The 71,030-nt window shown below is 37.3% G+C and overlaps 5 protein-coding genes across 14 annotated transcripts; all 5 read left to right on the top strand.

The window, feature by feature from the left end:
• Nucleotides 1-3,981: 3,981 nt before the first annotated feature.
• On the top strand, nucleotides 3,982-10,566 carry skor1b (SKI family transcriptional corepressor 1b). 8 transcript variants are annotated; one of them, XR_014627444.1, is made up of 9 exons: nucleotides 3,982-4,204; nucleotides 5,145-6,891; nucleotides 7,414-7,501; nucleotides 7,606-7,716; nucleotides 7,797-7,871; nucleotides 8,100-8,174; nucleotides 8,782-8,823; nucleotides 9,298-9,368; nucleotides 9,979-10,566. XR_014627444.1 is itself a non-coding variant. In XM_084409416.1 (9 exons), the coding sequence occupies exons 2-9, from the start codon at nucleotides 5,155-5,157 to the stop codon at nucleotides 10,071-10,073; spliced, it is 2,298 nt and encodes a 765-aa protein (XP_084265542.1). In that variant the 5' UTR covers nucleotides 3,982-4,204; nucleotides 5,145-5,154; the 3' UTR covers nucleotides 10,074-10,566. The 8 variants fall into 8 exon arrangements, 4 of the variants coding, with proteins under 4 accessions (XP_084265542.1, XP_084265541.1, XP_084265544.1 ...); XR_014627446.1 differs by having other exon boundaries at nucleotides 9,976-10,087; XM_084409416.1 differs by having other exon boundaries at nucleotides 9,294-9,368.
• Nucleotides 10,567-12,821: 2,255 nt separating this feature from the next.
• Nucleotides 12,822-33,933, top strand: pias1b (protein inhibitor of activated STAT, 1b). Of its 2 annotated transcripts, XM_084409192.1 has the most exons (15): nucleotides 12,864-12,925; nucleotides 20,301-20,344; nucleotides 20,439-20,883; nucleotides 23,787-23,871; nucleotides 24,194-24,241; nucleotides 24,606-24,696; nucleotides 25,113-25,247; nucleotides 25,356-25,461; nucleotides 28,011-28,084; nucleotides 28,434-28,594; nucleotides 29,284-29,414; nucleotides 29,569-29,749; nucleotides 29,964-30,103; nucleotides 31,318-31,358; nucleotides 31,540-33,933. In XM_084409192.1, exons 3-15 carry the CDS (start codon nucleotides 20,442-20,444, stop codon nucleotides 31,855-31,857), a joined length of 1,953 nt encoding a protein of 650 aa, XP_084265318.1. In that variant the 5' UTR covers nucleotides 12,864-12,925; nucleotides 20,301-20,344; nucleotides 20,439-20,441; the 3' UTR covers nucleotides 31,858-33,933. The 2 variants fall into 2 exon arrangements, with proteins under 2 accessions (XP_084265317.1, XP_084265318.1); XM_084409191.1 differs by lacking the exon at nucleotides 20,301-20,344 and having other exon boundaries at nucleotides 12,822-12,925.
• Nucleotides 33,934-37,111: 3,178 nt separating this feature from the next.
• rxfp3.3a3 (relaxin family peptide receptor 3.3a3) lies at nucleotides 37,112-38,154 on the top strand (the record flags this gene model as incomplete). The annotated part of the gene is given in 2 exon segments (XM_084410000.1): nucleotides 37,112-37,814; nucleotides 37,817-38,154. Coding segments are annotated over 2 exon segments (1,041 nt in total).
• A 3,197-nt stretch (nucleotides 38,155-41,351) lies between these two features.
• On the top strand, nucleotides 41,352-48,458 carry morf4l1 (mortality factor 4 like 1). The gene is made up of 12 exons (XM_084410119.1): nucleotides 41,352-41,531; nucleotides 42,357-42,403; nucleotides 43,127-43,194; nucleotides 43,347-43,433; nucleotides 43,602-43,682; nucleotides 43,808-43,833; nucleotides 44,107-44,195; nucleotides 44,320-44,421; nucleotides 46,869-46,957; nucleotides 47,053-47,225; nucleotides 47,858-47,942; nucleotides 48,022-48,458. The coding sequence occupies exons 1-12, from the start codon at nucleotides 41,492-41,494 to the stop codon at nucleotides 48,104-48,106; spliced, it is 972 nt and encodes a 323-aa protein (XP_084266245.1). The 5' UTR covers nucleotides 41,352-41,491; the 3' UTR covers nucleotides 48,107-48,458.
• A 1,474-nt stretch (nucleotides 48,459-49,932) lies between these two features.
• On the top strand, nucleotides 49,933-68,155 carry uacaa (uveal autoantigen with coiled-coil domains and ankyrin repeats a). Of its 2 annotated transcripts, XR_014627348.1 has the most exons (17): nucleotides 50,074-50,262; nucleotides 51,246-51,373; nucleotides 57,252-57,340; nucleotides 58,295-58,359; nucleotides 59,085-59,142; nucleotides 60,237-60,307; nucleotides 60,420-60,526; nucleotides 61,231-61,412; nucleotides 61,984-62,021; nucleotides 62,616-62,678; nucleotides 62,799-62,826; nucleotides 62,944-62,984; nucleotides 63,554-64,516; nucleotides 64,623-64,747; nucleotides 65,263-65,391; nucleotides 66,640-66,705; nucleotides 66,820-68,155. XR_014627348.1 is itself a non-coding variant. In XM_084408625.1 (16 exons), the coding sequence occupies exons 1-16, from the start codon at nucleotides 50,227-50,229 to the stop codon at nucleotides 66,880-66,882; spliced, it is 2,358 nt and encodes a 785-aa protein (XP_084264751.1). In that variant the 5' UTR covers nucleotides 49,933-50,226; the 3' UTR covers nucleotides 66,883-68,155. The 2 variants fall into 2 exon arrangements, 1 of the variants encoding a protein (XP_084264751.1); XM_084408625.1 differs by having other exon boundaries at nucleotides 49,933-50,262; nucleotides 63,554-64,747.
• Nucleotides 68,156-71,030: the final 2,875 nt, after the last annotated feature.

Here is a 71,030-nt window from a genome sequence, read left to right as displayed (position 1 = left end):
TTTTTCAGCCAGTGACATTCAGGAGGGTCAACCTATTTTTTTTTTTAGGCACAACTCAAGGTTTTTGTTATTATTTTGATATATATCTAGCCTATATATTCACTATAAAACATTATATGATAAGTTATGACAACATGTTTTTACATTGCTTTAACTCATCAAAATAAGTTAAGCAATTTTCAACTTTTTTCATAAGGTTTACAAGATTCAGCTCATTCAAGCCATTTAAGTTGAAATGACTTAAACATCCAAATTGATTGTAGCTACTTAAAAAATTTAAGGCAGAAACTTTTTAATGAATAACTTATTTATTTAGCTATATAGCTATTAGTCCTACATATATGTGCAAATAATGACAGCAGCCTACTAATGTTTTGTCGATAGCCTTCCAATAGGCTATTAGCGTTTGTAGGCTAACCAATCGCAAAGGCGACTTCTGTTCACGTGCGTATTTAGCAAATTCTGGCAGACCTGTAGGCCTAATATAATTCCTGTGGGTACTGAAATGATGTTGAAACACATATAGCATATATAGCATATTTGTAAAAATTAATATCCACTTTAAAAAAAAATCCAATTTATAAATAATTAACCCGGACTGAGTCTCTGACTGCTTGGCTATTCACAGGCACACAGCCTTTTCATTCGCTCATTTGTAGTGCAGCTGTTGCGCGTTTTCTCGTTTGTATTGTGCGGTCTGTTCTGCACAAGCACAGCCTTCACTTTTCAGTCCACCTGGGTTGACACGGCGTCCTCGTGCACAACTATTAGGCTACCGTCCGCTTTTAACAATGTCCAGTAATTAAAATGTCACCATTTAATTTTCTGGCCACACCGATCCTTTTGGAGCAATCCGCTCTTAATAAAGGATCTAATCGAAATGCTATTTCGAAGTGAAACAAAAAGGCGTTGAAAGTGTTCCGATCGATAAAGGAGAAGAGGATTGATTTGTCCCTAAAATTAAATTTAGTGGGGTCATGGTTTTATGCTGATACCTTGTAGAAATAGTGTTTACTCCCAAGCTCCCTTCTGAGGCGAATTTTATTTAATGGTTATTTTATATGTTTTGGTATGTAACTTTTAAAGAAAGTTTTATTTTGTCCAGTTTTATTTCAAAGGCCATTAACTTGAGCTGTCTAACAGGAATGAATAGGGGTCACTGGAAACTCCCTGCCGCTTTATACAGCAACACAACACGGTTGCTCCGTGTTCTTGTTCTAATCTGTCGATATGCCAGCACGTGCAATCCAATAGTAATTAAGCTTGAAATATTGCGTTTGGCTTTTTGGGCTTTTTATCTTTTACTTTTTTTTTCTTATCTTTTTTTGTTGTTGTTGTTGTTGTTGCATTAGCCTTCTCCGATATAAAAAAAAAAAAAAAAAAAAACATTTAAACGGCCTAAATATTTTTAGATTGATATTTAGCCTAAGGGTTATTAATTCTTTGACTTTTATGAATGTATACGTTATTGATATTCTAAATTACTTTTAGTAACTTAGGCAAATCTTAGTTTAAATAGCTATTTTGGAAGGACACGGATTTGCGTGTTTAATGCTCTATTAATCTAACAATGCTCGCCTATATCTGTCGTTAAAACTGACTGTAACTTTTATAGGCCTATTGAAATGCTAAATAGAGAAACTGTAATAAACTATTTCACTTCCATTAACCGATTAAATCTGGTTGATGACATTCAATAACCTATAAGAACTTCTCAGTTATTTTCCATTTGAAATAATAATAATAATAAATAATAGGCTATTAATTTAATCATTATTATTAATATATTGTTGTTGATTTATTTAGTTTGATTACTATTAATTTAATTGCAATTAACGTTGTATTTTAAGCAGTTTTTATATATATATTTATCAGTAGGCCTATAACAAGATATAAGTCTGACATATGAAGTGTTCTTTGTCCTAGAATGGGGTCTCTAATTTCTTAAGGATTAACAAAAGGGCTAAATTAAATATCGTGTGAGGTGTCGGATTCCCGTATACCTGCCCTGAATTTAACCATGATGGGTGAGTAAAAGACATAATGGATGGATAACAATATGGCATTCAGCTTGGTCCCTGAATAATTTAAAAGAAGTGAATAATTACAGTCCAAAATGGTAATTATTGTTGGCGAGAAAGAAAGTCTCTTGCCTGTGAAAGTCAATAGCGCTGGGCTGGGTCGCATTACTCCAAACTCCCTCCCCAGGACCTCCCTCCGCTATCAATATTGCAGAAAGCTAGCGCTTTTTTTTCACATCACAAGAGTTCTGGAGAGACTATCATGAACAGTTCAACTTAGCTGGAAATATAGATAAAAGTCACTCTTCACTTTAATCATGGAATAGCTTTAAAAGCATAAAAAATAAGATATGTTGGTTTCATTTGATTTATTTGATTGACAGTCATTTGTGACAAGCATTTCTAAAGTAACTGGGGGACCCCGATTTGAATTTTGTAGTCGCAATTTAAGAGTTTATTAGGGTTTATCTTATTGTGATATATTTTTATTAGTAGTAGGCCTAGGCTATCCTATTAATTATTGCTTCTGCATAAGATAGAATCCACTTGATTTTGCGTTATATCTGAAACATTTAATGCAGACACGGCTTTTAAACTGGCTTTAAAGCGTAACGTTGTAAATTGCGCTTTGTCTTCATAAGAATGATTGCTCCTAAAAGTTAAACTAACCCGTGGGAACTTAAACATATGCGGGCAACAGCACACCCCTAACCCACACCGATCCAAATAGCCCCCGGAGACAATCATTGCTTAACCTATAAGTCCCCCGGCACCATGCAGTTTCAATAACAGTAGTATAGTTTTTTTTTTTTTTTAAAGACACAGAATGAAAAGGCTCGAGGCCATCCCCTTTTCGTTTTTGTTTATGCACTCTTTTACTTTATTCTTTTTCATATAATTCCCATAACACGTTCCATTTCATAACAAAGTAGCCTAAATCGTGAATTATGCACAAAATAAATTATTTATTTTATCTAGAACTTCCTGTGTGTGTGTGTGCGCGCGTGCGTGCGTGTGTGTAGCCTCTTAAATCATAATGTCCACAAATATGGCAATATCCGAAATCCTTGTCCTTGTGGTGAATTTATTTATTTTTTGGTCCCCAAGAGGAATACAGCATATAAATCATACTAAGAGACTTTTGAAAATGTAAAAATGCAAAATATAAAACATGAAAACACACCGTGTGTGTGTGTGTGTGTGTGTGTGTGTGTGTGTGTGTGTGTGTGTGTGTGTGTGTGTGTGTGTGTGTGTGTGTGTGTCTGTCCGTCTACATAGTAAATGACATTAAAACAAATCAGTGAATCCTTTCTGCCTTTTTGTTTTGTAAACAATTTAATCCAAGAGACTTTGTCAGCTGACACTTGCTTCGATTTTTTTTTTTTATACTCTTTTCTTTCTTTGTATTTTTATGTTGCCTATTAGGTTTTGGTGCGATTTAAAAAGAATCATGCGACAGCAAAAATATTGTCCGTTATGCAGATACATGTGAGAAAATATTTTATTTTATATAAAAAAAATAAACTTAGGCTACTACAACAACACATATAGGCTACCCGTTTTCTCAGAACGCATCATAGTGGTATTTCACATTAAACAAACCTTTTCCTAGCCTACATACAGCATTTAGACGACTACTAGGGTTGACTAATCTAAAGTCTTCCTAAATGCCACGCACGCCCCCGCGCACACTGGCAGACAAGCAATCACTTTCATGTGTTAAAAGATCACGTGGTGAACTTTAAACGTCTCCAGGCCTCAGTGACAGCACTGACTGTCGTCCCCATTGGTCCCGAAGGCAAATAGTTAATGTAAATATGCTGGCGCTAAGTGGGAGTGCCTCGCCATTAGTTTAGCTGTCACTTGAGCGCTGTCGAATGTCTTCAGTGGTTGTGTCGTTGTGGTCCGCACTAGCATGTGGTCACCAACCGCGCGCACCTCTACAGTAGTCGCGGGAGAGCCGAGTACGATGCAAGTCCACGCGCTCTAATAGGCCTGAAAGAAAACCGCTAAACAAACGCTCGTGGACATTTTATATCAGCTCGGCGGGATTCCAAGGCGTCTGATTACCAGAACGCTCTATAGAGGACAGCGCATTTATCCAAAGGACTCCAAGACGCATTTCCGAATACGCATTTTCATCCACATATAAAAGGCACTTCGCGTTCTTCTGGGAAAAAAAGGTGAGATTTGCCCACGTTTGCAATGTAAATTGTTGTTTCTTTGATTGTTCAGAGGCGGAAATAACCGCGAAGAACTGCGCTGTTTGTGTCTTTATCCAATTTTATCCAAAAGCGTAGGCTAGGCTAGCCTACTTAATAATAGGCTGCTTTGTGTGTTGAACACTATAAGTGAACTGCATGCGTAGGATAATAAAACAGGCTATGTAAATGTGTCAAATCTATTGAAATATATAGGCTAGCCTCTTTACAATATAGACATATCAAATCAAATGTATTTGTCAATTCGTAAAATAAAAAAGCGCATTTTTAAATGTAGGCTACTGAAATTGTAAATGGAAAAAGAGGTTAAGAGTCAGTCTTAATTATGGGCTAGTTCACTTGGTTTTAACAACAGATCCAAGACGTAAAGCTCATCTTTTAGTATAATTGCAATAAAAGTGGCTTAAGCTTCTTATACCTTTGTTCAAAGCTCAAGGAATTTCCTTTTTCCATTTTTCAGTGGATTTTCAAAACGGTCTTTTGTATTGCACACAAAAAGTAAACTTGTATCCAAAACAAACTTACATAAATAAAAAAAATTGGCTAAATATGATGAACGTCCAGAATTTCGATGCAATAAAAGGACTTCAAATGTAATACTCTTAAAATGATAATCTCGGTAAGATTTTAAAACAGATAAATTATTTGCATATGGATTAATTAAACCTGGCGGCCATAGAGGCACATGTAGCAGTCTTTTGAATTTTCAGCATGAGACAATCTTATTCTTCTCTCCTTCTCATTATTATTATTATTACTATTTGCTTATATTTTTGATCGGTATAAAATTCTGTGAAATAAAGACAATAATAGGCCTACGTCGTTGTTGTTGTTTTAGTTTTACAGTAGGCTATAGCTTTTAATAGTGTCCCTAAAATATTCTTTTTGTACCTCTACGCAGATTTCCAGGAATGGAATCTATCCCAAATCAGCTGCCGGCTGGAAGAGACTCCAGCTGTTCGCCGAACTCCAAACAAGACTTGCAGTCTTACTCTGGTCCAACGCTCAAGCCGAACCAAGTCAGTGAGACCTCTTTATACGGAATACCGATCGTTTCACTAGTCATAGACGGTCAAGAGAGACTTTGCCTAGCCCAAATATCCAACACCCTTCTGAAGCACTACAGCTATAACGAAATCCACAACCGGCGCGTGGCCCTGGGCATCACATGTGTGCAGTGCACCCCGGTCCAGCTGGAGATTCTCAGGCGCGCGGGGGCAATGCCCATTTCCTCGAGACGCTGCGGGATGATTACAAAGAGAGAGGCCGAGAGGCTCTGCAAGTCGTTCCTGGGCGCACACAGCCCGCCGAAATTACCAGAAAATTTCGCTTTTGACGTATCGCACGAATGCGCGTGGGGCAGCAGGGGCAATTTCATCCCAGCCAGATACAATAGCTCGAGAGCGAAGTGCATTAAGTGTTCGTTCTGCAACATGTATTTCTCTCCAAACAAGTTCATATTTCACTCTCATCGCACGCCGGAGTCCAAATACACGCAACCCGACGCAGCAAACTTCAACTCGTGGAGAAGACACTTAAAACTGAGCGATAAAAACTCACCAGACGACGTGGCCCATGCCTGGGAAGATGTCAAAGCCATGTTTAACGGTGGCAGCCGCAAGAGGACGCTGCCAATCGGTGGCTCTGAAAGTTCGTCCTCGCTTAGTACACAACGAGCGGGAGGTCAGACCCAGGGGGAACCGTCTGAGGTGCCCCACAAAACTCTCCGATGTGAGGATGACAGGGGGAACGTGGCCATGCCGAGCAGCATCCGCAGTTACCCCGTTATTCCGGTGCCCAGTAAGAGTTTTGGGATGTTACAGAAAATCCCACCACCGCTCTTTCCACATCCATACGGTTTCCCGGCTTTTGGATTGTGTCAAAAGAAGGATGACGGTGTGGTGATGGGAGAGCCAAACAAGACAAACCTGTCAGGTGTGTTCTGGCCGAGCGCTAAGGACAGTGCATATCCCTCCTTTCCGATGTTTTGGCCTACGACGGGCAGCTTGGCCATGCCAACATACCACCATGCCCAACCTAAACCTCCTTCTGACGTGTTATGCACCAGACATGGTGATCTAGACGCGTCAGAGCAAAGTGACCGAAGCACGAGCACCCCTAAAGACAGTTTACTTGATAATGAACGCTGTTCCAGCACTCAGTCTACCCGGAACGAGGAGGATAAATCTGGGGATGAGAGCAGGTCTATAGAAGGAATGCCAGCCGCCACCAGAAAAATAAGCTACATATCTGCATTCAGGCCGGTTGTTAAAGATGTTGAGAGCATCGCGAAACTTTACGGCAATAGGGGTCCGTATTCTGGTCCTCGATCCGGCTATATGTCACCAGATTTCTTGAGTGAAAGTTCTAGTTATAGGTCGGTGTCTCCGGACGTGGACAGCGTGGACGATCCGGATGTGGATGTGGAGTCACATAAGGCGCACGAGGATGAGGAGTGTGTGCAGCTGTCTGTGGATGACCGGCGGAGTCCCCACAGTTCGGCCGTAGCGCAGAGTGACGGGGTTAAAGGTCAAGACCAAGAGACTAGCCAGATCCACACTATAAGTGATCTACACTCGACAAATTCAAGTGAAACGCGGCCGTCTGATTTGGAGAGCAACGGCGATAAACACACGACGCGCTTTGAAGTGAGTAGCCTAACTAAATAGCCTACAGGACCGCGCATAATTCCTGCGGATTGTATTTTTTTATTTAAATTCTCTCATTCATTTAAAAAGCAAGGTGGCCTACTAAACAGGTTGTTTTTATAGGCTATTCACATTTATAATTATTAGTCCCTGTTGTTTTTAAGATAAAAACATATAATAAGATAAAGGATAAAATTGGCAGTTATAGTAAAAAGGTATTTAAAAAACACATCTAATTTTAATAGGCTATTTTTGTCTTTTTCTCTTCAGTAAATCTTTTCGATTTATTTCTAATTTTATCAATTGTATTTTAATTTTAATCTAATTTACATTATTCGGGTAATTGTTGTTAATGTAATCGAATTTGTGAACAAGGTGAATGCATCCAAATTGTCGCGATGTTTTTAAAACGTAATGGTAAATGGCTCTTCGTAATCTTAGTTCGTTAAAAATGTGATGTTCCACTCACATTCAGAAAGAAAATGTGAAAAATTGCCAATAATTGTCTGCTCAATTTTACAGGTTTTTGCGCGTGAAAGAGACGAGCACGTGCATCAAATGAGCACATCTTATTTTGGTTCAACGACCTCTTATCAACGCGAACAGAGTGGTAGGCCTATTTTCATTCATGTGGATTTTTACTTTTCTTTCTTCATTTTTTACAAACAAAAAGATGACTTACGGCATTTGTGTTGCAAATATATTTACTTATAGTTAAAGACGTGCACGAAGAAGAACCTTCATCTACAGTGGAGGAGACTGAACCCAAAACTCAACAGGATCAAACCAACATCAACGAGGAGCGCTTGAAGGAACCAAATGATGGTGCGTACCGTTTACTGGACCTCCTGATATTCAGCACCAGTCTGTTGATTTTCTTCATGCTGTATTTGTCATGTGTTCAGACGAGGAAGCAATGCGCAATGACACTGGCAGCAGGGGCTCCTTGATTGAGAAAAACATAGAGAACATGGCCAAAGGTAACAAAACAATACATGACTGAACATTACCACTAGTCAACACATTTAGCAGAACTGATGAGAAAATCATGTGGAAAATTCTGGCACAAAATAGAACCTTAATTTGTTGTGTCTGGAAATTATTGTTTCCATGATAGAGCATGGGTTTTTTTATTATGGTTATTATTTTGTAATTCAAAGTCATTTTGAAACATTTAAATAAGCTGCTTCTTTTATTTATTTTAACAGAGGAATTGCAGAAACAACTTGTGGAACAAGTCGAGCTTAGGAAAAAGTTGGAACGGGAATTCCAGAATCTAAAAGGTAGGTTTTATGTTAATTTCCTTTCTTATGTAATCATTCTTAAACATATACAAGGCTATCAAGAATAAGATCAGATCAAGTTGGTCAAATAAGCTGCAATTAGCTACTATATAAGTAATAATAAATTTAAGGTAACACTTTACATTTGTTATCATTAGTTAACTGCATTAGTTAACATGAACTAATAATGAAATATATTTCTAAAGCATTTGTATATAATGTTAATTTCAACATTATTACAATCAAAAGTAGTATCTGTTTATATTATAATAGACCTGAGCTAATGAGAACTAACAATGAGCGGTTGTATTTTTATTAACTAATGTTTAACATTAATGAACTAATGATTAATAAACACTGTAACAAATGTCTTGCTCATTGATAGTTATTGCATTAACTAATCTTAACTTATGGAATCTTATTGTAGTACTGTATCTGTAACTTTGTGACCAATAAAAAAAACCCCGATATATTTGAATATAATTAATTTTTAACAACTATGGATTACGAATTACCTTTAAAATGCTGATTAGTTGTCCATTTGAAATTAAATAGCAATAATTATATAAAAAAACTCACAGTTAACGAATCATTTTGTTATGTGTAGGGAGGCTATCAAGAGATGCATCAAAGAGTCCATCAAAGCTCAGTAAGAAGAGTTCTGCATTACACTGAAAATTCTGACAAAATTCATGACATTGAAAAGATTTTGGTTGAATGTAATGCTTGGGAATAATTCTTGCTGTTGGATGGCTTTTCATCAGCGCAAACTGAGCATCTTTTAAAAATTGAGAATGAATGGTACTGAAATACTGCAACAGAAACAAAATACTGAAGCTCATGATAACGTTTAGAATGACAATGATTTAAACGCAGGGGAAAATGCATGCTATTAAATGTTATCACCCCAAAAGATGTCATGACTGTACAGAATTTTAAAACATACTGTATTTTTTGAAAGAAATAAAATACATAAAACAGTTTCACATGTACACATATAAATCAGTAATAAATAAAATGCAGGGTAAATCAGACAAAAGCACTGTATCATTTTTTTATTTTGTGTATACATAGCGATATGTATTTTGATATTTAATTTTGGTCACTTTTTCTTCTTAGACAGTTTTCAAGACCAAATGAAAAGAGAGCTTTCCTACAGAGAGGAAATGGTGCAGCAGCTCCAGATTGTTCGAGGTAAGCGTTCGACTTCACACGTTGTACTGTATTTAATGAAACAACGAAACACTTAAACTGTTTCAATCAGAACTGATCACCTTCTGTGGTCCTTTTTGGAGTTCACAAGAGTTTGTTCAGTCTTTTTATAAGCTGCTAAGCAGGTTTCCTTGCGTAAGGGAGTTGCATAGACAGGGAACTGGTGGTTTTGATGCCAGAAAAGACCATGCATAAAACTGAACCAGTTTAGATGAGAGGGGGAAAATCCACACCTGAGATATCCTTTGTGTCTCCTGCGCAGACACTTTGTGCAGCGAGTTGGACCATGAGAGAAAGACACGATATGCTATTCAGCAGAAGTTAAAAGGTAACCGATTCTGGCAAAGGCAAGCAAATATTAGCGTTCAGAAGACTCCTATAGGAAGGCACAGTGTGACCATATTCAGAAGTGCGACCTTGATAACTCTTGTTCATTTGTAGACTGTTTATATGATTTCAGATTTGAGCCGTACTGAATTGTAGCAATTATTGTCCTAGAACACATGATTTCCTCTCTATACACACACACACACCAACACATAATGGTATGCCGCTTTTATTTTAAACGATTCATTCACTTTTTTCCCAGAAGCTCACGACGCACTACACCATTTCTCGTGCAAGATGCTGACTCCCCGTCACTGCACTGGGACCTGCACCTTCAAGTCTCCTCTTCTACCACCTTGACGGACACCTATTCAAGACATACACGTTCTTTAGAAATACCGCTGTGTCAAATAAAACTTTACTTTTCTTCCTCTGCAAAACACTGTCAACCTTTAGACCTGGAATAAGCAAGTGTGTATTGTAGTATTTTAGCCTATACACTGTAATGAAGTCATTTTCATTTGCAAAGGAGTGTTTTCAGAGTCACTGTATGTACTGTATAATTTATATAAAGTTCTAGAAAATTGCATTATTAAAAAAAAAATGTCATCCCACTTAAACATTATTATCATCATCTGTAGAAATCACTGGTAATAAGTGGCTATGTGCAATGCATATATTTGTTATGTATCCTGTGATACCTTTTTTTTTTTGTTAGTGATCGGTTAGGACATTTTGTTACATTAGATGCAACGATAATTAATGTTTTTGTACATATTATTTATTCCAAGTCCATGTCGGTTGTTTATTCTCATCTGCATATTTGTATATTATTGATGTAAAGCACTTTAAATTGGCAGCCCTGAAATGTGGATTAAATGATCTTGTTTGAGTTTGTCTTTATTTCATCTATTTCCATAACAATGAGCTACATTTGCATATGTGAGTCACAAAGAACAACATCATGATATCAAAATCTTAGTTTGAATATTCCTTAATATTTATCATTATGACAGTTTTGATCATTGCAGAAATCCAAAAGGTTTAGAAACTATATTCTGAAATTCAGGGTTTTGAGGAAAGCAATACAACCACTAATAGCATTATGCTTTTCTTAATTTCTACAATTTACTACATATTATGCACATAGGCTACTGTATTCATAGGGGTGGATTTAGCAATACTGCTGCAATTAGTTTTCACAACTTAAAATTACATTACCAATAACTAATAATATCATAAAAAAATTTTTAAAGTAAGTGTTCGTCCTGCCTTAGAATTTTAAGTTTAATTAACTTTTTTTGTGGGTTTTTAAGTAATAGCGAAAAAAAAAACACCATGTTGGTGATGTTTACATTTAACATAGCCTACGTTTAGAATATATATATATATATTAATCAGTTCTTGCTATCCATCGAAACCATGACCTTGGTGTTGCAAGCTCCATGCTATTTAGCTACAGGAAGACTTTGAGTTGAATACATTTACTTACAAAATTACTATTTAATCAATAGTTCATCAGCTTTTGCATTTCTTCATGCCTTTTGTTGGGTTTTATATTTGGTAGGTATCGAGGCTCATACATACACTTAAACTGCGTCCGAAATCGAATACTTCCCTACTATATAGTATGCGAAAAACAGTACGCGAGCAGAGTAGTATGTCCGAATTCATAGTATTCGAAAAACAAAAGTACCCGGATGACCTGTATTTGATTTATTGATTTGTATACATTCACAATTATTAGCTACTTTTAGAGTAGAAATAGTTTTTAGTTCTCATTATTTTATACTTTTTGTTAAGCAGTGTTTGTGAGTGTGCATCACTGTGTCACTAAAGGCCAACTGGTGATGAAGGTCAATGAAGCACCACATGTACAGTATAGCTCTTGAACCCAGCTGTGTTCCCCCCAAAATAACCTATTTCCATCTTAAGTGGTTTATCAGTAATTGTTTTTTGCAATTATCCAGCACAGATGAGCATAATGATTAGGTGCCCATGTCATATGACCTTATTTCAAATAAATAAATACACAATAAAAAAAATAAAAAAAAACGTAAGTAAAACTATTTAATAATGATAAAACTTACAAAAGAAACGACGTAAAATAACACATGCCCTCCCAAATTTTCAGCAATTTACTACAAGAATGAAAAAATAAAGACATTTCCAGAGTTGCAAAAAAGGTGCGAGTCTGCCATCTAGTGGACACCTTTTTCATAGCCTATTTGTAATGAGTGCCTAGTTTTGTTCATGTTATACACTGACTGAGACAGATATTGGTAACATTTTATTTTACAGTGTACATGTAAATTATGCTTAATTACAAGCAGCTAACCCTCAACCAAACCCTAACCCTATATGCTGTTAATTATTATTACTGAGTATTTAAATATATAAACACTGTAACAATTTTGGTGAGAAAATAGAGTCGTCGGATCTTTTCATCGAACAACTCAGTTGAGGCTGTTTATAAAAATCGCACAATTGACAATGAAAAGTAATGGGATGAAATGGGATAAGAAGTCAAATTGAAAAGCCAATAGCAGAATCGTTACGAATAACGTTCTTGCCTATGTTAGGCCTACGTATTGATTTACGACATACAATTTTTTTTAAATTAAACTCAGCCAAAAGGTGTAAAAGATTTAAGCATAGTTTATAAATGATAATTATATTTGGGCTCGACATTGCAAGGTGAATCATGGCTGCAACAACTAGACACGACATAGCTATGCAATTACACCACTAAATAAAAACGTTTACAGCATGTAATATAACACGGTGGGAATGCCATAATTACAAATGTAAAAACGCGAACACATGACACAATCTGATTTGTTTACTCTTTCATTGAATTGTTCAAAATAACCGATTCTTGGAAATGACTCAACAGCTGACAGATATTCTGGGAGATGTACTGTACTGATACTGTACCATTTTGTTCAATCAATAAGCACATTTACGAATTGTATCGACTGATAAATCAATCAAGCGAGTGCGTTTCGTTCCAGGAGATCTTGTCGCTGATGTGTGATGCCATTGCCCATGTATTCCATTCAAGCAGCGTGAAATCGCGTAATCCTCGCGCTAATTTTTAAACTACAGAGGGATTCCTCAGCATTAGAACAAACACACGTTCTGGTCACGTGCCAAGGCTCAGATCACGCTTGCGCCAGAGAAACAAGATGGCGGAGAGTGCGGAATTGAAGGTAAAGTGTAACCCACGAATTACTGTCAATTAAGCCTTTATAAAATACCTGTTCGGCGATGCTTTCCGTCTGACCTGTTCCTGTGATTGACTTTTGTACGAGGCGTCGTTCCGTATTTGATTTAAAAAGCGCTTTATGAGCAGTTTTGAGCCCGGTTAAAGGAACAGTGTTATTGTTGTGATGGATCCAGCTAGCTTGCCTGCTAACCCGCACAGCTGTCTGCCTGCTGGTGTGAAATTGCCTCCCTTCCTTCTGAATTGATATATTAATACGGTTAATTGTTCTTTGTACGTTTAAATGAGGTGTAAAATAATCCATGGGCCGTCAGAGGAGTCGGTCGTAAGTGTGAAGCAGCATGTGGGTGGTGCGTAGGCTGCTAACAGGCTGGAGGTTCGGTACTTTGACAGTTAGGACTTCTGTTAACCCGCTGCATTTATAAAAACAGAATCACTGCTCAGTCTCATAACACAGATAACTGACAACCGAGACTGAATTTTGGGCTTCATAGAAACGTTTGCACATTTGTGTTGAGTCTGTGACGTCCAGAAATGCTCTGTGTGTTTGCAGAACACCAGATTTTGAGACGCAACCATCGACCATGGCCTGTTACTTTTAGTTTCTGTATGTTTTTGTAGGAAGTTCGTGTATGTTTAGCTGGTGCTTACATGAGTGATGTCTTAGGTTTGAGATATCTTGCATTGAGACAAGACATGAAGACGTTTTAATTGAGCTTTCTGTCATTGTTATTGTTGTTCATTTTGATGTTATTGTCTGCCCCACCTGTGTAGTCTTGTTTTAATCAAGATATGGATTGCTAGTGACCTCACCCATAGCTGTTTGTTGTTTTACTGTAGTGTTACTTATGAAGTTCTTATCTGACTGTGACTTGGACAAAATACTGTCAAAAGTAGCCTAGTTGTTGGTTATTTTTAAGGTTTTCCAAAACAGATAACATGGGCCCTTGTGTACTGTGTAGTAGAAGTTTCCTTCACAAAAGCTTTATTTGGCAATAGCACATTGTACCTTGATACTCTTGTTGGCAATAAAAAAATAAATAGTAATTTTGCATGGAGCAAAACAGGACGATAAGCATTATCGTTATGTTTTATGTTTATTAAAGTAGATTTAAGCTGTATATTTTAGGTGTGTGTCAGTATGGAGGCATTTCCTGGGGTTTTACCATTTAAGACAAAAATGTATTTGGTGGACAATCTTGCTACATTAGAAAGGACAATTTGCTGCTAAAACGCAAATATAAAATATTTAATGGTAACAGGCAGTATTAGCAGTAACTGAAAATAATTAGGCCTAGTTTTGAATTTGAATTCAGTTGATATGAATTATTCTTTCTTTTTTTCTTCTTTTTAAAATAAATAAATATCAATTTGCTATCCTGGACAGTCTTTTAACTTCTAGAATCCTATAACACTGTTAGTCTTGCCAATGTTGTACATATTTAAACCAGAAAGCCTAAAAAGAAATAGTTGTCTTCATCGCTGATTGAAATCAAGACTGTTTTATTTGCTTTCAGTTTCAACGTTCACCGTCTGAAATAACTCATCAAATGAAATCCAATTTAATGCTAAAACGTACACTTGTTGTAATACTTCTAATATAATACGTTACTGTGAAATTTTAATTCTAGCTTTGACACTTGCATTGGAGACCTGCATCATAATGTTTAGGGTATCTGTCAAAACAAAAGGTTCACGATTTACACCACTTCCTGATGGTTTTAAAACATAAATTAAAAATCCTGTTTCTTCTATTGTTTGTGTAATTTATTGGGGACGAGGTGGTAGTTTATTATCAAGAATTCTGCCTAATTTTAATTTGTTATCACTTATTATAATTCGATTTTTTAATGTTATTGAGCATCAATGCATTTGTGGGTTATGCAGATCGGAAGCTTGCTTTACCAAACGCAGTTACCAAAATGACATCCTTTCAGAGAAGTGCTTCCTTTAGATTATGTCTTTGTCATAAATGAGTCAAGACTTATGATAATATAACCGCACTCATTTTAATGAAATAAACTAAATCAGGAACCTCATTGTTGATTCAAGCAGTTGTTTTATTAAATGCACTTTTTTCTGTGAAGAAGTATAGCCTACTATTCAGACTGTTCTCAGTTCTTTGCAAGGAGATCAGACCATAGAACAGAGCCTATTATTGTCTTACTCTTGCTTTGATGTTTTTGGAAGTAGTGCTGGAATTATCTGAGGGCCTAAAGAGATGATCTGTCATCATTTACTCGCCCTCATGTTGTTCTAAACCTGTATGCAGTTTTTCTTTTTAAAAAGAGAAATTCTGAAGTCTGCGATGGTCGCTCATTTTCCACCCAGTCATAATAAATATGTGCTGAAGCTTTCAAGCTTAAAGCGTAGGCTAACTCTCGCCAAAATGCAACCTAGGGTCTTTTTGTTAATCTACCCGAGGCAAACTTTCGTTTAAAAGCATAATTAGAATGGAAACGCCAGTTTTAAGTTTGACCGTGTTTTCGTTTTCGGTCAAATTGCCTTTTGAATGGGAGTGCATGGGGCACTTCTATGATAGCATCAAAATCGCTATTTTTAAAACATTAAGAAGGCTCGACACAACATAAAACTTTGCTCGAAGTATCACCAAGGGATCTTCACTTGAACTCGAGCACTGAGAACATTGTTTGTGTACACAGAGTTTACTAAAAAGAAAGATTTTGAACAACTCACTGTAGCTGTTGTTGTTTCCGTCCGCCGGGATTTTGTCAGTCAAATATAGTCGATCTCCGAATGCAAAGTAAAAGGGAGGTGAGTAAAGATGGAGAGCTCCTAAAGCTTAGTTCCATATAAATTTACGGATAATTTGTTGTTTTGTCGTTAGTGGAAATCAATATTGACCTTGTATTTGAAAAAGGATCCTCATATAAGAAACAATACTAAAATCCAGAGTCAGTTCAGTCGCATTCGGAGATCGACTATTTTTGACTGACAAAATGCCGGCGGACGGAAACAACAACAGCTACAGTGAGTTGTTCAAAATCTTTCTTTTTAGTAAACTCTGTGTACACAAACAATGTTCTCAGTGCTCGAGTTCATGTGTAGAGCCCCTGGTGATATTTGATGCTGTCATAGTCGTGCCCCTAGCACTCCCATTCAAAAGGCGATTTGACCGAAAACGAAAATACGGTCAAACTTAAAAGTGGCGTTTCCATTCTAATTATGCTTTTAAACGAAAGTTTGCCTCGGGTAGATTAACAAAAAGACCCTAGGTTGCATTTTGGCGAGAGTTGCGCTTTAAACAGCTGGAAAGCAACCTGCAGGGTTTCCTGGGTCATGTAAAGCCATGAAATTGCAGGAAACTTAAAAATCTATTCTTGGAAATGCTAATAAAATCTTAAAAGGGTGATGACATGAGAAATTTGGACATATAAGGGTATTTTTTACCATTGAAACAACATTATTTAGGGTTGAAAGTTTATAAAAAAGCATTTATGTAACCAAGCTTCAAAAACGGTTTGTTTAGATGATGTGGGACCTGTGATGTCACACAGGCAAATTACACATTTGCATATGACTGCCACTAGAGCATGACATCAACAAACAAGGCCATTGGCGTTCATTCTCTTAACGGGCCTCGTGTCAAAAGCAGATAGAACCCATTATAATCACTGAAGCTGTCTACAGTATACAAATGCCTGGCCTGTTCAATTTCTGATGTACCCCATTGTGCTTGAGTCTGCTGACAACAGGACAAATTGGAGAATAAAGAACATTTGCTTTGACAAGTCTTGTTTAAACAGCTTGTTTGAGTCTCTGTACGGACTTCGGAAGGATGCCAGCATCATAAAGAAGTGGATGGTTTATTTTTAATGGCGTCCCAGATCGGGTCTGCATTTGATTGCAGATTGACAGCACCATCGCAAACCATAAGTTACTATTTGTTAATGCTTTGTCTTTAAATTATGGTTTTAAAGGGTTAATATTTTCCAAACACTTATGCTAGTCGCTTGCAACAGTGGGGGGTGGTGATCATTTCATTATTTTCTATGCAGTGACTTTAGTAATCATAACATTGGCCATTTGCTGACAAGCCTTAAAGGAGCCTCCCCTTAATAACCAATCATTTCAGAGAGAGGGTTAGAATGAGGGTTGAAAATAATAATTTTTCGCTTTTTTTGCGAAAAACAAAAACTAACATCATAAATGAACCTCAAGGAACAAAGTAAAAGCCATGTCATGACAAAGGTCATGTGAAGTCAAGTCACCTTTATATATGAACTTTATACAATACAGATTGTACAGCTATACAGTAATAGGAGGGCTTTCATCACCTGTAGTACTTGTCTTGCTGCTTGTTCATCTAGCTTGTGTAGATAACCTTTGTGCAGCATCCTGCGATTTGCAGAGGTATATTAAATGTGTGTGCGCTTACAGACACAAGAGCCCATTTCCCATAGGGTATATCAGTGTCATTGAGAGATTACTTTATGTGGTCAGTTTGAGAGAAATTAATCAATTTTACCAAAAGTAACAGTGAAGACATTTGTTACAAAATATTTTTAATTTTTCAGACTAACTTTCTATTTATCAGAAAAAATATTTTATATATATATTAAGTAGCACAGCTGTTTTCAGTGTTATTTTTAATAATAAAAAATGTTTCTTGAGCATATTAGAGTGATTCCTGAAGGATCATGTTACACTGGACTGAAGAGCTACTGACAGTTATTCTAAACTATAGCCTAATATTTCACAGTATTACTGTTTTTACTATTTTTGATCAAATAAATGCAGCCTGGGTGAGGATAAGAGACTTTTCATTTTTTGCAGAGCGCTGCATGCAAACTAGTATCACGCCGTCACACATGGCGATGCTAATCAGTAAATATTGCTTTTATTTAAACTCTGCCATTCTTAAAGTACCGGTACTAGAAAATTAAGAAAGTATGATAAACATCAGAATTTCCGTTAACATTGCTGCCGCTTCTCCAACTGGGTGCATGTACAGAGATAAACAAGCGTCGTCTTCTGGTACGCATTGTTCCTGTAGCCGACTCCGCCATCTAGCAGTGTGGTTGTGTCCTTGTAGAACGAGACAGGCAACATTAGCTGATTTTGTCTCTCCAAATGTCTATTTAATGCTTTGTTTTCTTTGCAAAACAGATAATCCATATGTGTTAGAATGTATTTTTATTTTTTTTACAGAGAAGTGTTACACCCCTAGTTTTTACACAGCTCAAGGTCCACTTATTCCTTTGTCGTCACAGGGTTATGGGCCCTCAGGAGGATGAGCTAATCCTAATAACAGTTTAAACTAGGAGTGTTTGCTCCCTTCACTCTGCTCTCTCTGCTGGCTGTTAACTGAGGATTTCAACTGTTGAACTTGACAAAGAGTGTAGGGTTGCACGGTATACCGGTACTACGGTAATATTGCAATACTAAAGCTTCAAAATACTGGCGACACCATTGTGTTTTTTAAACGGTAGTATCATCAATACGATAGTACAGTATGGAATATTGTATGTGCGGCAGGTACACTATTTAAAAGTTCATTTGAACACGTGCATGCCTGGAAAAACATTGACGACTTGAACGACATTGAACGCTGCCGTTTATCAGGGGATGCTGAATGTCACTTCATGCAGCTTCTTTGCTTAGATTAGTTTTGTTTACACTGATTTCATTTGATTGGTAACAAAAGCCAGTTATTAATTCTCATTAATGAAGTATCCAATGGAAAATCTGGTCTGTTTTCATTTACATCTATGTATTTATGAAAGTTTGGTTCATTTTGTACTAGATTTGCATGGTAGCGCAATACTACTTTGTATCGTGATACTTCAGCTGGTATGGTATTGTAAGACATTTTTATGGTCTAATGACAACTCTACAAGAGTATACGTTTAGGGGTGTTTATTAGTATAAAAGTATAAAAGAAAAAACCCCCAGAAAGTTCAGGCTTTCCCATGGGTTCTTTTTGAATCACCAAACTTCTGACCGCTCTAGGTTTACATTGGGGGCCGTTCCTCACTACGATAGGACGAGCAAGAGTCTCATCATCTGGCTATACCGGCAGTGAAGCCGTTTATTTGTGTTGGGCGGTGGGGTGGATGGAAATTAATAAAGAGTGTTTGTGTAAGTATTTGTGTGAACAGTCCAGTTGGCACTTGGCAGTAAACTGGGGAGGGGACTGTGGTCTCTCCGAGGTGAAGAAATATGAGCTTTTGCTGGTCTGTGGTTCTCTTGTTTTCCCTGGAGCTGTTCTCCACTGCTTTTGTTATGAAAACTCACTGGCCCAGGCTTAGGCTTGATTTTCCCTTCCCCCACTATCTCAGCCTCTTCACCACTCTGCCTGCCCATAGATTTTAATAGAATCCAAATGCCGGTACCACCAACACAGCCCTTTATAGTCTCAGAATATCCAAGAATGACAGGGGAGGTAAAGTCTGCTGTTTTGATCCCACACATGTAGGTGTTAACGTTTGCACATGTGCTCAAACTTCGTACATGGGTCATCACATTTACATGTCTGTATCAGAAACTAAACAATACAAACGTTACAGCCTAAAAATCTGATATGATCTGCGTTTGGCAAACCGAACTGATTGTATTCTCACTGACAGGCCTTTTGGCCAACATAACAATGTAGCCTATGACTTATGGCTTATAATGAATGCTCGTCCAAGACTGAGCCTGAAGCTAATTTAGTCCTAGCCGGCCTACGTGTAAGTGTATGTGTAAGACATATAAATCATAGCTCTTACCATACAGACTGTGGATAACCATTTTAAACCACCCTCATTAAAAGTGAGGCACCTAAACACTAGTTAACCTGAGTTAGGTTCACTAATGTTTAAATGGAAAGTAAACGATGACTTGGAACTGCCTACTGTTTGTCGGTAATTGCAACATGAAGAAATGGGTTGGAAAATCTATTAAAAAATACACTAGTGATCAAAAGTTTGGTAAGCTTTTTTTAAAAGAAATAAATACTTTTATTCTGCAAGGATGTATTAAATTGATAAAAAGACGTGTGTAATGTTCTTTGTAACTTTCTGCTTATCAAAGAATCCTGAAAGAAGAAAAAAATCACAGTTTCCTCAAAAATATTATTCAGCATTTTCAACATTGATAATAATAAGAAATGTTTGACAGCTGAAAATTCAGCTTTGCCATCACATCGCATAAAATAGAAAACTTAATTGTATTTGTAATAATATTTCACACTGTTTTTACTGAGACTTTTTTCAAAAACAGAAAAAAAATTGTACTAACAACCAAAGTTTGAATGGTAGTGTGTTTTAACTATGTATTATTACAATTTCAATTCTTAAGAGCATTGTTTGAATGATTAAAAGTTTAATAGTTTATTTCATTTATTTACTCAACCTTAGGCTGTACAAACGTGTATGCTGTCTTCATTGATCATCATTTTGGGGTGAACTATTCCTTTAACCTAGTTAAATGCTCTCTGAATTATTTGTTTTGGCAATTGCATAATTTCTCTGCTGTTTCCTCCCTTTTAAAAACAGCAAATGGTGATGAGCCTCCGTGTCTCAGAGCTTCAGGTTCTTCTGGGATATGCAGGCCGCAACAAACATGGAAGGAAGCACGAACTCTTGACCAAAGCATTACATTTGTTGAAAGCCGGCTGCAGCCCTGCCGTGCAGATGAAGATCAAGGAGCTCTACCGCCGCCGCTTCCCCACAAAGATGGTGTCCCCGACAGACCTGTCCCTCCCTGGCATACACTCCACCTCTGGAGGAGCTCACGCAGGCCTGCCCACCAGCCTAACACAGCTGGGATTTGATGGGCACGGTTCACCGTCTCTACTACCTGTCGCACTGCTTGGGCCAAAGCACGAGCTGGGCCTGCCCCACCTGCCCTCCGCCCTTCACCCAGTCCATCCAGACGTCAAGCTACAGAGGCTGCCCTTCTACGATCTACTTGATGAGCTTATCAAACCCACCAGTTTAGGTGAGTATAAGGAATGATCTCTAACAGTCAACTAGTTGATTAAGGTTGAATTGTGCTTCTACAGTAATGAATTTAGAAATGGAGCTTGTCAGAGAGTGTTTTGCACATTAAAGCCCTTTCCAAGAAGTTTTCTCTAAATTCATCTCTTCTGAAACAATTCGTCCTGGTTGCACATGAACAGTTTTGTGCCATTTCTACTGCAGTCGTTTTAAGTTATTTATCCCAGGGGTTTTAAACTTTCTGGATCCAAGAATAACCCACAAATATGGTGCACCCCTAAAATATAAACTAAAAAAAATAAATATTTTTTATGGTTATGCTTTAAGGTTACGTTACGTTGTTACAGTGTAATTACACAAATAAGTACTGACTAATATTAATTAACTGCATTCACTTATAGGGTTACTGTTAGACTTAGGGTTTGGCTTAGGGTAAGTTACGTGTAATTATGCATAATTTATTGTTATTACTATAGTAAGTACATGTAACGTTACGTTACCTTAAATAAAGTGTTATCTTAATTATTATATTTTAAAAACAACAACATAATTTTGATTTTGATTTAAATAATTCTCTTTTTATTTATGTTTGCATCAGTATATCGCTAAGAAAAGCATCTGTTCGGGGCTTGTGGACATGATGCTGCCTTAAGACTAACTAGACATTCGGACAACCCACTGACTAATCGATTTTGAAAATCTTTAGATTTGTACATCCCTTATGGGATGTATGGGCCTCTCTTGAAGACTTCTCCTCCCCCATTGATACAAACATAAAGGTGCTCTTGAAGTGATTTATGGCTTATCAGATTGGACAGAGGCCACCTGTGCTATATTTAGTCATCTAGCTCATGCTAAGAATAAAAGGCCAATATGGAAAGGAAGTGTCATTAAGCCCGAAGGCTGTGTTACTGCCTTTGTCCTTTGATAGTTTAGGTGTTAGACTATGTTTTTTCTCTGGTTTTAGTCTTTGAGATGTTTAGATAACTAGCCTTTGTGATCTCACTTCGGGGATCTTTCAAATACAAGCCTGTCATTGTATTCTTTCAATGGAAATTACTGCCAAAGTGGGTCCTCAAAATCAATCTATGGAGCCAGTCAGGCCAAACTCCATCAAAAATTGAATTGAGCAGGTGGCAGCTTGAAATCTAGGTCCTTAACCAGTGCTTACCTGCTCATTTTGGAGTGCGGAAGTTATTTCAAGTTAAATTTTCTTACAAGGACTCTTACAGAGTTCAGTTTGAGTGCAAATTGCTAAATAATAACTGATTTTTGCTATGCAATGCAAAGGACCCTGTAACATTAAATTGCTTCTCAAGCAACCAGACGGTCCTTCCATATTGAGTTGAAGCCCCTCGGACTGAACATTCTTTCTTGTGATGAATTTTGAGTTGTTTGAGCTGAGAGTGCAACCAGTGTTGATGGAGCTTTAACACAGCCGAGAACTGAGTACAGATTAATCTGCCAGCATCTCACTGTTAAACTCTCTCCACTTCAATTGGAATAGATTTTCCTCTTCACATGACTGCTCAAGGAAAGCACACCTCTCATTTCAGTCTCTCTCATTGAGTTCAGCCACCTATGTGTGCCTGTGATAGAGCTTCCTCTTATCTCTCTCACTCTCTCTTGCTTCTGAAACCCTTGCTTCATTTAAGGAGATTGGGTTATGTAACCCGGGTTATTTTTGGATCTGTTGTGTAGAGTTTGGCTTTGAACTAAACTGCACCAGTGTTTAAAAGTGGTTCCACTGGAAAGGACCAGCAACCTTGTGTCTGTCACTGAGATGCTGCTTTGCTATCGGTTTGAGATAATTCACTTCACTTACTGTTGGATTTTTCTTGATGCGGTTAACTAAAGTTCACTTTCAGGATGCTGTCACGACATATGCAAATATATATTATAAATAACCAAAAGTATGTGGACCAGCAAAAACCATTACAAGGAAGTTGGTCCTCCCTTACAGTTTCCTTTTGAGTAAACACCCCAGACTTACTGAAGCATTTCTTTATGGACTGTATGATACAGAAAAGGCCCTCTCCAAACGTTTGCTATAACTTGGAAGCACAAAATACTCTAAAATGTGTATTTTTATCAAAATCAATGTTAAATGGATAAAATGGACTATTCTTTGTGTTGCCTTAACTGTGCTGTTTTGTAATAGAGAGTCATATTTGAATGGTAAACATGATTAAATTCCTTATATATTTATTTTTGTTTGTTATAAAATAATTAAATTGTAGAAATAGATATTTTTTTACATTTTTGTATCAATTAGGGCTGCACGATATTGAAGAAAAATGCGATAACTCATTAAATAATGCGATATTCGATACGCGATATGATAATGCTTAGTGTGTAAAATTAACTTAAATTATCTTAAATAGGTCTAAAATGATATAACCTACATGCATGTTTCTTTTTGTGTCACGAAAACATCCCTTCAACTTCTGAAAGTGAACAGCAGTGTTTTACTGTAGCATAAGAAGTGTTGTTTTAACATCAGTGTAAACCACGAGGTTTAGGGTTTCAGGAAGGCCTACATTAGGTTTATTTAACAACAGAAACTGAATGATCAAATGTAAAAATAAAACACTGCTTAGTTTTCACTGTATGAATTAAATATATACTGATTCTTATTAAAGCTACAAAAATTATTCAGCCAAGAGCAGTGAGTGATTTTCTCTTTGTCTTTTGTTCATGACCCCAGTTATTACAAGCTGTTGCAATATGCATATTGCGATATATACATTTGCGATATTTTGATAATTTCGATATATTGTGCAGCCCTAGTATCAATAGTATTATTTTTATTTTTATTTTTTGATATTAAGTGTCTTCTCTCTGTCTTTTTATCGATGGTGATGTGGTGGTTTCCCTATCGTCTCCTCTCTTATTGTTTTACAGCCTCAGACAGCAGTCAGAGGTTTCAGGAAACATGTTTTGCGTTTGCACTAACGCCTCAGCAAGTTCAACAGATCAGCAGCTCAATGTAAGTGTGTGTGTGGAGGGGGATATCAAATTACATTGTCAGACAAGATAACATGGTTCAAGTGTTTGAAATGCCCCAACTAATTTTTTGCTTCTAATAAATTTAAAATAGTTATTTCAGCCAGAACTGAAAACCAGTTGAATTTAAAACAGCGGTTGTTCCGTTCACCTGGTCTTGTTAGATATCTTCATCTTGTAGTTACATAGCCGGCGATAGTGCTTATCAGACGTGCCAAGCGAGCGGTCCTGTAGAATGTTTGGTATGCTTTTCTCTCCTACGCTCTATCACACATTCCTTTACTCCCACCCTCTTGTCTCGACAGGGACATTTCTGGGACCAAATGTGACTTCACCGTGCAAGTACAGCTAAGGTATGGTAAAACAAGTTTCCAACTAAAGATTTATAAAACTCAACTGGATCTTTTTGACAAACTGGAAACATGCTGCTAAATAATTACTTAGTGTCATTTTTCTTGCCACTATTGTTTTGTGTTATCACAAAATCTTACGATAATGTAAATTGTTGTATTTCACATTTAAAATAGCAAATTCTTTCCTGTTTAAAGTGCTGTGCAGTTGAATATTGTGTATTTTAATGTGATGTCTACTTTTTGATTTTCTCTTTTGAGGCTAACATACCCCCATCTTCAGAGCTTTCTTTTGTTTGGATTTCTGAGAGAGTCTTGGAAATCTTTCCCACACATTCCTAAAAGAATCTCAAAACATATTTTTCAGGTTTTGCTTATCAGAGACAAGTTGTCCTCAGGAAGATCATTTCCCACCCAACCTTTGTGTAAAAGTGAATGGAAAACCCTGTAACCTCCCTGTGAGTCTGGCTTTATTTTTGGTCACAAATCAGCAAGAATCGTTCAGAAACAATTGTTTGAAACAATGATTAACGCATGTATGTTAACAAGTAGATTTAAAGGGATTCACCCAAAAATTCTGTCAGCATTTACTCACCCTCATGTTGTTCTAAACCCATAATATTTATATTAATCTTCAGAACACAAATACAGATATTTTAAATGAAATCTGAGAGATTTCTGTCCATCCATTGAATGTCTGTTAACTCAAAACTGATGCTTAAAAACATTCAAAAGGAGATCATAAAACCAACACAAATACAAAGATTACATATATTTTTTACTTCTTTAACAAACTCTTATAACAAATTAATGTTTCATATACAAACTTTTCTGCAGGCTGTTTAACTGAATGTCTTTTTGTGGTTGTCCTCAGGGATATCTTCCTCCAACCAAAAATGGAGTGGAGCCAAAGCGACCGAGCAGACCCATCAACATTACCTCCCTGGTTAGGTTGTCTACAACAGTTCCCAACACCATTGTTGTGTCATGGACGTCAGAAATCGGAAGGGTAATGAAAGTGAAATCTGTTTGAAATTGTTTCTTGATTGGTCTGAAATTGAAACACCACTGTCATGTTGCTCAGAATGCGTTTCTAAAAGCTGTGTTGTCCATACAGAGCTACTCCATGGCAGTGTACTTGGTCCGACAGCAGTCCTCCTCAGTTTTGCTACAGAGACTACGATCAAAAGGCATTAGAAACCCAGACCACTCAAGAGCACTCAGTAAGTTTACTCTGAACCCAGATGGTTGAATTCGAGTTATGCGCAACAAACTTCCATATTTTTAAAAGCAGGTTGCATCGCTTCCGGTTCAGGTCTTTTGTATGTGCTTCATTAAATATAGAGATGTTTTCCTCAAGATGCCTTCAGAGGAGCTACCAAAGATGTCCATCGCATATTAAATTCCCCTCAAAAAATTCTCCAAATCAAATAAAACGGCAACAATAAAAACTAGAAAAATGCATTTCCGGAGGAACTGCAAAGTGTGCTTGCTCGGGTGCAGTGCACTAACGTTAGCAGGTAGTGGATAGATGCTAGATGCGAGAAAAAATGCGAGAATGCGAGAAAAAAGATGTCAAACTGTCTTTTATTTTTTAATTTAATTCCTCAATCAGCGCTGGACCGGCATTTTCTGTCTTCCGCTGAGCCCTGGCCGTAGACAGATCATATGTTTTACCCTGTCAATGCAGTGGTCTGCGTTGCGCTGATCTTATTCACACTATCGAGTGTAGGTGCAGCATTCTAACATTGAGTCATAATGAGCTGTTTGTGAAGAAATTATCCGCTTCCAAATTATGTCATTTTAATCACGAAATTGAAACATTAAAAAACAATTTGCTCTTTATGGTGTGCGAGTGATAGAGCGCGGCAGCAACAAACCATCAGCTTGCAGCATAACAACATTGAATGCTCGGCCGAACAGCTGATCATAGCTGTACAGGGCGCCTTATTATTTTCCATCTCCATAAATATATCTAGTAGTAAAGCTAATGCAAGGGCTAGAAATCTATTAATCTTTTGCTGATACTTCCTTAGCTGTGTCTGAAACCGCTCACTCGTTCACTAATCCCTACATAATGAATGGCAGTTGAGTGCACTACATCAGCAAAGAATTCGGACGCTGACATAATTATCACGCGCCAGAGAGCTCAGACAATTTGTCATAAACATTACCTACCCATCTTTAATATTTCCTTTTTTTTGGCTGTATGAATTGTAACAATTGTATGTATGTATTTTTCACGTTTATTGCGTTATTTGATTAAAAAAAAAAGATAATAAAAACACTTGCTTGTCATATTTATTTACTTTTTACATTTATATGTGAAAATTAAAGAGAACAAAACACTACACAACACATTTGTTTATTCAAATATAGATATAACGGTATAGATAAATAAATAACCAGGCGTCTGGTCTTATAAATGATTGTTTTCTAACTCGCGTGCACCGTTGCCATGGTGACATTTTTGTTTATTTTTCATTCGCGCTCTATCGCCTTATTGAGTCGGATTGTGGGAAATAGTGTCTCAGCAAGTGTACATCGTATGTACACTCGAATTCAGAGAGGATTGTGGGTAAAAGTAGTGAAGAATGTAGGGAATGATGTCGTTCACTCAGAATTCGGACACCACTACAAAATGGCCGACACCCTAAATAGTGCACTATATAGTGGATAGGGAGCGATTTCAGACACAGCTCTTGTCATCATGGAGAGCGCAGTTCACGGTTGCATAGCAACGACAGACGCCACAGGAGAACAAGCGCTTGTGGAAAGGAGACAGCGGCGCGCTCCCGCTTTCCACTTGTTTTATGGTTTTTACACATCTAATGTGCGTTCCATTCGACAGGGTCTATACGCAATGTTCACTGCTCCCCTACCCCCTGAGCACGGTATATCAGTTGAAGTGGACTTCACTGACAATACCCGCTCATTTGAAACGCCCTGCAAATGTCATCAAAGAAAGTCAACGACGGGGTCGCGCAGATTATCATATAACATAAATATATATAGGACTACATTCATATTTTATTTTTTATATATTTACAATTATATTGCACTATTTTACAACTACCTAAAATAAAATCACTTTACCTCACAAACTAGCTAAGCTGGCTGCATTCACTGAGGTAAATTATAATCATCAAAAACAGTATATGTAATATTCACAACAATAACCGTTAAAAATACTGTCATTTGTATAACACTGGCGAAATGAATACTTACACACATACGTAAACTCCTCCATCGTTAGTTATGACCGTTCTGACTGGTGATGACGTGATGCGCGAAATGACAGTTGGGTAATCATCGCTCTCCACTTCCTGTGAAGTGATGTATCGATGTTCCCTTATTCTTATTCTCCAAAGTGTGCTGCTTTCAGCAAGCACACTTAATTAATAACTAGTTAGGTTTGCTGATTACCTTAAAAGTCCATAGATGTAGTTGTCAGTTCAAATTGGTTTAACACTTTCTCAGACAAGCGTATGCAATAATTCCTGTTTGTTCTTGTGACGTTCGAGAAAAAGCCTATTAAACCTTTACATTCTGAATATTACACACAAATGCAAATTTTTGGCATGTTTTCTTTGGATTTTCCGACATTCACCAACCAATGCTCCCATTTAACATTGGCAACTATTGTTTTAATAAAGTGATGACCAAAATAAAGTGTCTTCCCCCCCACTATTATTTAAGCTGCCTGTTCACTGTAAGAGAATATTGCCTGTAAAAAGACTGATTGATTTTGTGTTCTGTGCCCTCTCTTCAGTCAAAGAAAAGCTTACCGCCGACCCTGACAGTGAGATTGCCACCACCAGCCTGCGAGTCTCCTTACTCTGTCCGGTATGTAATGGACCCTCAACCCTCAATAAAGTTTTTATTCCTCTTAAGGGATTCTGGTGAACCTTGTGACATTCCTTTGGACACAATTGCATTAACCATTTTCTCAGAATAAGGAAACTCTGCTTCTTTTCACCAAGACCACCAAGCCCTGCTTATGACTCTCTGACTTTCCACATAGTGTTCGTTTTCATTTTAATAATTTTGAGTGTTGGAGAATAAACCACAAGCCAGCAGTTTAGGAACTAGATAGAACTGTATAATCATAATTCAGTTATAAAGTTTGAAAGCAATATGTGGCCATTTAATGTATTCTAACATAATGTGTGTCCATCTGTGTGTAAATGAACAGCTCGGAAAGATGCGGTTGACGATTCCCTGTCGAGCGCTCACCTGCTCGCACCTACAGTGCTTTGATGCTACGCTCTACATCCAAATGAATGAGAAGAAACCCACCTGGGTGTGTCCGGTCTGCGACAAGAAAGCTCCATACGAGCACCTTATTATTGACGGGTCAGTACTGGTCTCACCTTTCACACCTGTGATTGTGGGCCATCTGAAATCTACAAAAACTCTTTGTTTTGCTTTAATGTACCAGTCATTGCCTAATGTGTATAAGCATCTATACACAACTGTTCAAAAGGCTGTTCAAAAACTGTTCAAAAGGCTGGTAATAGTTTTGGTAATAGTTTTTGAAAGTCTTTTAAAGTTTTATTTGGTCAAAAATACAGTAAAATGTTATTATAATTTAAAATAACTTTTCTATTTTTAATGTATTTTAAAATGTCATTTATTTCTGTGATTCTTTTTTCTAGCAGCCATTACTCTAGTCTTCAGTGTCACATGATCCTTCAGAAATCATTCTTTTATGCTGATTTGCTGCTCAAGAAACATTTATAATTTTTAATGTTGAAAACAGTTTAACTTCTTAATATTTTAATGGAAACAAATTTTTTCAGGATTATTTTGATGAATGGAAAGAAACTCTTTTGCAACATCCTAAATATCTTTACTGCCACTTTTGATCAATGTGCCATTGCTTTATGAAAGTATTATTTTCTTCAAAAAAAAAAAATCTTACTGACCCTAAGTTTTTGAACAGCAGTGTGTGCTGTCATTATTGAAGTCTCTGCGTTGTTGTTGTTGTTGTTGTTTTTTCGTATTTTAGGTTTTTTAACGTTTTTTTTGTTGTTGTTGTACAGGTTGTTCATGGAGATTCTGAGCAGTTGTGTGGACTGTGATGAGATTCAGTTTAAAGAAGATGGCAATTGGGCTCCTATGAGATCCAAGAGAGTGGTACAGGAAGTGTCCGCATCGTCAAACGGCATTGATGGTATTACCACAAAGACTGTTATATATGTTATGAGTTATGGAGACAATAGATAGTTATGTCTCAGTCCTGTAGTAAAATGTGTAGATATTTGCAGAGTACTGTATTAAACATAACATTTTAGATAGCTTTTTAAAGATGACTTACTCTCTTGTAGACTCGTGTCGGTCGGTTGTATCGGACCACAGAAACAGTTCGTCCCATAGCAGTAAGAAAGTGGAGGTAATTGACTTGACGCTGGACAGCTCCTCAGATGATGATGAAGATGAAAACGACGAGCCGCCACCTAAAAGACCCTGTCCATCTCTATCTCCCACCTCCCCAACTGCCAACAAAGGGTGAGAATTTATATTTCAGCATGTCTATTGATTTATCATTTAAAACCCAACAAATGTTTTCGTGAAATGTCTTTTTGAAAAGTGTTATTTCTTATAAATGGATTAATACTTTGTCATATAATGCAAAGATGTTCAGACATTTTGAAATGTGGTTTAAATGTCTGGATCATTTTAAAACCTCTGTATGTTACTTTAAATGAATTTTTTGCTGTAGAGTGTTAAATCTACATCATCAGACGTCTCCTCTGGCACGGGCTCCCAGCATGCCGGCAATGGAGACAAACTACATCCCTCCCCCTCCTCCTCTCATCCAGGATTATCGGCACTATTACCACACAGCCAATGACCTGTCAGGTACCGCTGCATTCCACTGATATAATATTTTTCATTTTTAATACGAGCGTGCCTACTAGCTCAAACGCCACAGTTCGTCTTGACCTCCTCGTTTGTTCGTGCTCAGTTGAGTTGGTTGTCATTTAGCTACACCTCTGTTCAAAGATTTGGGGTCGGTAAGATTTGAAAGAATTGAAAAGTTCAAAAATACAGTAAAAACAGTAATATTGTGAAAAACTTAAAAACAATTATTTTCTATTTGAATATATTTTAAGATGTAATTAATTTCTGTGATGGCAGAAATCATTCTAATATGCTGATTTTGTGTTCAAGAAACATTTTATTATTATTATCATAAAATTTGTGTGTAAACCGTGATAATTTTTTCAAGTTTATTTGATGAAAGAAAGTTCAGAAGAGCAGCATGCATTTGAAATCAAAATTTTATTACATTTTAAATAGAGCTGCATGATTCTGGATAAATTGAGAATCAACATTTTTTTTTGTTTAAAATAGAGATCATGATTCTGAGCAGACAACTAAACAAAATAACATGTAATTTTCTAGAGGTTCTTAAAAAAGGTTAATTGCTGCAGTCTCTTAAAAATATTTAATTCATTTGAATTGCTTTTTTAACTGTTTGAATGAATAATTCAAAGACTTGATCTAAAAGACTTCACTTGTTTCATTATTGGATGAATCAGCATTTTTGAATGAATCTCTTGAATGAATGATTCAATGATATACATTTTTGGTGTAATGATGACTCAATCTTTATTTGATGCTTCAAGTTATTTTCCAAAGATGATTTACTCTATTTAGATCATCACTACCGTAGTTTACATCCAAACTAAAAACTTGTATCCCAGTACTTCTGTGATAATTTGAATTATTGCAAGATACTGTGTAGTTGAAAAGACTGTTTGTGAAGCCTTTTCATACCTATACATGACAAATCTGAATGTTCACTGTGAACAAAGGTCTAATAGACACAGGCGAATCGTTGTCATTTAGGAATGAGATTGCATTGTTTCTGAATCGAGATTAATCGCGCTCTCTAATCATAAATATAGTTTAGCAAAATAATCTGTATGTACATTAAATCTGGGATTTCTTTGTATTTAATCCAGCGAACAAAGCTTTAGAATTTTTAAATATGTTGTGTCTTATTTAAAATATATTTCTAGGCAAATTTATCCCAAGCAACTTTTTTTTCTTTTTTTCTTGTTCTACAGATCTGAATTTCTTCTCATTTTTACAAGGGGACAATCACCAGGTAGGTTCACTCTCTGAAACAGCAGCACATCACAGCTAGAGGGCGGCATTGTTCTTAAACAAACGTCTATGTTTGACCACGTCTGGTGCCAAATTACATGGATTGAGGACCCAGAGGTGACTGAGAGCAAACTTTTTTTATTATTAAACATCAACATAATCTAAAGTTTTTGTTGTTGCAGCATTATAACATGGTCATGGCCGCTGCAGCCGCCGCCTCAGCCTCTGCGTCAGCATCAGAAGACCACGAGCTGCTGCTGAACCGTTTCATGCCCTATGGTTCGTCACAGCTCTTCCTGGAGCAGTCGGGGACGTCGGCGAACAGCTCGCTAGTGCCTGCCAACGGCAGCGGGGGGAGCAGCAGTGGAAGCAGCAGCAGTCTGGTGTCCTCCAGCAGTCTGAGAGACAGCCACACACACACCAGCGCCTCCCGCTCGCGCTCCGACGCCGCAGCCTCCGTAATATACGGCTCCATCCCCGATGTCATATCACTGGACTGACCACACTGGGGCGCCCTGCAAATGGACACGCTTTTATCACAAACAGCTGGAGGGCGGAGGAGGAGCTTTGTGCACTCGTGATAGGATTTAGACATGAATGGGATCGAAAGTTTGGAGGGATAAAAAAAGAGAACAAAGACTTTTGTAAAGAGAAGAATAAAATTGCTGTGTACAGAGAAGAAAAATCTATTTTCAGTTTTACTTTTGTATATAAACAATAGGACGCTGCCTACCCAGTGAGTGACTTCAGTTGGTATTTTCTCCATGGATACTGAAGATGTTTTTCACTGCTCTGTGTGTTGTTCCTTGATTATCTTATTCTGTACCTTTTATACTTTTTTGCTATTTTATTTCACTTCAAATAATTATTTTAGTCACAGTAATAGAATGGCAGTCATCTACATCATTTTTATTTCTAAGACTCTTTCCCTCAGCCATTGTTTGATCAGTGAGGGAGCATCACATTATTTAATGCCATTATCCTGTGCAGGTAATTTATTATTGCTTTAAGTTATGTAGGATGTATGCTGTACAGAAGCATTCCCTTATGCCAATACAGAATCCAGCCACGACATGCTTGAAAAAGTCGACAGAGGTCACATCTTATTCCAGTTGCACACTCTTTCTCTTTCATCACCACATTAATAATGTAAGAAGCGGAGTTTAAAGACATCAGTGCCCAGATTTGCTGGTTAGTAAACTCTTGTCCTTTTATTCACAATCTTATATCCTTTGATTTTTTTTTTTTTTTTTTTCTGAACCAAACCTCAAAAGATGAGGTGAGGTTTGCAAAAACAGCGCTGAGGGTATCAGACACTTTAGTATACCTCATTTAGTGTGTTGCAAAGATGACTGAAAAATAACCAGAATGATGTTGCAGTAGAGTAATTATTTCCTTAAGACATGTAACTAGCAAACCCATCAAATGGCAATTGACGGCTTTCTGTAAAAATGGCTAAACGCACTTGCCATTTCGAGTGGCCCATTTTAAAGGTCAAGAACACCATGGATGAAATGTCATTTTCTCGAGGTCTGTGTGGTTTGGGCTACTATTATAATTGGAACCGACCGTTCCAATGCAACCATTATCTAATTCTAGCTTTATAGCTTTTGAAAGTGTGCTTGGAAGGTGACCGAATTGCAACGTAATCTGTGCTGTCTATTTTCATCTGTGTAAAACTGAATTTATTTATTTTATCTATATATTATATTTTTACTATTTGTTTGATCATGCATTTATTTGGTAATTATTTCAAGAGCTCTTAACACTTGCTTTGCATCGTACAAGTAGCTAATTACGTGTCCTTGTCTCTTCTTCTCTCATATTTGTACTATATGAGACTTCTGAGGCATTAATTCCACAATCGTACTTGCTGTGTCAGATTCAACTTTGGTTGAAATGAAACTGTTTAAAGGATAAAAGCCAGCTGTGTGCACACCCTCTGGCTTAGTTGTGAAGTGACAGCTGTTTTTGATTTGTCATTGATTGTCCTGCATTAAAAAAAAAAGGTTGTGGAACAGCTCATTTTGGACCTGGATGAACGTTAGCACATACTTTTAATCACTCGATGACAGCCAGTGCACAGTCCGCTAACCTTTCTGAATGAGTGATTTTTGTATTCAAAGTGTTGAAAATTAACAATTGGATTGATGAACCCATGCTTGTTTAATTTATATATTTTTACATTTGCACTGAGTTACATAATAGCACACAAAATTGAGACGGCCATCATTCTACACAAATCTCCCATTTGACGTTGCACTGAAATCATACATTTCACGTGCCCACTGAACCGCTACGTCCTTGAAGTAAACCACTAGACAGTCAGTCTGTTATAGCTGTACCAATAACTGGCAAGTATGAACTCTCTGCCTTAAGTTCTTCTCTTACTGTATGGTACGCTATGAGAGAAACCATTATGTACAGGAAACCAATACCAGTTTGTACAAAATATTATATGAATTATTTATTATTTGAATTGGGATACATTGTTTACTTAATGAATGTTACTTGTTTATGTAGAGAGCGGTTTAGCTGTAATAAAACAAATACATTAAATCTTTTCTATTTCTGTCTTATCTGTATTTTGGTCTTTATTTGACCTCTGGTTGCAGAATGCTAAATCCCTATATCACACTCATGAGGTGACTAGAAATTCAGAGCAGCAACAACATTTTTGTTTTATAATTTGATTTACAAAGAGCTAGTCTAATATTATTATTGATATCATTTATTTCAAGTATTTTTTTTATCACAAGTGAATGCACAAAATACTCTTTACAGTTTATGGATTAAAGGCAGGGTAGGTTATTTGTTGCAGAAACATTTTTTGTTATGTTGGTTGAAAGTCTCTTAACATCCTTATAGCAATCAATAAGTTAAATGGTCTAAATGCATTTATATGAACTTAACATATCATCTGTGGAAGACCATAAAAACCCTTCATGCTACGCAGAGTTAGACAGACGTCAGTCACAGAGCACCGCAACAGAAACAGCAGCCGCCTTTCACAGTTACTCCTGAACCAAAACAACCAGTTTATGCTGCTTTCACGCCATAACTACTGTCATTTGGAAGAGATTGGAGAAAAGGAAGTTGCATATATGCCTTTTGCTCTTTGTTATGCTGTGGGAGACTAAGACTCGTGTTTTGAACTTTATCCTTCTTCATTGTCTGTCTGTGTGACACTTGGTGACAATAGGGTGATGTAGGCCCTAAAACATTTGAAAAAATATTTTTGTTTAGGCTCGGGTAATAGATTTAACAATTTATTAAACAAAATAATTGAACAAACAAATGAACCACAGTTTCAAATACTTTATAATTTATGGGCTGTGAACATTATCTTAGACAACTAATGTACCTTTGACCCTTTAATATATAAATATATAATATTAATATTATATAAATATAAATATTGTGTATGAACTGTACTTTCTCGCAAACACATAATTTAACATTTTTCGGTTTCGGATACAAATGCCCAAAAGGGATTTTTGTTTACTTTTTAAAGTACTGCATTATTGATACTTCTGTAAATTTTAATTGTCACTGAATTATTAGTATGTAGTATTAGTATTAGTATTTTATTTATTTTTTTATGGTGGACAAAGTGATAACAGAATGGACAAAATAATATCAGGGTGAACAATTGGTATAAAGGATGGATGGATGGATGATTTCCATACCTCTCAAATACAACCAGTTACATTATTACTTTAGTTTGAACTGGATTTAGATGGGAAACAATATGTAAAACATTGTCAAAGAACTTAAAATACACTATTCTTCAACTTGAAACATAAATTACTTTCACAATCATGCTACTTCCACAAAATGCTATTTTCAATATTTATAATATCTATATTGCCAAAAGTATTCGGACAGCCCTCCAAATCAGTGAATTCAAGGTGTTTCAATCATTTCCATGGCCACAGTTGTATAAAATCAAGTACCTAGGTATGCAGACTGCTTCAAAAAACATTTGTGAAAGAATGGGGCGCACTAAGGAGCTCAGTGAATTCAAGCGTGGAACTGTGATACGTTGCCACCTGTGCAATAAGTCCATTCATGAAATTTCCTCACTACTAAATATTCCACGGTCAACTGTTAGTGGTATGATAACAAAGTGGAAGCAATTGGGAACAACAGCCACGAACAGTGCGAAGAAGTCGCCAACTTTCTGCAGAGTCAATAGCTACAGACCTGCAAACTTCGTGTGGCCTTCAGATTAGCTCAAGAACAGTGCGTAGAGAGCTTCATGGAATGGGTTTCCATGGCCGAGCAGCTGCATCCAAGCCTCACATCATCAAGTGCAATGCAAAGCATCGGATGCAGTGGTGTAACGTACTGGATTCTAGAGCAGTGGAGACGTGTTCTCTGGAGTGACGAATCACGCTTCTCTGTCTGGCAATCCGATGGACGAGTCTGGGTTTGGTGGTTGCCAGGAGAACGGAACTCGCCTGACTGCATTGTGCCAAGTGTAAAGTTTGGTGGAGGGGGGATTATGGTGTGGGGTTGTTTTTCAGGGGTTGGGCTTGGCCCCTTAGTTCCAATGAAAGGAACTCTTAATGCTTCAGCATACCAAGACATTTTGGACAATTTCATGCTCCCAACTTTGTGGGAAGAGTTTGGGGATGTCCCCTTCCTGTTCCAACATGACTGCGCACCAGTGCACAAAGCAAGGTCCATAAAGACATGGATGAGCGAGTTTGGTGTGGAGGAACTTGACTGGTACTGGCCTGCACAGAATTCTGACCTCAACCCAATAAAACACCTTTGGGATGAATTAGAGCGGCGACTGTGAGCCATGCCTTCTCATCCAACATGACCTGACCTCACAAATGCGCTTCTAAGAATTGTCAAAAATTTCCACAAGCACTCCTAAACCTTGTGGAAAGCCTTCCCAGAAGAGTTGAAGCTGTTATAACTGCAAAGGGTGGGCCAACTCCATATTAAACCCTATGGATAAAGAGAAATGGGATGTCATTAAAGTTCATGTGCATGTACAGGCAGACGTCCCAAAACTTTTGGAAATAATATCTAAAAGAAATTGCTTTTAGTAAGATTTTGGGCGCAGTTCCAAACGCTTCCATTAGATGAAATTCGTTTCCCAATCCCATTCGTTTCCAATGCGGTCATTTTTGACTGCGAGGAGTAGCTATGACTATTTTTCTCAGGACCATTTAACATAAGAATTGGGAGATATGAACTCGCAATTGCGAGAGAAAAAACTCAGAATTGTAAATGTTAAAATGATTTTATGCTGTAAATACAGGGCTAAAACATTATTATGTCCCCTATATGACCTGCATGTGAATATTATGTAGACCTATTGTTTACATCAAATTCATGCTTTCACAGTAGACTAATCATCCCAGGTTTCATAAGTATGTCCGTTGAATGGCTTGCAAGTTTCAACCAAACTTCGGTTTATATAAAAATGAAGAACTTTTGGCATTCGTGATTCCCGCGTTACCAAGGGATCAAACCCCAATCATTCCTACCCTGGTGACTGCAGTCATAGGCTACATGTGGGTGACCTCAGTCATATAGGCTACATGTCTCTAGCCAATCTTTGCCCCGCATGGGCGGGTAATGCTAATGCTCGTGTACATCTGGATATATTCGTAGAACCTCACGGCTGGTGGGCAAACCGCTGAGAGAACCTCTTCAACACAAGTAGTACTGAACACTGGCTGAGCGCATTGCGCGCACATGTCGCAGGTGGGACGCGCCATTGGATGCTTAACTATGGGTGACCCTTTCAACAGCAGCAGCAGGGTGTTTAACCTAACCCTTCATGGTCATGTCACATTTGGAAATCTGGAGGACATTGACGTGACTGCGGACAGGAGCCCGGTCTTGAGGATCATGATCTCCGTGGTGTACATTCTCGTGTGCGCAATAGGCTTAGTTGGGAATTCGCTCGTCCTTCTCATCATGAGGGTGAAACACTGCAAACAGAGGACCACCATTAATGTGTTCATCATTAACTTAGCTGTCACAGACATCCAGTTCGTTCTGACATTACCGTTTTGGGCGGTGGATACCGCTCTGGATTTCAGCTGGCCGTTTGGAGACGCCATGTGCAAGATCATACTATCCGTCACCGTGATGAACATGTACGCCAGCGTCTTCTTCCTCACTGCTATGAGCATCACTCGCTACTGCTCCGTTGCTTCAGCCACCAAGAACAGAGTCCGGCCACCAACATCATGCTCTGTCAAATGGGTTTGCGCGTTTTTGTGGGTCGTTGCTACAGTCGCCACCGCGCCAACATCCATTTTCTCCACTGTGACAAACGTGGCTGGAGAGAAGCTCTGTTTACTAAAGTTTCCAGCCGGACACTACTGGCTAGCATTTTATCATTTGCAAAAAATTATGATTGCTTTTATTCTTCCCATGCTGATAATTTCCGTGTCCTATTTGTTGCTTCTGAGATTTGTGAGAAAACGAATCTGAATAACACTCATTCAAAACGCAAGATTCACGTTACCAAATCTGTCACAGTTGTGGTTCTTTCATTCTTTCTTTGCTGGATGCCGAACCACGCAATTACATTTTGGGGTGTGCTGGTCAAGCTGAACGTGATTCACTGGGATGAGGCTTATTATATTGTCCATACTTATGTATTCCCTGTTACAGTTTGCTTAGCTCATACTAATAGTTCCTTAAATCCTTTTATATATTGTCTTACGAGAAGGGCATTGAGAAAGAAACTGAAAAATTGTCTGTCAAATATTGCCCCTTGGTTATTTAAAAGGTCTCTTCAGAAATCTAGGAGGGCTGTGTGAACCAAGTTGCGGCACAAATGCATGGACATTAAAATTGTATATCGACTAATAATATTTTATGCTGAAGCAATGTTTAATTTTTAATGTTTAATTGACACAATTATAGTAAAATCATTATAATAAAACGATGCAATATTAACCTATTATAATTATTATTATTATTATTACCAATAATATATTATTATTAAATTTTAGTTGAACATGATAATTATTGTTGGGTGATATTTTTTAGAGACCACACTGAATGTATTGCTATAAAACCAATATCAATTAAGCTGAAAAGCGAATATTGGTTTAAATTTTTTTCACATTTATGATTGATATCTGTAATTTAAACAATGTCACCCTCTGCTAAACTGATAAGTTAAAAAATGCATGCATGATTAAATATGACTATTAAAACAACAACAGTCTGTCTTTAAATCATATCAATTTTAAAACAAAAGCAAAGCAACCCTGACCCTGTTGTGATTAAGGTTGGCATAATATGAATAAATGATTATTGATGTAAACAGTAGGCTACACTTCTAACCACATTTTCAGTTTCCGTACTGATTACAAATTACATGATGAAAATTGTAGTAAGTAATCTAGATTAGGCTACTCATTTTAGGTGATGTATTCTGACTACTTCTTGATTACTTTTGACCTAACTCGTATGATTTAGATTTGAATGAGATTATTGTGTACCATATACATATATGGTAGCCTACAATAATCTCATTCAAATATATATTCTCTAATCACTGGCGTCCGGTAACGGCTGTACTTGAGTCTAGTTCTGGCTTTATTAACCCTCTGGAGCCGTATGGATTACTCATGATGGATGGATGCGGGGTCACTCTCATTATAAAGCTTGGAAGAGCCAGGATATTTGAATATAACTCTGAATGTGTTTGGCTGAAATAAGAAAGTCATATACCCAGGATGGCTTAATGGGGAGTAAATTATGGGATAATGTTTGGGTGAACTAATCCTTTAAGCATTACATTATGCCAGGATTTCCTCAATCTATTTCTCAAAAAAAAAAAAAAAAAAAGGCAGGTGGATTGAGTTGATGAAAAGATGATAATGAATTAAATCATAAAAAAATGTCAGAATACAATGAATAAATTACTTGAAAATAAAAACAATCACCATAAACGACTGAACACTAAAAATATTAATATTTGATTTGTTCACTTGCATGTCAATGTGACCATTATCTGACATCAGAGAACTGTGAATAGACATGTGTTATTAACCCTTAATGCACACATAGAGGTCTCTACAGTTGACAGCTTCTAAAAGCATTTTATTATATGCATGGGTTTTGATGGCATAGTTGCACATCAACCTATACAGTGGACAATGCATCATCCTATACATTGCCCATACAATTTTTTTTTTTTTTTCTCCAAACCAAGATGGCCGAGAGCCAGTCAGAAATGCCTCCGGAATATCCATTCATTCCTTTTATCCTAAGAGACTCTAGCAGGTAATTTTACCATGCACTGATTTTAGATCGAGATCGAATTCTGATTAATCATCTTTCCACTAAATTGGACATCATGCATCACCTGCTATATTTCAGCTACAATTCATAGGCTACTACTACTGTGACTGTTGCTCTTGATAATATACTTCATCTGCAGTAACTTTTTTGGCTGTAAATAAATGTATTTGTGTTATTAGAATGTAATTTGCAGTTACATCAAAATGTGATTCATTTTATTCATTGGTTTGTTAAATACACACAATATTGTTGTTATTACTGTATTATGTTTAATACATCTCAGTTAAAACCAAAAATGCACTGTCCACTCAAGTTGACATCTGAAAATCTATCTGAAAAATTTGTGTAAAAAAATAAAACAATAAAAGTTCAAATCTTGTTTTTCATAAAAACACATAAGTGTTTTCAATAAAAACACATATGAAGAAGAAAAATCCTTACTGATGTTTTCATAATGTATGCATGGAAGGGTTAAATTAAGGAAAAATTTACTAAAAATATCAGGGGTTTCCAAGTAAATATTTTAGGTCAAATGGGTTTGTCTGACAAAAAGTTTGGGAATCCATGCATTACATGAACAAACAATAAAAAAGATGAAAACACATTCAGAGTTTTCCAGGTTGAGGCGGATGGGCTACAACAGCAGAAGACCCCACCGGGTACCACTCATCTCCACTACAAATAGGAAAAAGAGGCTACAATTTGCACGAGCTCACCAAAATTGGACAGTTGAAGACTGGAAAAATGTTGCCTGGTCTGATGAGTCTCGATTTCTGTTGAGACATTCAGATGGTAGAGTCAGAATTTGCCGTAAACAGAATGAGAACATGGATCCATCATGCCTTGTTACCACTGTGCAGGCTGGTGGTGGTGGTGTAATGGTGTGGGGGATGTTTTCTTGGCACACTTTAGGCCCCTTAGTGCCAATTGGGCATCATTTAAATGCCACGGCCTACCTGAGCATTGTTTCTGACCATGTCCATCCCTTTCTGACCCCCATGTACCCATCCTCTGATGGCTACTTCCAGCAGGATAATGCACCATGTCACAAAGCTCGAATCATTTCAAATTGATTTCTTGAACATGACAATGAGTTCACTGTACTAAAATGGCCCCCACAGTGACCAGATCTCAACCCAATAGAGCATCTTTGGGATGTGGTGGAACGGGAGCTTCGTGCCCTGGATCTGCATCCCACAAATCTCCATCAACTGCAAGATGCTATCCTATCAATATGGGCCAACATTTCTAAAGAATGCTTTCAGCACCTTGTTGAATCAATGCCCTAATCAATTAAGGCAGTTCTGAAGGCGAAAGGGGGTTAAACACAGTATTAGTATGGTGTTCCTAATAATCCTTTAGGTGAGTGTGTGTATATATATATATATATCAGAAGTGTTTAGTAACAAAATTATTCATCTCATAGTGTAATTGAGAGAGTAAAAAAAACTCATGCCCGTTTTTTATAGCACCATATAAACAAAATTACAATAAAAATACCAATAATCTACTTTATTACAACTGTAAGCATTTATTTTTTGCATTGCAAATTTCAATATAAGTTATAGAAAATACATCTTAACATCTAAAAATAAAAACAAAACAAAAAAAAAAACATTTTAATTCTGTTTTAATACAGTGAACAAAATGTGATGCAAAAATGCGAGCTGCCAATAAAAAAAGAAAAAGAAGAAGAAATTGTGATGCTCTAGTCACCTGACAGGGGCGCCAAAAAAGTGCGTCATAGAAACGCAGCGCGACGCCTTCACCCTGTGTGAATTAAATCGGAGCTGGCAATGCCTGGATTTGATTTTCCAGCTATTTTTATTGTTTAATCTGTGAATGGCGCCTAAACAGGACCCTAAACCTAAATTTCAAGAAGGTAAGATACCCTAAAGGATAGCTTTATATCCTCTAATGGAGTCATCAGTTGTTCGGTGTATCCTCTCATTCAGCCGCGCAAAGGAAGCGGGCGCTGCCACTGCACAATGGCGCGTGTGCACAGCGAGATGTGTATAGAAAAGCAGTTTTTTTTTAGCTGAGCACTTCTAATTGCCTGTTTTAAAATGTGCAGAATTGTTTATAAGCAATCAAGTGCATACATAATTGCACGTTAATGCTTTCCGTTATATGTAACAGCCCCTATACATGCACGCGCCCCGCGTTTCTGTAACAAAACATTAGCTGTTGTCTATGTAAGTTAGCCCATTAGCTTCCAGCAGGCCTTGTTTACAGGAAGCTCCACTTATAGCGTTGAAGTCCTCCTGGCGGGAATTATTATTTATCGTTATTCTTAACATAATGTTAGGAGTGTTTTTGAATTGTATCGTTTCGACTTAACGTAATTTAATTAATTTAATTTAATTAATTAGGTTCTAAGTACCGGTACATTTGTTTTAATGAGCTGATTCAGGCTGTAATACTCACTGCTCCGAGCATGGGTTACCCATCACTGATCTGGTTACCATACTTGGCCTTCACGTCACGTCAATTATTAAACTGAAATTGAAAAAAAAAAAAGCAATAAACCCATATATACTTTTAAAATGTATCATGTGTGTTGTGACTTGTTCTGAATGCATTTATTAAAATATACATAATTAATATTTGCTCCTGTGCTCATACACGTTTTAATTAAATGCTTCTCCTTTATTTGTTAGCCTACCAGTGGACGCCATTACACGTTAATGTTTCTGATGTATTTCAGGTGAACGAGTGCTGTGCTTTCATGGGCCATTGCTATACGAAGCTAAGGTTTGAATCATTCATGCCATTATGCATCCTTCAAAAGCCTGATTGATTTCTTTTTTTGGTAGCAGTAACAGGAAGGGAATTTCCTTTTTTAGTGTAAATGTTGTGTTTGATGTAGTGGTTTTGTAGATCAGGGTTATGCTTTTGATAGTTGTATACATTCAGCAAAAGCGCTTAATGGACACAGTAGCCATTTATCAATTCTTTTAACATGTCAGGGCTTAAAGCGATAATTCACCTAAAAGTGAACATTTTGCCATCATTTACTCACCCTGAAGTCGTTCCATACCTGTATGAGTTTTTTTGTTCTCTGTTGAACACAAAAGAAGGCATTTTGAAGGATGTTGGTAACCAGACAGTTGACGGCACCCATTGACTTTTTCCTACTATGGAAGTCAATGTGTGCCATCAACTATTTGATTACCAACATTCTTTCAAATATCTTCTTTTGTGTTCAACAGAAGAAACTCATGCAGTTTTGGAACAACTTAAGGGGTGAGTAAGTAATGAAAAAATATTCATTTTCGGGTGAACTATCCCTTTAAGATGTTTTGTTATCCTGGTGTGTTTTCTCATGAAGAGGCCTTTTTCCCTGGTTGTGTTGTTTGAATGTAATTTTAATGTTACAAATTATTTCAAACGTGTTAGTTATCAAATACCTTTTGAAATGTTTTCCCCTGAAAGATCATTTGGAAGTATAAACATATTTTATCTCTCTCTTCGCAGTGTGTGAAAATCAATATCAAGGACAAACAAGTGAAATACTTTATTCATTACAGTGGATGGAATAAGAAGTAAGTTTGAGTATTAAAAAATTCAGTGCTTGTTTGGACACCTTTAACATCCCTATGTTTTTGTAATTTCCACCAATGATCATGTTTTTTGTTGTTGTTTTTTTACGGTTTGGTCAGTTAATTCTATAAATGTGTGTTTAATGTGTTTCTAGTTGGGACGAATGGGTTCCTGAAAGCCGTGTGCTCAAATATGTGGACAGTAACCTGCAAAAACAGAAAGAGCTTCAGAAGGCAAACCAGTGAGTAATAAAGTTTGGAAACAAGTGCCTGTTGACATAAACAAACATATCTTTCAAAGAAATTACCTTTACCTAAAAAATTAATTAAAGCCAATTTAATGCACATAACTCCGTCATTGTTTATACAATCTGCATGAAGGATTTATTGCAGAACATACTGTTTTCCAGAGACCATTATGTTGAGGGAAGGATGAGGGGTGTCGCACCGAGCAAGAAAATCGCTGCTGTGCAGCAAAAAAATGTAGATGTGTGAGTATTACTTTGCTTGAGGCAAGAAGCAAAGTGCATTTATGGGCACTTCAACATTTATCTATCAGAACTGCAAACTTATGCTTACTGGTGCATATTTAACCATGGGCTTTCTATTTCACTAGAAAAACAAAGAAGAACAAGCAAAAGAGTAAGTTCCATTTCCCTATGCAAATGCTGATGTATGTTGACCTATCAAAGCTGTTTGATTGTGTTAATGTAATTAAAAAAGCCATTGAAAGAGTTTCACAGATGGTGTACAAATCTGTCATGCTGTTCTCCCATTAGTATTTGTCAGAAGTTTAATAGTTGCAGATGCAATACTATTCAGGAAATTATTAAATGTGGCTTGGGGCCATTGATTATTTATTGTTACTGATAAAAAAAATAAAGATAAAAAACCTCTACCTTGTTAACTTCTCAGCGCCAGGGTCTGGAGAGGGCACTAGCACTGGGGACATGCCTCACCCCCCACGCAAGAAGAGGGCACGTGTTGACCCAACTGTGGAGAGTGTATGTCAGTTCAAAGTCTGTTTAAAACAAATAGGCCAATGTTAAGAGTCTCTTTGAACTGGTGTTTTTTTACATAAGTAAAGAGTAAGGCTGTTTTTGAGACCCAAACTGGTTTTGTGTGCAGGAGGAGACTTTCATTAACAGAGTAGAAGTAAAGGTAAAAATTCCTGAAGAGTTAAAACCGTGGCTGGTTGATGACTGGGACCTGATCACTAGACAGAAGCAGGTAACTACAAATGTCATCCCAAGCTCACCCTAATCCTCCTGCAGTGCTCTTCAATCATTCAGATACATTGCATAATGATTATAGGTGCAGTAAGCAATTTATGAGAAACACTGTTGAAATCAGCCCAAACAAACCCCTGCACGAACGGACACGCAATGCAAGAGTGGATGTTTCTTTATCGTAGCTGAAGCGAAAAAAAAAAAAAATGTGAAGATGGCGAATGAGCGACAAGGAAGAGCATAAAATTAACATGCAGTACACAATAGGGGTTGAACGACTTCAGATTTTTTTTAAAGTCGACATTTGTGAATAAAGACACATCGACTAGGCCATCCTTAAAAATATTCTTGTTTGCCGTAACCCGACCGACCCTGTCAATTTAGTACCGACCCAATTATTTATTTATTTTCCCTTTCAGTCCGACCGACTTGCCGGTTGTAAACTTGCGTTAAGACCGACCGATTTTTTTTTTAACTCTTCAAACAACTAATACAAATGCAATAAAATAATATTAGTTATTAAGTATTGTGAATATAAATTGCCTAGACCTACATACAAACATAAGCTACGTTCTTTCTTTTAAATAAAAACCCGTGGCGCGTCATCTATGATTATGTTTACACCATTGGTTAACCGTTAACGCATGTCACACTACTGCCTGCAAGCTAAGTTTGCTTCGTTTCATTCACTGTCAATGGTTCGCGCTTGGTAATGATGGCTGCGGCTTTACTCTAAAGATTATTTCATTTTTATATGTTGTTGAATATGGTTTATTAAAAAATAAACATGCGAGAGCGTGTTATAGGCTATATGTCATGTTTTAGTCAGATATGACGACGCTACTGCAACACGCATTGCCGCAGATGAGAAGCTGAGCATCAACGTGCAAACTATCGCAAATCAAAGTGAAAGTAAGTCGCTGACGCTTAACACACAATCATCATCATTAAATGTAAAGAAACGAAATGATCTTACCAGGGCTGTTTCCGCTTTCTCTTATTGCGGGCTTTGATTCAGAAATTTTAGCTGATGATCAATAAAATAATGTAACGTTAGTCATAACTGTTGCTTTCGGTGACGTGCACTCCATTAAATCTACATATAGCGGTAATTGAAGATCGGATTTATATCCGCAAAAAAACAACACACATTTAGCCTATGTAACCAGGTGTAAATGGAATCGTTTTGATAAATCAGATTGCAATCCGATCTGAGAAAACGCATGAAGTGGCCTGGTGTAAACAGCCCTTAGACATAGGTGAAAAATGTCTGTGTGCGCGCGATCTGCACGTGATGTTTAAGCTTCTGTCTGTATGTGTCTGTGTTTCAATGCAGCAGCACATTAGTTTAGAACGGCGATTAACTTACGTGTACAATAAGCTGTTTAAAACGTGCATTCACCCGATCAATTTCGAGCATCCAGATGGTATAATCAAGCTTGTGGAGTGCTCTTTGACTGCATTTATTTGTCATTTTTACTGTTGGAAACAAAGCGTAAAAGTGGACTAAGATTTCTTAACTTGTTGCGCCCACTATTGGCCATGAGTGAGTGACTAGTTGCCTTCAAGCTTAAAGCGTCATCACAGAGCATTAAAATCGACTAGTCTGTGCAACCCCTAGTACTCGAGAGTATATACAAGCAAGAGTTAGTTGTTAGTCGCCAGCAGCACACCAGCTCCAAACAAACAATGACACTCAAAACTGTCCTGTTGCTATAGTCAAGTCAAGTCAAGTTTATTTATATAGCGCTTTTCACAATACAGATTGTATCAAAGCAGCTTCACAGTATTAAATTAAAATAATACAATGTTTGTTTCTAGTGGAAAACGTCCACGTTTGGTAATGCTGATCAATAGTATTGTTAGTATATGTTAAGTATAGCTAACATTACTACAACAGCAGCATATTTTGGTTCTGTGAAATGTAGCAAAACATATATGGAGCAGAAACACAACCTCGGTGTCCCATTTTCAGACCTTCCCGCTTGGGTCTATAGTGCTGGAAAGCTTTTCTAACATTAATGTGACTCCTAAAGCTCTTGCCTGATCATGACCCTTCTTTTTCCATTGATATTCCTCTGAACTTTTCTCTTTTGTAATGTATCTCAGCCATTTATTTTTCCACAGTCTTTCTTCAACTCTCTATCTTGCTCACTCTCTCTCCTCCCCCATCATGTTGACACGCCCCCTACTGCTGATTGGCTACAAGTGTGTTGTGGCGCTCGCGTTTCTCAGAAATCGCTTGCTGCACCTTTAAACTACAGAATGCTGTCTAGAGCAGCAACTAAACAAAGAAGAGGAAATATATAGCTAGGTATTTGAAGTTTTACCAACGGCACATTTGCTGGAGTTTGCCTTGATATCTGTTCAAATTGGTTTTAAAATTTGAGTTTTGAAAGATAATATGCACTGAAAATATTTGTGGTTTTTATTTATTTTTTTGTTTAGCTTTTTCACTTGCCTGGAAAAAAGAATGTGGATGCTGTCCTGGAGGACTATGCAAATTACAAGAAATCAAGAGGAAACTGTGATAACAAGTATAACAACTTATCCATTTTGTAGAAATTCTTAAACGACAGGCTGTAGAGTTAGATTCTGAAGAGATACTCATACACACTTGATCTTTACTCAGGGAATTTGCCGTGAATGAGGTGGTTGCTGGAATCCGTGAGTACTTCAATGTCATGTTGGGCACTCAGCTCCTCTACAAGTTTGAGAGGCCGCAGTATGCAGAGATCCTAGCAAACCATCCAGATACGTCCATGTCTCAGATTTACGGGGCGCCGCACCTGCTGAGGCTTTTTGGTATGAACTTAGTCACCATGAAATCAAAATTGACAATTCTTTTTTATTTATTTTTTATTGCAGTATTTATAAAAAAAATTTAAATCTTGTGCCGTCGTAATCTTTAATCAAAAATAATTTCCTCTTGCAACAACATCTCTTCTCTGATGATGTCATGAGGGCGGGACAACCTGTCACTCACATGAGATCACAGCAATAGCGAACCACACCCATCCAATCAATTCCCAGTGGACAAAATCAAGTCCCACCCTACATTTTTTTCTTGGTCGGGAAGCCGTTTCACTTGGATATACTGTACGTCACAATAGGGATGAAAAGACTATTGCAACTTCCATTTCATGCGTTTTGAAACCTAAGTGTACCATTTAAAGGCAAATTAAACGGTTGAATATGAGCTTTGAATGCTACAAACTATTAATAATCCATGGCCATGCTCATAAATTCATCCTCAAAGCTTAATGTAATCATGGAAATACAGCAAAGATCATGTAATAGAGTTCTGAAAGAGCCAAATCACAGAGAATGTTTTAATTACATTATTGGTAATGGCATATTCTTCCCAGTATTTGGGTTTTTTGTTAATGTTTAATTGTAGCCTTTGTTGATATGGCCTCTTTTGTGTCCTTTGACAGTGAGAATTGGAGCAATGCTGGCCTACACACCTCTGGATGAGAAGAGTCTAGCCCTGCTTCTCAGCTACCTGCAAGATTTTTTAAAGTAAGTAGAAAGTGATTTTAATATTTTTACTTGCAGATAGTTACTGACTGAAATGTAAAACGTTTTGTGCTTGCTTTAGGTATTTGGTGAAGAATTCGTCATGTCTGTTCTGTGCAAGTGATTATGAGGTTGCACCTCCGGAATATCATCGCAAAGCTGTCTGAGGGCGAAGCCAGCGAGGATGTTTGGTGCTACGTTCTGATCATCATTTTATTTTTATTATTTAAAATCCATTCATAAGTCTTGTGGAAGATTTTAGTGCTCACAACATCAGTCGATATTGGTTCAGGACTCTAAGGATAATTAATGTCTGGTATTCCAGATAAGGAATTAAATTAAATCTCTTTAAAAAGCTGCTGGTAATGCTCTCATTTTATTGATCCATATTTTTGGTTTATGTAATATTGATAAACTGATCCTGGTCATGTATATTTGAAATGCTGCATTATTTGTTTTCAAATTTTTTTTTTTTTTTTTTTTTTGAAAAACATGTCAGTCAATAAATTGTCCTTCACAGCTGTGGCTCAGTCTCATTATTCAACTTTAGATAAACTCTTGCCAATTTTCATAGAGTTAAATTGCTTTAAAGCGGAATCATATCTTGATGTTAAGAACAGTAAAGGTTATGTAGCAATAGCTATTCAATATGTGGCCACATGAAAGCAGACGCTGTTGACCTGGGGTCAAATTTGAATATAGTTTGATTAAAATAGCAAAGTTCAAGTCTCTATTTTTACTTTGCTTGCTTCAAGATAATATAGATTTAGGGGATTTGCAGTTGTAACTTGAGTATGTGGTCTTAAATATACTGTGAAATTTAAAGAGCATGTTCACTGTACAGATGGATTGTATATATTTTTTTAGCAGACTGCAAAGGTTAAGAATCCACACATCACCACTGTCTAAAGTGTAGCTCAGCTTCATATAACATTGCAGCAATGACAGTTAAAACACTTGTATAACTGCTTTTTAAAAAAATACTTTTGTCACACGGCCATGAATACACTCTATTTGGGAGGCTGCTGTTACATATTTTAAAGGCGGAATGAATGAGGTCTTTCAAGAGGCTCATGTTTGAAACTGGTTTGTCTACTGGATTTGGCGAGTTCCCAGACTTGAGCTAGAGGCATTCAAACATCATAAAATGGCAGACTTTACCCCTCAAAAAAGAACAACCCTGTTTGATGCCCTTTTTATATATCAGTAGCATCAGCATCATTATTATTGTTCAGTTTTTTTGTACTATAACAAAGAAATGAGTCTCATTTTGTTTATGTTTAGAGGGCTGTTACATGATACCACAAAGAGGATGTAATTCACGAATCACAGGATGTGACTGTGATTCATAACACGCTCGATTGGCTCTTTAGTAAAGAAGCAGTAAAACGCTTAGGGTCATAATTAGGGGTCCAAAACACCGAATTATTTTTCTGCCCTAAAACTCTTTAGGCTTCAGAGACCGTAAATCAAAGACCAATTGCAAATCAAACGTACGTAGACACACTTTCTTCAGACACTAGGTGGCGCTATAAAAAATATAATTTATATTTTCATTTACGCTTGAACTGGAAAAGGATTGCCCTTTAATTTGTGAGAGCAATGTCCAAACTTCAAAACATGGTACAACAGGATTTTAAAGAAAATATAGGCCCTTGAGCTGTGTTTAAAATGTTGCTATTTTTTTGTCATTTTCTGTTTTGCCAAACTTCTTTGACCCAGATAATTGTCTGATGACATATTGCACATTATGATATGAATAATCTCATAAACATGTAAAATAATAAAATTTGCCAGGTAAATAGGCTACATGAACATCAATTCAGTTTCTACAAAAGGTATCAGTTAATAATAAATACTTTAATAAATAAGTCAAATTATGATTTTAAATACGCATTAACCAACCACTGATGACGCAACTGTGTTTACAAGTTTGCAAACAGGACAAGCCTGCTGACAGTATTACTCGAAGCTATATCCAAAACAAACACTCATTGTCGAGCTGCTTTTGAAGGCATCTACAGTGTGTGGAATCTGCAGCCCACCAAATCATGTGAATCAGCTTTTCCACGGGCGACTTTCATACGGAGACTCCCTGTCCACGCCGATTGGCTCATTGTTACACATTTTTCCTGACGATTGGTTCATGGGAGTGCGTCAGGTCTCAATGGAGCCTGAACCTTGTAACCAAGGGGTGGAATAAAGTTTACAGGCAAACTTTGACAAGAGACGCACATTTGGACACCTGGACAAGTGCACTGGGCTTAGTTACTGTTATACTGGAACTATGAAAAGTTTTAAACAACGACTTAAGAAAAACGAGGTAAACATTATTGACTAGATACAAATTTTACTCTTTCGAATAGCTTGTCAAGACTTTGGACCAAGCCCATAACATGTCCTGAAACTGAGTGTGTGTGTGTGTGTGTGTGTGTGTGTGTGTGTGATAGAATGGGACTGTGGGTGGTCAGTCTGCGTGGTTGTAAGTTGCTGAATTGTTTTGCTGAACTCCAGGAATGAATTGTTATGTTTATGGCTAAAGTGATAAGAACCATGCGTCTGACTCGCGATTGTAATCTTTAGAAGATTTTATCGCTGGATTTCACCGTGGTTCACACTGTTGGCTACGCCTACTTTGCGCATGAGCAATTGAGACAAGCAAAGATTATTGTAGACAACTGTAGAACACCGTACTACGACGATAGACTGTAAGGCTATTTGAAATAACTTGGAAATGCAATTGTAATATTGATAGATATGAATATAGATATGAATCGATAGTTTAAAACGTCTGTGAACCCATCAAAATCAATAATTAAGCATCACCGCGCCATAAATTACATTATAAAAAGGATGGTTCTAGTCCTGGATGCTGATTGGTTCATACACTTTACAGCCTGTTGTATTTAGCAATATAGTGGACATGTTCACTATATCACTGTGCAGTATAGCAGAGTCATTATTTTATTTCTTTGCATAGCAACTCTGTTATTTCAGGAGGAAATATAATACATCGACTTAATGAATTTTGCTTAATAAAATAAGGGGTTAATGGCAATTGCTAGTGCTATACTGAACCATAGTGAAGGTTTCACATTAAAATATTATTTGTTTCTCTTAGACATGGAAATAAAGCAAGTTTTAGGATTTTCAAAAAGAAAGTGTTCAGTAGCAGAACCAAACCAGACGATGATAAAAGTGATGGCGGATTCAGTGATGGCTCTGTAGAGCTGTAAGAGAGTAGGTTGTGAAATTGATGGTATGAATATTGCGTTTTCCGATGTCTTATATTTGCCTCTGTCTCAGAGTACAGAATGGGGAAAGTATGACGAGCGTCTAATGAAGGCGGCAGAGAATGGAGATATAGAGAAACTCACAGCAACACTCAAGAAAGGAACCAATCCCACCAAACTAGACTCAGAGGGCCGGTCTGCGTAAGTGCCACTTTCAACATGATGCTTCTGTGATGCTAAAAAAAATTGTATCCAATATACAAATAGCATTTTTTTTTATTGTCTTTACTTGAATTTTACTGAGAATAATTCTCCACCTAAGTATAATCTATATTTTATTCTATGTGTATGCAAAAAACAACAACAACTGACTGACACAACATTTTTGCAAAGACAGCTCATTTTACTGTCCTCTATGGTTCTGTGCACTACTGAGCTCATTCCCGCACTATGTTTTTAAAGTGGAAGCTGAACCCCTCTATGAAAGGCTCTGGGATCAAGTGGTCTTGCGCTCTTTGATTGGACGTAAATCTCAAAAACAGTTCTCTATCCTCCCTGCTGGGACTCCTGTGTTTACTTCTGTATGCATTTCATCACACTTGTCTCTTGCCGCAAAATAGCTTTTTAATAAAAGTGCAAATTCCTGCCAGGGGAGGAGGGAAGAAATTTTGACAGCCCAATTTTTTTGTGCCCTCAAACTAATTTTGAGGCAATTTCAGTTCAGCATTGGTTTACTCTTCTTATATTTTACCCTCAAGGATAAGCTACATAGAATGCCCTGTTTGCTTTGTGGAGGGTTTTGTATTTTGTATTTCTTCCATGGACCTGCAGCACACTTCTCATGATAAATACTGGTATGTGGAAACAAGGAAAAACTAAGCACAAAAATAAATGTTGAAACATGAACCTCCAAGATGATTAGTATACTTTCTGATTAAGCAGTTTAAAGGTACACTAGGTATACAAAAAACTCATTTTAAAGCTCTGAGTTTTCTCCTATAATGCCTGATGAGTTTGGAGAACACCTGACAAGAGATCAGAGACCATTCCTTTATACAGAATCTCTCCATCCTTCAAATTCCCAGCTCCATGTTGGTGCTTCTCCTCTTCAGAACAGCCCACTCATTTTCTATAGGGTTCAGGTCAGGGCACTGTGCTCAGTGACACATTTTTGTGTTGATTCTGATGTTTGTTTTGGATCGTTGTCCTGATGGTAGATCCAGCCAATTATAAGATTTCTAGCTGAGGCCGTCAGGTTTTGATTTTTTGATGTGTTGGTATTTGCTAGAATCCATGATACCATGTATCTGAACAAGATGTCCAGGACCTCCAGCCAAAAAAACAAAACAGGCCCACAACATTAAAGATCCAGCGGTATATTTAACCGTGGACATGGGGTACTTTTATCCCTGTTTGCACCAAACACATCTGGTGGGTTTGCTGCCAAAAAGCACTTTTTTAGTTTCATCTGACCATAGAACCAGGACCCTTTTGAAGTTCCAGTCATGTTTGACAACTGAATTGGGCCTTTGTGTTCCCTCATATTTAAACTCCTGTGAAACAAGAAGTCATAGCTAGACAATTTCATGTTCCTAGTCACCATGGTGTGCTTAAAGGAGAACTCCGGTCAATTTTAACATTGAGCTAATTTTTTTTGTACATTTGGAGTGCTGTCAGTACAGAGAACAACGACAAAAATCGGTGTTGCCTACAACGTGTTATCCTCTTTTTAAAATTTGCACCCTGTTGACTTCAATGGGGCAAGTTTTAAACCTGCTTTTACCTGCTCATGTGAGTGATTCCTTCTGAGTGAACGCGGGTGAATCTGACTGCAGTAGATGTGAAAGAAATATATAAAAAATTATGTTTATTCAGCCAGCGCACATACCTGTATTTACATCCTGTTTTCGGTCGAAGTCCACAGTAGTCGATTGTCGAGTTCACGCGCGTGATCATCGGTACTAAACCTATGCGCGTGAACTCGACAATCGATTACTGTGGACTTCGACCGAAAACAGGATGGAAATACAGGTATGTGCGCTGGCTGAATAAACATCATTTTTTATATATTTCTTTCACATCTACTGCAGTCAGATTCACCCGCGTTCACTCCGAAGGAATCACTCACATGACCTGTGCACTTGTAATGACACATCAGGGATGTTAAGAGGCTAAAAGCAGGTTTAAAACTTGCCTCATTGAAGTCAACAGGGTGCAAATTTTAAAAAGAGAATAACACGGTGTAGGCAACACCGATTTTTGTCGTTGTTCTCTGTACTGACAGCACTCCAAATGTACAAAAAAACAAAGTTCTCCTTTAACCCTTAAACAGGCAAGAGTAGAAAATGATAAGCAATAAATAATTTCATGTCATTTTTTATATCATCTGGACTTAAGTAAATCATATCCAAAAGAATTTTTGAAAAATGTTATGTATTTTGGATTTTATGAGTTGTGACTCCCAGATCACATTGCCTGTTTAGGGTATAAAAAAAGGACCAAATCTATAACTGTAACTGCCATTGCATGTTTAAAACAATTATATCCTATACTACAACTCATATAATGTTGACATATTATATATCATTGGAAAGCGTACAAACTCAAGATTCAGCCTGTGAAAACCGTTTTGAAATCGGACCTTGTGTTACCATAAAAATGGTAAAAAAAAACAAAAAAGTAAAATGGTAAAAAATGTTGGATTTAGGTCAGGCTGACTAATTGATCACAGATAACTTGAAGCAAATCATGTGACCAGCATACTCAAGACAGACAGGCTGTATCAGTTTAACCTGTACATTTTATAATAAAAAACAAACAAAAAAAACCCCTCAGAATACAAAGATTGTTACAAAAATGAATACAAAGTGAATCCCTTTTTTATACCCAAAAGTGGCAATGTGACTCAGGTGTAACATATATTTCAAACCGTGCTAAATAACAACATGAACAACATTTTTATAAATGTTCTTTTTCAGCACCTTAAGACAATGTTCATAATTAATGTTAGCACTGTTAGTATTATTTTTTTCCAAAGAAAAGTAAGTTTAATATATATTTACTTATCTCAAAATCTGAATGTCCTGCACCACTGGCAGCCATGTTGGATTTAGGTCAGGCTGACTAATTAATCACAATTTTTTTTAAACAAATCATGTGACCAGCATACTCAAGACAGACCAGGCTGTGATAAATGATAAAAGGATTTGATGAAAAAATCATTCTTACGCCCCAAAAAGACGACAAAAACTAAGATCACATTGCCAGTTTTAGGGTTAATATGTAAATATTAATGGGAATATACTTCTTCAGAGATATTTACTCATAAAAATTCTAGAGGTGTCAATAATTATGGCCAACTTGTTTTGGAGAAAAATATTTATTTCATAATGTGAAATAAACCCCCCTCCCCCCACACACACTTTCTATCCTTTTGCTTCTTTTTTTTTTTTAGAATGAAAGATCAAAAGGATGAACAATGCAGATTTATTTGATCATATTTACCAGGGGTGCCATTAATTCTGACCACAACTGTAAATAAGGCAAGAAGTTCTGAAACAGGAACATGAGAAGCATAGAAGAGTAAATGTCTTCATAAAGCTTTCTAACATCAAAGGTGTTTAACTAAATCATAAATGTGTGGCACAGCAGTGCTCTGGTGATAATATGTTTATGGGAGGGTATTAAATATGGTGTGTGCACTGTGTTATGTAGCCTATAATTTTCCTATGTTTCTTCTTTTATCTCTTCCGGTCAGCTGTTTTTAAAGGGGGTTGTATTAGGTGTGTCGGGCCTCATGACAGGATTTTAATCATGGTCTGTTGATGTTAAATATTTCCTACTTTCCAATGTTTTTCTGCCAAATAGAATATGTATTTCCTTGCCTTAACCTTGTCAGTAAACATGATGGAATAAAAAAATGTCATTTTTTATATTTAGCTCCTGTGCATTTAATTGTCATTCCTTTTTCAAATAGATAAAAAAAAAAAAATCTCCTCTTATTTTCTGCTACAAAACATGTTCATACCCACTCCTACATCTTTTTGATCTTTCTTTTGTCCTCTAAGCTCTAACTATTTCAACGTACAAGCTTCAACAGTTCTGGTGATCTAATTCACTCAAATGTATCATGTCTGCTTTGTGACTAGGCTCAAGGAGTGGTTGTGCCTATTTTCTGTTGAAACAGGCCTTGGCTGCTATGTTGTTGCAATTTTTTTTCTCTTAATACATAATCAAAATCACTGGTGAATCACTGGTAAACTCACATATGTTGTAAATGCATATTTTGATCTCCATTGAAATAAGTAAATAAGGAAAATAAGTATTTGAACACCCTGCTATTTTGCAAGTTCTCCCTCTTAGAAATCATGGAGGGGTCTGAAATTGTCACCGTAGGTGCATGTCCACTGTGAGAGACATAATCTACAAAAAAATATCCAGAAATCACAATGTATGATTTTTTAACTATTTATTTGTATGATACAGCTGCAAATAAGTATTTGAACACCTGAGAAAATCAATGTTAATATTTGGTACAGTAGCCTTTGTTTGCAATTACAGAGGTCAAACGTTTCCTGTAGTTTTTCACCAGGTTTGCACACACTGCAGGAGGGATTTTGGCCCACTCCTCCACACAGATCTTCTCTAGATCAGTCAGGTTTCTGGGCTGTCGCTGAGAAACACGGAGTTTGAGCTCCCTCCAAAGATTCTCTATTGGGTTTAGGTCTGGAGGCTGGCTAGGCCACGCCAGAACCTTGATATGCTTCTTACAGAGCCACTCCTTGGTTATCCTGGCTGTGTGCTTCGGGTCATTGTCATGTTGGAAGACCCAGCCTCGACCCATCTTCAATGCTCTAACTGAGGGAAGGAGGTTGTTCCCCAAAATCTCGCAATACATGGCCCTCTCATCATCCTCTCCTTAATACAGTGCAGTCGCCCTGTCCCATGTGCAGAAAAACACCCCCAAAGCATGATGCTACCACCCCCATGCTTCACAGTAGGGATGGTGTTCTTGGGATGGTACTCATCATTCTTCTTCCTCCAAACACGTTTAGTGGAATTATGACCAAAAAGTTCTATTGTCTCATCTGACCACATGACTTTCTCCCATGACTCCTCTGGATCATCCAAATGGTCATTGGCAAACTTAAGACGGGCCTTGACATGTGCTGGTTTAAGCAGGGGAACCTTTCGTGCCATGCATGATTTCAAACCATGACGTCTTAGTGTATTACCAACAGTAACCTTGGAAACGGTGGTCCCAGCTCTTTTCAGGTCATTGACCAGCTCCTCCCGTGTAGTTCTGGGCTGATTTCTCACCTTTCTTAGGATCATTGAGACCACACGAGGTGAGATCTTGCATGGAGCCCCAGTCCGAGGGAGATTGACAGTCATGTTTAGCTTCTTCCATTTTCTAATGATTGCTCCAACAGTGGACCTTTTTTCACCAAGCTGCTTGGCAATTTCCCCGTAGCCCTTTCCAGCCTTGTGGAGGTGTACAATTTTGTCTCTAGTGTCTTTGGACAGCTCTTTGGTCTTGGCCATGTTAGTAGTTGGATTCTTACTGATTGTATGGGGTGGACAGGTGTCTTTATGCAGCTAACGACCTCAAACAGGTGCATCTAATTTAGGATAATAAATGGAGTGGAGGTGGACATTTTAAAGGCAGACTAACAGGTCTTTGAGGGTCAGAATTCTAGCTGATAGACAGGTGTTCAAATACTTATTTGCAGCTGTATCATACAAATAAATAGTTAAAAAATCATATATTGTGATTTCTGGATTTTTTTTTTTTGATTATGTCTCTCACAGTGGACATGCACCTACGATGACAATTTCAGACCCCTCCATGATTTCCAAGTAGGAGAACTTGCAAAATAGCAGGGTGTTCAAATACTTATTTTCCTCACTGTATATTAACCTGTGCAAATATCTGCATTAAATATACTTTATTCATGTTGTAAAATAAAATTATTGACATTGAAATTAATGAACAATATTATTGATGTAATAATCAATAATAATGCAATATAATGCTTATATTTAATAAATTTACTTGTATTTTCTTATTTTTTTTAAGGTTTCATGTTGCTGCTAGCAAAGGCCTCATAAACAGTCTAAATGTTTTCCTGGATAACGGTGTCAACTTGAAGGCTGTAGATGCTGCCGGTAAGACTTTCAGAAGTAATCACATTTCATAAACCATTTAAGTCATATTTCATTCCTCTATCTGAAGACCTGACCCTCCTGCTGTGGATAATCAACCAATACATTTTGTTTAAATGTTGTGCGGTTGTTCGTGCGTTAGCCTAAAGACAAGTTTAATTTAACTCGGAGCTCAAGCCGAGCCTCAGGTTCGAGCCTCCAGGACAGCAAGCCAAGGTAGTTTACTATTAACCTTTAAGGCTGAACGGGGCAGGCGAACTTGTGAATACTAGTTAGCCTAGTATTCTGCTGTTGTATTGAAACTATTGGAAAATCTGGAATCTGAGGGTGCAAAAAAATCGTAACATTGAGAAATTCGCCTTTAAAGTTGTCCATTTATGTTCATGATTGTGCTGCATTCACTCACAAAAATAAATGTTTTATATATGTATGGTAGGAGATTTATGGAAAGCTCTATGATCTTTACTTAATATCCTAATGATTTTTGGCATAAAAGAAAAATCGATAATTTTGACCCATAAAATGTATTGTTGGCTATTGCCACAAATATACCTGTGCTACTTGTGACTGGTTTTGTGATCCAGGGTCACATATTAGGTTTTGGTCATAATTGTGTTAAATAATCGTAATTACGATATTGACAAAAAAATAATCATGATTATGATTTTTGACATAATCGATCAGCCCTGGTCTGAGATCACACTGAAAAACTGGGATTCAAAATCTATTTAAACCTTGAAATAAACAAAGGATTTCGATTTTCTCTAAACAAACAATTAAATAAGCAAATTTGTGAAATTGATCATGAGATTCCTTCGTACAGATGACCAGAATCATGAAGAACATGATCAGTTTGAACTCAAACGTATGGAATTCAAGCAGGTCAAGTGCTGCTGCCATTAAAGCAACGTTTCTGACTTTTAAACCTCACTGTATGTATGTTGTTCCTCTCTGCAGGGAAAACAGCTTTGCATCTGTCTGCAGCAAGCGGTCATCCCATGTGTGTGCAGAGGCTTCTGCAGGTACTGTCCAACAACAATCACAGGAAGAGAGACTAATGAGAAACCGCATTGGAATGTCACAGTGTTGACGTATAACCAACCCCTTTAGCGATTGCTCTGCCAAAGACAGCTCAATGCTTTCTTTTCTTTTCATACCCTGTTTTATGTTTAAAGCCCATGTTTATTATAATTTTTTTTTACTTTCTCTGGACTTTCCTTTGCTTTTGATCTCCACATGAAACTGCGCTTAAGGCAGGGCTGGAGCAATTTACTCCACTTTTTTTGTATTATATAGCAACCATTCTTTTGCTCACAAACGCACCGTTAAGAATGCGAGGTGTGTTATCTGCTGTGGAAATGTGAATTTTCTTTCGTAAAGCTTTGATGTGAATGCAGCTATAATTAAATGCAAGTGAAAACGAAGGAAATGAATGCAAATGAGTTTCAACTGGCAGTCAATTGCATTAAAGTAGTGCAAAAGTAAAATAATTAAAACCATGAACAATTTAAAGCATTCAATGTTTTTTACTTTTGATTGAGCCAAATTCTAAATATATATTTGCATTTATGATAAGCGTGTGTTGAGAGGCATTTGTGCAATTTACATTCTTTTCAATGTCTTTCGTTCTTTTTCAGTTTTCTTAGCTTGTTGAGCAGAGGAATATGTAAATGAACTTTAGCTGTAAAATAAATCATTGAAGATTTGAAAACTTTGAAAATTTTGAAAATATTTTCTTTTCCAACAGTGCAAATGTCCTGTTGACAGCGCAGACCTGCAGGGCCGTACAGCTTTGCATGATGCAGGTGTGTGGATTTTCCTTTTTTTAAATTATATTTATATTTATTTTATTAATATTCCATTTAAAGTCTGCGCCGATAGTCTCGTGGGCAAGTGCGCCGACCTGTAGCGCCGTTGCGCTTCGTGCGACCTGAGTTCGAGTCCCGGCTTGTGGACTTTTCTCGATCACGTCCCCCCTCTCTCTCTCCCACCTCACTTCCTGTCTAGCTACTGTCCTGTCCAATAAAAGGCAAAAACTTCCATTTAAAATGTTAGTAATCCCCCCCAATTTATAATTCTACATTTGCTTTTGTTTCACTGACTAATTGACAACAATGTTTCATTTAAAGAATGTTGGTAACCAAACAGTTCACAGTAGCCACTGACTCCCATAGTATTTTTTTTCCTACTATGGAAGTCAATGGCTACTGTCAACTGTCTGGTTACCAACATTCTTTAAAAATCTTTTTTTGTGTTCAACAGAAGAAAGAAACTCGAGTAAATTATGACAGAATTAAAAATTTTGGGTGAACTATCCCTTTAAGAACGAAACGTTGCTGTCTGTTGCTGGGAGACCTTGCATTTCTGCTATGTTTGGAACTATATTTGTTGCAAAATAGAGAAAAAGCGGTCAAAATTTACAATGTTGTGTCTAAAAATCAGGTTATTGTTTATTGAACTTGTAGAAAATGAGTGTCATATTTGTAATCGTGCTGATATTCGAGAAAATGGCACTCTTGCTCGTGTAATATTGATTAACTATTATGTTATAAACACAAAATACAAGAACTCATGCAAGGCCATTCATATCTTGAATTTTGGGGGCATTATTATTATTTTGTGACATTTCCGACCTTGCACGACACTTTTTTACATCAACACCAGACTAGCTTGCTTGTTGTTAAGCTTAATGGAGGACATACCACAATTTTGGGTGTTGCATGCTCAGATGCATTTTGGGTGTGTGTGTCAGATTAATTATCGTCATTCTTTTCAGGCAAATCTTTCATTATGAATTCTTCAACTGCTGCATGAGGATGCATCAAGGACCGATATAATGTCTAGCTGTCAGAGTTGATTGGAAAATTATAACGTCTTGTGTCATGTTATTGTTTTTCAGCAAATGTAGGCTGTAAAGCCACCATCAAAATGCTCTTTGACAGCGGTGCATCTATTGATGCTACTGACGCGGTAAGTAAAATGGTTTTGAAAGAACAATTAATTTTGCACACTGTGTATATATAAGAAGCGATATGAGAAAGTGAGATGTGTTGCAATACATGTAAATATGTACATTTTTCAGGATGGTAGATCACCTTTGTTGCTTGCTGCTAAGACGAGCCAACCAAGAGCATGCCAGTTGCTTGTGCAATATGGAGCACGCACTGTTCTTCGAGACAAGCAAAGCAAGTAAGGGAAAGCATTTAAAAATGATCTTATTTTCTTTTGTGCATTAATAATGATCCACAAAGAGTTTGCAAAAATCAAATATGCATGAGCAAAGTATCAGCCAGAAGAGGAAGATTACATTTTAAATTCAAATATATTTATATTCAGTTTCATTTTGTTCACTAATGTGAATCAACTTGCAAGAAAATACGTCTTCTACAAGGAAGTCACCTGTTTTCTTTCCATTGAAGTGGCACACATTTGCATGTGTACACTGCAGAAAGTAGCAATAGGAACAATGCTGAAGTGCATAGGACACTTATGTTGCATTCATTCTCAGAACTAGTGAAGCTTATACCTTTATTTGTTATTGATCAGCATTCAATGATATAGAAAGTGCAGCAAACAATTTTAATTAATATTTGACCATTTTTAGGGCTGCCAAAACCAATTCAACTCATGAGATTCATTAAATGTTGAAAAGCATTACAATTATTTAATAAATAATATAATGATATAGTTCAGTATAACTAATGAACTGTTTTTGATGAGTCTTAGAAAAAGCTCATTCAAGTAAAGGTATCTTTTAAGCTTTGCAGGAAATAATCATAAAGTTTGTTTGACCTTGAGTTGTGCCATACCAACTGATCAATAATTTTTTCTATCTTCTGTTTTTCTGACTTGTTATATTTTATGTTGTGTATATGTGTGTGTGTTCTGTCTAGGACGGCGCTAATATTAGCTTGTGAGAACTCCTGTAAAGAAGTGGTGGAGATTCTCCTGAAGACTAAGGCAGATGTTTCAGCAGTGGACATTTATGGCCATGATGCTTACCACTATGCCAGACTAAGTCAGAATCAAGACTTGATCACTCTTGTACAACATGCTTTGGAAACAGCCACTAAAGGTAAAATAACACCATGTAATTTTGTGACCAGCAGTGCTTTTTTTCCCCAGCAAGGTAGTGTAAAGTGACAGTCTTGTTATCATAACATGTAGAAATTGCTGAACCTGCTCATGCAGGCAGCAGGTCAGTCGAGTTTTAAATTTAGATCCCATATCAACAGTCACACTGTCATTACTGGGAAATGTCATGTAATTTAAGAGAAGTGTCTGAAAGATACAGATCCAGCTGTGCTCACATAGACTTCTCAGATTCTAACACTAAAAGCATCAATTTCTAGAGTTGACCGGTCTGTATTCCTTTTCCATTGGCATGTCTTATTTAAAGAGAGAGGCTTATTCCAAGCAAATCAGCCGCTTATTATTAGAAGATCACTTGGGTCCCTGAAAGATGCTTTTCATGTAATATCTGCCATATCACCAGATTAACAATTAAAATGCAACAATTAGTTAATAAAGTGATTGCCATGTAAATCAAGGCACATTCATGGCATGGTCAATATTAATAATAATCATATCTTGTCTGAAATGTGCATTATGTGCCATAACGTGCTATAATTTTTTTTTGTTTTCAGCCAAAGAGACTGCCAATGTTTCACAGAAGATTCAACAGGTAACATTGACTTTTTGCTGACAATTTAACTCTTTGACGCATTTTCATTCGGATTCACAGTCAAGTTCAAGTATTTGTAATCCAAGACAGGAAAGGCAGTAACAGCAAACAAATAAGGTCATGAGTTTGCTGCACTGCACTCAAGTGAACTCTATCTATTTATTGATCTTACTGCCAGTGCCATCTAGAGTCTTAAATGCTAATCGCAGTGCACTTTAATTAGAGACATCCTAATCTGCAGTCACTTGAGAATGATGATGGTGTGCTATGTCCATCTCTGCAATGATGGAAATCAGTCGGATGAAATTCAGTGTTCTTCTGCAGCTGTCGATGGAGATGAATACTGATTCTCATGCTCATGTGAATATTTCAACCATACATGTGGAAATCTATAGTTTCTTAGTTCTAACACATCTATTATAGATCCACCCTTCAGGCTATGTTTCAGTGATTTACTGTAGGGAGATGCATTTATTAGTAAAGAATTGTTAGAGAAGTTATTATGGAAATATAGATTTATTTCTATCTAAAGACCATGTCATCAGAGATTTTTGATAAGAATACAACGGGTTTTTTTTCTTTCTGAATGCACAGGCTAAACCCTGGACCAAAGCAGGATCAGTAAAGACGGAGAAAGCTTTGTCAGAGCCACTAACAGTGAGTTTCTTTAGAGGATGGCATTTGAAGTCTGTGCTATCAGGCAGTCATTTTGCTCTCCTGTAGCTGATTGTGATCAGTTGTGAATGTCATCAATAAAGGGTTGTGTCTGAATTACAGAAGGAACATGGCAGTCACTCCACTGAAGGTAACTTGGAATGTGTTTATATAAAATGGCAGAACATCATGATTGCAATCAGTCATATCACAAAAGCTTTCCAGGTCTGGGTTCTGATATTTTAAACATATTTTCTGTTCCCTGAAGGAAAAGCTGCCAAACAAGGTCATAATCTGGATTCTACACAGGTATCCTGCCTAACCTGCCTAACCTGATCTGTGTCTGAAGAGTTTGCTTTATGACAGTGTCATTAAGTATTTTTAGATTTAGTTAACTCCTTATTTTTGAAGTATGTGACCTTGATATCTTGCTCACAGTTTGTCCTTTTATCAGCCATTTAAATTAAATTTTACATTAAGGTCTTCACCACAAAATCAGTCAATCAATCAATCAATCAGTCATTCAATTGAACAGTCAATCAATCAATCAATCAATAATTTTTGTGTGTTTTGGTAAAAAAAATTATGTATGTGACCTTGATATCTTGCTCATAGTCCTTTTATCAGGCAGTTAAATTAAATTTTCCATTAACTTTCCATTATTATATTATATATGCAGTTAACCAAGTAATATAATTTGTATAATGTGAACACTTTTTTTCTTACAGAATATAGAGATTAAAGGGTTATACCTTCACTTAATATCAGACTAAATTTACATCCCATTCTCATCAAACTGAAACATTACAGCAGTTGATCTAAAATAGACAAACGAAAGAGTATTTCTTACTTCAACATTACCCTTGTCAATTATTCAGGTCAGGCCTGCACAGTCAGCTCCTGTGCCAGTGAGATCTACTCCGATGGAGTTATTGCCCGGTGAGGTGGAGGCCCTTAGGAGAGAACTACGAGATGCACGGAGGAGGCAAGACGTAGCAGAGGCGGAGGTGCACAGGCTGGACGCGGCACTGGCTCTGCGTTGTCAGGAATATGAAGGTCTGAGGAGGAGCAGCGAACAAGCTCTGCATGCGTCCCATAATCGGTCATGGGAGCTGGAGGAGGCCTTGGGTGAGGTGCAGAGAAGGATGGCCGGCTCAGAATCCCGAGTGAGACAGATGCAAGCTCATCTAGTAGCCGTCAGGGAGCACTTGGTGGAAGAGCTGAGAGTCCAGCTTCAAGAAGTCAAAGGTCAGCGGGAGGCAGCCGTAGCCGAACTGGGGAGAATGCAGAAGGAGCTCAGCCAGAGCAGGAGGGAGGTAGAGCAGCAGAAGCAGAACCAGGGCTCCTTGATGCAGGAACTTAGCCGGCTTTCCCAGGAGCTGCTCAGCAGAGAAGAGCAAATAAGCACACTGAAGACAAGGTTAGCAGGAATGGAGACACAGCAGGCTGAGACGTTGTGTAAAGACGCTCAGACCCCATCAGAATGGTGCCCGACACATGCGAAGAGCACCATGACTGACCTCATCACGGAGACCAGCGAACCGACCGTAGATCTGGAGAACTACATCAGCAAGGGTGAGCACACAGTCATAACTAGCTCACTGAACAATTCACTGCAACAGGCTGAAACCAAAGCTGACGAGGCTCTACAGAAGTACCAGTGCGCCCAGGAAGAGAACCAGAGCCTGCTGAGAGAACTTCAAGAGCAAAAGACAGAGCTGGACACAATCCAGGAGGCTCTGAAGTCCAAGTTTGCTCCTGTTGTCTTAGTGGAGGAAAAGGAGAAAGAGGTGGTACGACTCAAACTAGCCCTTGAAGAGATGGAGAAGAGACAAAACCAGGCCAGTGTGAGCATCTCAAACACAAAAGAGGAGGGTGTTCAGAGAGAAGAACACAGGCAGCCATGCGCTAGTGAAGTACAGCATAACCAAGTATCTTCTTCTACAGGGAGTGACAGAGCAGAATGTGAAGTCACTAGAATTGCAGCGGAAAACGTGCAGCCAAGTGAAATAGAAAGCAAAGGTAGCACAACTGAGGACCAGGGGAGGACATCACCAGATCAATTTGTCAAGGTTAATGATTATTGCTTGTATATTTATTATATATTCTCACAGATCATCAATGCATTGAGATTGTTCCAAAATCCAGAAATCAATGCAGATTATATTAATGTATCATTTTGTCATTTACAAGCATATTATTTAAATGTTTTGGAACGCACCAATACTAAAATTCGAATGAATTCAAATGATTGATAAATGGCAGATATTCAAATTCTATTCGTTTTTGTCTAACTAAAACTAAAAGCAAAAATTAGTCATTTTAAATGCTACAAGTGCATTTAGGCATCACATTTAGTGCATTTATAAAAAAATGCTATTAATTTTGAGATTTGCCATAGATAACATTTTATTGAAGTGTAATTCAATTGTTAATGTTTTTAAAAAATCAACTTTAAGTGAGCATTAGATGGCAGCGAAGGTAATCAAAATATTAAAATATGGGAAATGAGCATGCAATATCTCTAATATCAGCAAATAGCCTAAAGAAATTGTAAAAATGTAATTACATGTGTTCTCTATCTCAGTCATCAGTGAAGCATGAGGGACAGAGGTTGGCTCAGGTCAACATATCAGAACCCGTCGGCTCCTGTGAACCATCACAATCAGACAGCTCCCTCCAGGCTCAGGTCTACAGCCTACAACAGCAGCTAGAGGTTAGTTACTCACAGGTCGCTCTATTCTTTAGGGCTGTTTTTGAGAGTCTGCTTTGTTTAAGCTTTGTTAGACTTGAGCTTTTATGGTCATATTTCTATTTTTATATTAAGACACACACAAGCACACACAGCAAATAAATGTCAATAAATAACAACAACTGCTCAATTCAACCCAAGAAAGAAGTTTGGTTGTGGAAAATAAACAAGACGACCAATTCACTTAACAACACATTTTATTACATAATACAACCATGGAGAGGGTAGATAAGTGGTTCCTTCTGTCGGCACTCATTCAGGGTTTAATAGTTGGTTTAGTTTAAGTAGGAGAATTTTCCCAAACCATAAAGGAAACACTTAATCTTTCAGTTTATCATAAACGTTCATTTTATTAAATCACCACATTTGGAGATGCGTGGTTTTCACTGGACAGAAATGGTATGAAAAATTGTACACTGAAAAGTAACTACTGTAGTACCTAAAGCCCTAAGTATACTTCGGCTGGTCGCGTTTTGCGACGGCCCGTGCACTGTCCACATGACGTAATTTTCGTCATCAGGAGGGTCCGCGAACGTTTGTGTGCAGCCCAATTTTCGTGTCCATCCGGACAACAGCATGTGCGAGGGACTTGAGCACTTGAAAACAAAGTCCACTGGATAGTGTGCATACGCAGAACGCTTCTTTTTTTGCTCACAGCCAAAGGAGTATACTTTGAAAGGCTTGTGCACTCAACTGTGAGATGGAGCAGAACACAGAAAATGAAGTGTACGTGGGCCTTAAAGCTGTCAAACAAGTGTAGTGGAGTAAAAAGTACAATATATGACTCTGAGGTATGGAGTAAAAGCATAAAGTTACATTAAATGGAAATGCTTAAGTGTAAATGTACTTTTGTAACGTTTTACCACTGGAAATAGACCATGTCATAGGCTCCAGAGGAGACTGGATCTTGAGTTGAGTCAAGCCTGTTGCTGTTAGAGAGAACTGGGAGTAGTAAGGAAAGCTCATACAGGGTACACCGTGCTGGTAACTTCACAGAAGCAATTTTTGCACTCCCACAGAGTAATCACTCTCAGGAGACATGTTAACTTTAATTAAAGTACTCGCCCACAATGCTTTTACTGTAATCCAGCACTTTGACATGTATTGTATATCTCCAAATTAAATGCAAGTTTAAGCATTAATCATTTTTCTATTTGTAACTGATGTGAAAACCAATGCATTATGAACTTGTTCTCTTACTTTTATTGGCAGAACTCGGAAAAGCATTACAGACATGTGCTTTCAATATACCGAACACGGTTGCTCAGTGCAGCACAGGTAACATTTTATTGTTTTATGATGTATATTTTCTTATTATCTAATGTGCTTTCAAAAGTAAACCCATGAAAATAGCAGTGTTTATGTTCTAGAAGCTGTGGTCTTCTTTTGCAGGGTTTCATGGATGAAGAGGCCAGAGTGGCTCTGCTTCAGATTGCCAAGATGAGAGAGTGCTGAGTGTGTGCTGAGCATTCATTGTGCATATGCATATATGTATAGACACTACTGTTCAAAAGTTTGGGGTTGGTAAGATTTTTGTAATGTTTTTGAAAGAAGTCTCATATGTTAACCAGAAGTAAAGAAAGTTAAACCATGGCTGCCTTTTTTGATCAATTGTGAAATGTTGTTACAATTTAAAATAACTGCTTTCTATTTAAACATGTCACCATTTTGTAATGGCACAGCTGAATTATCAGCATCATTTAGTCCAGTCTTCAGTGTCATATGATCCTTCAGAAATCATTCTAATATGCTGATTTGAAGAAACATTTCTTATTATTGTCAATGTTGAAAACAGTTGTGCTGCTTAATGTGTTTGTGGAAACCATGATACATGTTTTTCATGATCCTTTGATGAATAGAAATAACATTTTAAATGTCTTTACTGTCACTTTTGATCAATTTAAAGGCAGGGTAGGCGATTAGTTCCAGATTTTTTTTTGTAATGCTGGTTGAAAGTCTTTTCACATCCTGATAGTGATCACTAAGTGAAATGGTCTAAATGTATTTATATGTATATACATATTGTATGTGGAAGGCGTAGGACCATAAATGTTCATCCAATCATTGCATTCGGTTCGAATGTAATGGTCCAATGTCTTATCTGCCTGTCAATGTATGTATTTCCATACCTCGGCGCACCTTGCTCCGCTCGTACAGACATCACGCGTCATTAGCGTGTTTCATGTTGTGCAGAGTTAGACAGACGTCAGTCACAGAGCACCGCAACAGAAACAGAAGTGTGACGCTTTACTCCCTGCTGTACGTGTTCATATTTTGGAGGAGGCGTGGCTTTGGGGTGGGATCTTATGCTTTCATGCTGAAAATTGCCTCCCCTACCTTTAATACATTGTTACTGAATAAAAGTGTTCATTTATTTCTGTTAAAAATACATTGCTGACCCTTAACTTTTGAAATGTAGAGTAAATATATACATTACACTGTGTCTACAATGGACACGACGAATGGACCGTTGTAAATCCATTGAGGTCCAGCTTTCTGGACCTAATCGGTGGATCTAGGAGGGCCAAACACACCATAACACCTTAAACCTTGTGTCAATGTTAATCACTAGATCTTTAACAGAAAACAAAGAATCAAATTTGGTGTAGTTTAGGTTTATTTATGTCCCCCTTTCATCTATCAGTGTCTTGTGCAAATTAACTGTTGCTCTTTGTAACAAAATTAAACAAAATATTAAATGTTGAAATATATCTACACTGTAAAAAAATCTCAACTCTCATATTTTGTTTTTTTTTTTAGGGCTTTTTGAGTTTTAGTTGTGTAAATTTGTGTATATTTGTTTTTGGTGATTTATTAGGGGTGTAACAATACATCGATATAAATGGATTGATATATTGATCAAATGACTAATGATGCGATGTATCAATGCAACGCGGAAAAAGAAATTATTCTTTATTTCGACTCTCCACATTTTCTCACAATGTCCATCTGTGCATTACCGCCAACGCATGCATACTCGTTTAACTCACCTGTCAGGGCTCGAAAATAAGGATTATTGTAAAAGGACCTTACAAAACCTCAAATGTTTACAATCACATTTTTAGGGAGTTATCATGCTTTTCACTTTAGAACACTGTTCCAAATAATTTGTAATTAATTCTGAAAGATTTGATATGCTAATACTTGAGTCATTACTAGTGGGTTACCACGATCTTCGCTTTAGAATGAATTATAGCCTACATTATGCCTTGTTCACATTAATTAAATTAAAAAATTTGTAGTTATTGATTAGCTAATAGTGGACTACCACATTCAGCTGAGTGCCATTACTTACTTGTGCGTTAATCAGAGTTTCTTGTTAGTCAATAGTAGTTAGAATGTTAATATTGCGTAGTTCATTAAAGGGATAGTTCACCCAAAAATGAAAATTCTGTCATCACTTACTCACCCTCAAGTTGTTATGAACCTGTACAGTGTTTCCCCTATAAATTTTTCCAGCAGCGGTGCTGTTACGTGCCGGAGGTTACCAAGCCGCTCGCGGGGGGTCCGGGGGCTTGCACCCCCGGAAGATTTATTTTTATATATAACCCCTTAAAACATGACTTCTGGCAAGTTTTGTGGATAGAAATTGACATTTTGAGACATACAAATTTGACATACCATCAACAGAAGGCATGATTATTGCAGCACGTACCTTGAACTGGTCACAAACAGGATTAGGACAGGATTATTCATGTTTTTCATTATTGTTAATTTTTAGCTGTAAGGTAGAAACTGATAGTGGAAAAATGAAACTCTTTCCTCCCTCAACTGCACTACTGATCTTTTTTCCTGTAACACACTTTAGCACTTAGATACATCATCATGTAACCAGTACTTTCATATATTTTATCCTGAAGACATTTTGAACATTAAAATCCAAATGAAACTTTTCATTAGTTTAAAAGGTGACTAGCTTGCATAGCCTATTTTACTTCACTTTAATATTACGGCTGGGAATCGATTAAAAACATTAACTAATTAATCGCACAATTTGCTGTGATTAATCGCAATTAATCGCATTTCCCCCAAACTTGTAATAATCAATATTTAAAAGTAGAATCACTAATTTAATTAAACGCGCAAAAAAGGGGAAAAAAGAAAAATGTCCACACAAATTGGACAGAAAATAGCCCTATATTAAAATATAAAACATCAATATATTATTCTTCATTCAGTTCTATGCAACATACTCAGATTTAACAGATTTATTTTTTGACTAATTATCAAAATAAAATATAGTCATACAAAGGTATTATTACCAGAGCATGTGATCAGAGCAGGTCACCATTGTTGGCTACCAGCTCAGCAAACAGAAGTCTACTACTGAGAAATTTCACGTTATTTGAGCGGACTTTGCTTTTCCAGTGCGTGATCGGTAGCCTACATGATTGGAGCGTTTTGGCCGTTAACCACAGAGCAGAACGCGCAGCGCAAACAAAGAGCGTGGTGCGCCGACACACACACACACGGAACGGGGAGCGCGGCGCAAACACGGAGCGGAAAAGACCCGCACGTGAAGTTACTATACAAGCTGCGCGAGAATAAAACCTGATCGCCGAACACGGAGGGGCAGGACGGCGCTTGCTTGCTCTCCCGTGGCATCTGTCGTTACTATGCAACCATGACCAGAGGCGCGCCTGAGAAAACGAGCGCGCCGCGTCGCTTCTATTATGAGCGCGCTGGCCGCGCGCCCACATTTGAAATATTTGCATTGATATTACTGATCATGTGAAGATTTTGCAGCGGCGCTGAAAATCCAGCGGCGGCGCTGCGCCGCTGCTTAATACATTGTAGGGGAAACACTGCTGTATGAGTTTTTTTCTTCTGTTGAACATAAAAGTAGATATTTTGAAGAATGTTGATGTCCAAACAGTTGCTGGCCCCTTTTGACTTTCATTAGTATTTTCTTTTTTTATATACTATGGATGTCAATGGGGGCCAGCAACTGTTTGGATACCAACATTTTTCCGAACAAACTCAACAGAACAAAGAAACTCATGCAGGGTTAGAACAACTTAAGGGTGAGTAAAGTTTTATTTTTGAGTGAACTATCCCTGTCCTGACAAAGCCGCACCGTGCTTAGACTGCCCTCTTGTGTTCTGAACACACGGTTGTCTTTTGATGAAAATGCTAGGGGATTTTGTGTTCTCTAGGGTCAATATTTTGCTGTGAGAATGAATGTAGAGTGGTGTGTAATATTGTTGTTTCCGCCATAAGGGTTGTTTCACTACATTAGTTAAGGCTGCAGGATTGCGAATGACTAAAGAAACGTTATCAGTATGATTGTGGAAAACTACATTTCTTGTCTATTACCACCCACTGCTATACCAACAACGGAAATAAGCGAAAAGAGAAGAAAAGCCCAGAAACAAGAAGTGCCAGAGCAACAGTTCCAATCTTCTTTTATCCCTTCCTTGACCAAGTGAGTTTGAAACCAAAATGTAAGACATTCAGACTGATCAATCAGCAGATTACAGTTTCCCCTGCCATACTAAAGGTGTGACAGTTAGCAGACCACTGATGCACACACACCTGGCCCACAGGCCTTGATCACTATCAGCACCTCTTTGCTTTTATTTTAAACGACCCTTGGAGGGGGT

The sequence above is a fragment of the Rutilus rutilus genome, assembly GCF_951802725.1.
Source record: "Rutilus rutilus genome assembly, chromosome: 5".
Taxonomy (NCBI): Eukaryota; Metazoa; Chordata; class Actinopteri; order Cypriniformes; family Leuciscidae; genus Rutilus; species Rutilus rutilus.
Note: the sequence above shows the minus strand (reverse complement) of the source record. Positions and strands in the feature narration are given on the sequence as shown.

What these genes read in the sequence shown, in the direction of transcription:
- skor1b (XM_084409415.1), top strand. Translation starts at nt 5,155, where the DNA reads ATGGAATCTATCCCAAATCAGCTGCCGGCTGGAAGAGACTCCAGCTGT. An exon ending in CATAGAGAACATGGCCAAAG is followed by an intron (nt 7,872 to 8,099) that starts GTAACAAAACAA and finishes TTATTTTAACAG; the next exon opens with AGGAATTGCAGAAACAACTT. An exon ending in AAAGAGTCCATCAAAGCTCA is followed by an intron (nt 8,824 to 9,293) that starts GTAAGAAGAGTT and finishes TTTTCTTCTTAG; the next exon opens with ACAGTTTTCAAGACCAAATG.
- pias1b (XM_084409191.1), top strand. Translation starts at nt 12,902, where the DNA reads ATGGCGGAGAGTGCGGAATTGAAG. An exon ending in GGACGTCAGAAATCGGAAGG is followed by an intron (nt 25,248 to 25,355) that starts GTAATGAAAGTG and finishes TTGTCCATACAG; the next exon opens with AGCTACTCCATGGCAGTGTA. An exon ending in CACAGCCAATGACCTGTCAG is followed by an intron (nt 30,104 to 31,317) that starts GTACCGCTGCAT and finishes CTTGTTCTACAG; the next exon opens with ATCTGAATTTCTTCTCATTT.
- uacaa (XM_084408625.1), top strand. Translation starts at nt 50,227, where the DNA reads ATGAAAAGTTTTAAACAACGACTTAAGAAAAACGAG. An exon ending in GAAGGCTGTAGATGCTGCCG is followed by an intron (nt 57,341 to 58,294) that starts GTAAGACTTTCA and finishes TCCTCTCTGCAG; the next exon opens with GGAAAACAGCTTTGCATCTG. An exon ending in TTTCACAGAAGATTCAACAG is followed by an intron (nt 62,022 to 62,615) that starts GTAACATTGACT and finishes CTGAATGCACAG; the next exon opens with GCTAAACCCTGGACCAAAGC.
- morf4l1 (XM_084410119.1), top strand. Translation starts at nt 41,492, where the DNA reads ATGGCGCCTAAACAGGACCCTAAACCTAAATTTCAAGAAG. An exon ending in TACAGTGGATGGAATAAGAA is followed by an intron (nt 43,195 to 43,346) that starts GTAAGTTTGAGT and finishes ATGTGTTTCTAG; the next exon opens with TTGGGACGAATGGGTTCCTG. An exon ending in AAAGAAGAACAAGCAAAAGA is followed by an intron (nt 43,834 to 44,106) that starts GTAAGTTCCATT and finishes TTAACTTCTCAG; the next exon opens with CGCCAGGGTCTGGAGAGGGC.